The following is a 60,948-nucleotide window of genomic DNA, read 5'->3' as shown; positions in this document are numbered from 1 at the left end:
TCAATTCTGGGAACCAAGGCTGGTTTGGCCAGCATGGTGCCACCAAAAGGACTGCACATGCTTCTTCCCGAATCTGACTGATGACCTGCAGAAGCAGGGCTACAGGAGGGAAGGCAAAAAAGGTGCAGATGAGGGCATTTCAGAGCTAGTGCGCCCATTTCCTTCAAGATGAATATTCGGCAGTGGGAGTTCCTCTTCTGTCATAAAGAGATCCATATCCGCCTGACCGAAGGTACCATACTGAGATGACTGCCTGGGGTTCGAGTCTCCATTCCCCTGGGGGAGGTCTGCCATGTGACAGCATGTGTGACAGGTGGCTCCGCTTCTTCTTTTGCTTCAGTTCAAGAGGGGAAGGGGATAAGGGAGCAGCTGGTTCATTGAAGAGCACAATCTGGGCGCGCAGTGTTGCAAGGTTTCCCTCAGTGCGGGCAGCCCAGAGGTGTTCTATTGGATTTACGTCAGGCGAGCGTGGGGGCCATTCAGTGGTATCAATTCCTTCATCCTCCAGGAACTGCCTGCATAATCTCACCACATGAGGCCAGGCATTGTCGTGCACCAGGAGGAACCCAGGACCCACTGCACCAGTGTAGGTTCAAGGATTTCATCCCGATACCTAATGGCAGTTAGGGTGCCATTGTCTAGCCTGTAAAGGTCTGTGCATCCCTCCATGGATATGCCTTCCCAGACCATCACTGACCCACCACCAAACCGGTCATGCTGAACGAAGTTCACGTCTTTCACGTCTGTCACATGCTCAGGGTGAACCTGCTCTCATCTGTGTAAAGCACAGGGCGCCAGTGGTGAACCTGCCAATCCTGGTGTTCGATGGCAAATGCCAATCGAGCTCCACGGTGCCAGGCAGTGAGCACAGGCCCACTAGAGTACATCGGACCCTCAGGCCACCCTCATGAAGTCTGTTTCTGATTGTTTGGTCAGAGACATTCACACCGGTGCCCTGCTGGAGGTCATTTTGTAGGGCTCTGGCAGTGCTCATCCAGTACCTCTTTGCACAAAGTAGCAGATACCGGTCCTGCTGATGGGTTAAGTTCCTTCTATGGCCCTGTCCAACTCTCCTAGAGTAACTGCCTCCTGGAATCTCCTCTATATGACGAATACAATAAAAATTATTTCAAGAAAATAAAATATTTGCCATCTGCAATTCATATAGGCTATGTGTACATTATTCTTCTATGACATCATATTGATATTCATACTAGGGCTGCACGATATATCGCACGATACGAAAATTAACATTGAACTTGAACGCGATTATCGCTTAAATGCGTTTCTTAGTGCCATTATGAAATCGCAAAGGCTGCGATTGTTTTTTATGCGCGGCTTGTCAATGAAGTATGGCTCCAAATGCTAATCCATCTGAAAGCACTGCGAGTTTGAGACATTTGAAAAAGCAACACACGTCAAACTTCTTTTCAGACATGAAAAGCATTTATTAGCATCTTGTCCAACAAAAGACAACATTTAATAACATGTTTTTACTCCAAACTCACTTCATAACGACGAGCGTCCTTCTGTGAGATGATGTGGCTTCTTACACAGAATAAGGCAGTCGTGTTTATTAGTCATGTTTAATAAATCAAAGCATTTCAATCTTCTGTTTATTCAGCTACAGCGATATGATGCATGTTATCTACTTCTGTGGCAGGGTATATTTTGAGTTTCTGCGCAAGAGCGCCCTCTGGCTTTCAGATAGAGAAGCATTTACTACTGATCACAGAGCCGTACAGCTCTGACAAGCCACGCATTAAATAATCGCAGCCTTTGCCATATCGCGTGCGATTTTATCACGATAAATCATGCAGCCCTAATTCATACTGGCATTAAATGCCACAGTTTAATGGGTAAATTAATTTATCAACACAAAAATTCAACACACACAACACAAACATGCACTGGGTCTGTGGTCGCAAGTTCCGTCGTTACCAATAGAGTTCAATGGGACTTACAACCATAGTTGGCTAACCATGCTTTCGGGAAACGCAGCCCTGTTAGGCTTTTATTTGAGCACGTAACATGACACTATCTATGGAAAGTGTGGTGGCTGCTTCGTCTGATGAAGCTTCTTTCACAAGGTTTTGGCTGCTTTATTTTTTAGTAGACACCAGATGGTGCTGTTTTCGACACTCTCGAAGCTTTGAATCTTTTTACCGGAACAATGAAGGGAAAGCCTCAGTGCTTCATGGGGCTACATTTGCCCATCACTATGGCACGTATTGATGTGCCATCCTGGAGGAGTTGGACTGCCTGTGCAACCTCTGTAGGGTCCAGGTATCGCCTCATGCTACCAGTAGTGACACTGACCCTAGCAAAAGCAAAACTAGTGAAAAACAGTTAGAAAAGATGAGTAGGGAAAAAAATGTCAGTGGCCTCCTCCTGTAAAACCATTCCTGTTTTGGGGGGTCGTTTCATTGCTGCCCATCTAGTGCACCTATTGTTAATTTCATGAACACCAAAGCAGCTGAAACTGATTAACAATTCCCTCTGCTACTTAACTGACCACATCAATATCCCAGGAGTTTAACTGACTTGATGCTATTCTCTGATTAAAAAAGTGTTTTAATGTTTCAATAATAAAATATATAAAAGTTTCAAACAGTTTTAATGTTTTTTGATGTTTTAATACAACAAGCTGAGTGACAGGAAAAGAGAGAGTCAGAGAGAGAATGATTTATTTATGCTGCTGTACACTTTTACCTGGAAAGCTCAATATTTTCCCAGAGTATGTCAATGGTACTCCATCCAAAACCCAAGCAACCATTTTACTCCACATTGAAAAATTTTCTCTAAAATCCAGAGATCCACCTGTTATGAGATTTGAATTATTAAAAATCTTTTCAGCATTATTATTGCACAACATAACTGATCAAAAATTAGACCGATCAATTACATTAATCAAATTATATATGACACCAAATGGGCTGTTTTACATCTTTTTGGATACTGGAACATAACGTCTATGTGATGCTGACAAGAGGACAACATGACAGCACAACTAGGAACAGCACAAGCTCCTCAGTGCTTCATTAGTATCCAGATGCTGCTCCTCTCCTCCCTGCAGCTAAACTGCTTTGACAGAGAGACACCACACAATTTTGGAATGAACAAATTGGCTTGAGACTTCGCTGTCAACATTCAGCAAGTTAATAACAGTGAAGAAATTATTTTGTCTCTATCCACATCAACAACTGTTGCTTTGATTGAAAACCATCTGTCTACATAAAGTCTGCACATTACCATGACCCAAACAAAAACCCTCAAAACTGAAAACAACACCATCTCTGAGTTTTTTGTTTGTTTGTTTTTTGCAGCATCATGTTATACAGTATGGACTGAGCTGAGAGAACTCTTAATTTTAGAAAAATCATCTGGAGAAAGAATGTCAAGGCATGAGGATGAGTAAATGATGAGAAAATATCATTTTTGGTTGAAGTGTCCATTTAAAGTGCCCCTATTATGGATTTCTGAAAATCACCTTTCATGTAGTGTGTAACATAGCCCTAAGTGAATGAAAACATCCTGCAAAGTTTTAAACCTGAAAATGCACCGTATATAAAACAATCCCAAGCCGTTTCGTTGTGACGTCACACCGGAACATTAGCATATTGCCCGCCCACTTATTGTGCATGGAGATGCCAGGAAAAATTAATTTTTTCAACAATATCACAGCAGTACAATCTTTTGTTGCGTTCCCATCATTTTACTGATGACTGCTTCTCAAACCTCAGGGAGTTTATGCAGGATTTACAAAACGCTTGGTCTTAAAATATGGATCAGTGCCCAGTTTATTTGGACCAGCTTGCTCCTCTAATTCTCAACCTGTAAGTATGATTAATAATTGATAATATATTTTATTATTATATTAATAATTATTATATGAATAATTGTTTAAATTTTCTTGCGATCGTTCAAAATTTAGAGTTTTGTATGTTATGTAGTCTGCATGTCTTCTGCTAACCAGCTAACTCATGTTTCTGTAGTTCTGCTCTTCAGATGTGGTCAATATTGTCTAAAATGTGTCTATTAATGCAGCTTATTGTTAATAATTATGACGAAAAAGTCTGTACACATCTGGCTTAAAAGTTTATCTTATATTAGAAGTTTTCAGCTACGCTTGGCATTCTGATACAGTTCCCACAGGTGCACCTATAGTATAACAGTGACGCTGCTATCACGTCTTATAAATAACTAAGATGACACATACCAGATAGAAACGTCTTACTCCAGTCGTGATTGCGAATCAGTTTCTGGTTGATCGACTACTTCAGACATTTCATCGTCGGACTCGGGCTCGATTTGATACGATAAAATCGATGCCATCTTTTCTGTCCATACATTGTATACAATATCTTGTGAACTGATAGCTGTCATTCAGTTATGGCAATGGCCGCGTGGTGCGCGCAGTAGACCAATCACAAAGGATCTGACCATCTGACCAATCAGAGCAGCGTAGGCTCACGGAAAGGAGGGGTCTAGAGAGACTGATTATTTAACTGCTTCTAACGAATCATTTACCATCTTTGGTGAACTGAGGTGAAATTAAATGTATATTAGCCTATGACAAAACGAAAATGTTTTTTGACCTTGCATGCATATAAACCTGTTGTAGGAGACTCCCAAAACAATATAAAAAAAAGGCATAATAGGCGCACTTTAAGCTAAAAACCAAAACAACAATTATAAACATGTTTAAAAAAATATTGAAACCAGCACTGTAGAATTTTTTATGTATATTTTAGCTACTAAGGTTATAATACCCAGTACATAATAATGTCAGCTCAGCTGGTTGACATTATATTTCAAAATACCACACAGCAACCCATCTAGATAATTACAAAAGTCCAAGGCACAGGCAAACAGGGAAATCAAGGGAAAAAGGCAGAATATCAAGATCAAGACCAAGACCATGACCATGACATGGAAACCAGAAGTAGCCCTCAGAAATGAAGTGTAACACCAACAAGACTTCACAATGAGTGAACGAACACACTGTGTATAAATAGGCAAACATAAATGAGATGGGTTATGGGAAATGTAGTTCATGAAGCTGTAAAGAAAACAGAAGGAGTGCCCTCTGGTTGCTATCATAGGCACTCCAGCTGGCAGGCGTGACAGTATATAATGATAGCAAATATACATTGAAATATAATGGCAATGATTGGCCAAAATGATCAATAGGGCTATTGCTGTATACATGTAATGAGCAATTCCAAGTTTTTTTTCTGGTATACAAGATATTGGATAACCTGAAGCATTCTTAAATAATAAAAAGCCATGAGAATCTAAGAGTCAAAGTCCACAGGTCACTGCACAACCTTGTAAGAACATTGATGGTGATTTCATGTAGTAGCAATTGGTCTTGAGACAAGACCTAGACAAGATCAAGAATTCAGTTCTACTATACAATCAAATAAGGTACGGCAGTAAATGACCAAGGTGTATACAGTACACATGGATGGATATGAATGGTCATAGTGAAAGGTTAGATTATTAACCTACTGCCCTGCCTCACATATGGTTCACACAGCCATCAACCAGTACAATAACCACTAGTGGTCTCAGCGCTCAATAGATTGCTCGAGTAGAATGTTATTAGTAATGGGTCGCTGTCTTGATTTCTGTCCCACTCAAATGGCTACTCTTCATTGGGCAAGGATTGAGCGGTCATTAATCAGGAGCTTGGCAGCTGCTGGACTAAAACTAAAACTGTTAGATTTGCGGTCTGTGCAACAGGGAGGTGATTGCTTTCACAAGCATAATCAGTAGGCCTTTTCCACAGTCCATGTGACGTCACATGGCATACTTGTCAAATGGACCGTTGGTAGGTGTGGTAAAACAATTAGTTGAACTTGACAATAAACACATTTTAAACAGTTTTTAGCTTGTATAACAGTATCTGAAGGGGTAAACAGTAGGCGATTATAAGGGCAAGTGTTCAATAGTGAGACAGGCACGTTTTCTGTTATTCTATATAAGTTCAAGCCCAGTTTTTAAGCTTATGCATAACATTAGTGTTTTCTTTGTTTTCTTTTTGCAATCTATTATATTTCTGTTCTGTTTAAGTTTCTGGGTAACTCTTCTTTGGTCTAATGCGATTTAAGATACTATGTATACTGCTGACTGTATTGTATTTATACTAGTGTAGTTGTCAGGCAGTGTGAACGGCTACTTAGGTAGGCATACTCAAATAAAATGTGTCCTTACATCAATTTAGATTAAAAAAAAAATTCTTTAATTTGTCATCTCTAAAATGATTGGAAACAAAGATAGGACTGTTTAAATGAGCTGTTGGTGATTAACATCAAAACAATGGAGATGAAAATCATCAATGATTCCACCCTATATAAACACCTCAATTGAAACTTCCCTACAAGAACACTGAGGTGTGAAAAAGGCCTTTTTGGTGCTGTGAAAGGCATTAAATGAGTTGTTTTGAAATGAACAACTAACTACCACTAATTCACAAAAACGCACCCTCTTAAAGCTTATGCACTCAAACGGCAACCCTGAAAACATTTTTCAGAGAATGTGGAGTGGAGGACAAATCTAAGTACTTATTCTATTTGGACTTTGTGTGTTTTGTTTCGTTTTTTTGGGGCTGTGATCACAACCATTCACTTCATACCTGAAATAGCAGATAATTTAGCATCAGTTTTGGTGTGCAAAGCCCTTTTCTTTTAACAGTAAATATGCCTACATCTAACACTCGCAGCTTAGTCCTAAAGTCCTGATCATTTTGCTTTGCGCTGAGGCTCAGCTCTCTGGAGACCGAGTTGAGATCTTAAGCAAAACAGGTGTTCACGATTTAAAAGAGAGACAGAGAGTATATCTTTGTCGCCGACAGAAGGCTTGAAGGGAGAAATGCTGGCCAGTAACACAGATACGCATCGCCCGTTGGGCAGAGTTCCAGTGTGCGGCAGTTGGAGACGTGCGGCCCTGTCGTATCTTCTGTCCGGAGACAGCTGTGACGCAGCAGTGCGTAGCGCTGCAATCAGGTGTGAGTCACCTGAGCGGAATGCTGATAGCGGGAGAATCTGACAGCCTCTCCCGCACTCATCACGAGAGGACGGAGAGAGAGAAAGAGACAGACAAAATCTGACCTTTAAGAAGATTAATTTGTTTACCAACAAAGGTAGTGGCTGTCATTAGGCTGGTTGACGATCATGATGCTGTCAGACAGATGAGAGCGAGTATGGTGGAGTCATCTGTTCAGTTTATCATCTCTGTCAGTCTTTCATCAAAAGCTGTAAGGACATCTTTCACAGTCCAGTAATGCTAAAGCACTATTCTAGCGTAATAATAAAGACTTCCAATCTGTAGCCTATTATATGCCTACTTATGATCCTACTTTTAGTCCTTTTTATTTTTCATCATCTTACTTTAGTGCTAGTAAGATGCTATATGCAAACAGTTTATCCTGCACTTTTTTTCACACGTTTGCACTGTTCGATTTCTGGTTACTACCTATATGGTCCGGGTCAAATTGACCCTAACTGGATTCAATACAATTCCCCAAAATTCACACTATGAACAAAACATACAATCAGGTACAAATAATTAACTTTTAATATCAATGCTTTTCACACATTACAAAGATTAAATATCTGAATTTATGATTAATAAAAATGTTTTTTTTAATGACTATTTTTAAGACTGCCCCTCTCTGACACCCGTGGGACACTTGCCATTATACATTTATAACAACAATAATATCTTAGTAAACCTGAAGTAAACTTGACAAACTATATAGCATTAGTTTTCATATTTGGTGACTGATTTAAAAAAAAAAAAAAGAAAGAAAAAAGAAATGACAGAGTAATAGATAAATTGCAATAGATTCTTAATTTGTGGTGCAAAATTATAACACGCACTCTGATTCTTTTCGTATGTTTTTTTATATGCATTTTAGATATCCATTACTGCCCAAACTTCTTCTGAATAAGATGTCTAATTCATAAATATTTTGAAAAGCATGGAAATATATGGTTCAGTTCACTCAAACCATATATGGAAATCAAAAGTTTTGGTCACCGGTGGAGTCCGGATGTCATCTATTGGAAAAGTTTGGTACTGCGCACAAAAAATTTTTACTGAAAGTTTTTTTTTTTTTTTTTTTTGAGATATCAACCTATAATTTGGCACATAACTTGTTCAGATATTTAGCTTTGATTTTCTTGAAGTTTTAGAATTGAACATGTTTTGTAAAATATATATTTTATATAAAATATAAAAAATTATATTTTATATATTTTAAATTTTCATTAACTTCTTTAAAACTTTTTTAAACTTTACTTTTACAACTTCTTTAACTTCTCCAATATTCTGTGAGGTGTTCCCTTTAAAAAGATGCCAAAAGTCTGTGCTCTTAAGTATTCAAGATTTTTGACAATTTAAGTTGAAAAAGTCATTGTCATGTATATGCTCAAAAAGTGGGACAAACAGTTCACAAATTTTGAAAATAAAAAGCTGTTAAACTCAGCAAGACACTGGCACAGTTGAAGAGCTCTGAAATACAACAAAGAAATGTTTTGTATTTTGGGTCTGTAGTTGCTTTTGAATAGCTGTCTACAGTATATGGGTGACCAACAAACAGCAAGATCGTATAAAATTTCTGTATGCAAATTTTACAACACATCGGCATGTTAAAACCTTTCATGCATGTTCATGACCCTAAATGAGAAAAAAGTTACAACATTTCAAGAAAAAAATTGGTTAACTTATATTTTTTCCGACAACTCAAAAAAGGGTCCATGACCACAAGAATACCTAAGGGTTAAAGGCTCTTAGGCCTACTTGTCATTTTCACTATTGTTAGCCTTTAAAAGAAAAGAGCAGTTTTCTCATCTAATTTTAGCTTTAGCAACAGCTTTCTTAGTTTACAAACTGAATATTGTTTTAGGTAGGCCTATTGTTGAAAACAAAGGCTATTCCATATATTTATGTATTATAAATGTACCTAATAAAGAGCAGCAGATCAATTCAATAATAATCCGCAAGACATGAAAATAATTTACTCGAGTGTTGTTAAACAAATAAAATGTAACAAATTAGGAACAAATTTTTGTACCTGTCCTTTCTTTACCTGAACCGTCCGTTGGGTGTTCCGCCATTTTTCTTGTTTCGACTGAGACGTCTGGCTCTGTTCAGCTCCCGTGGCCTTTTGGGATAGTAAAGTGTTCAGTCCTTATTGACTACTCATATTCGGGAATCTCAGTTCATTTACTTCAATGGCCAATAAGCAAGTTCTTCATGGAATTCGATGTATATTGCGAAAGAACGTGAATTCTGACGTGGCTAGTGTGTTTATTATAATAAATCTAGGCCTATTAGGTGAAGCCCAGAAACTCTAATCCAGGGTTTTCTCCGCAAAAAAAAAAAGACCAGGTGTTTAGTGTTTTGGTTGAATGAAAAATATCTGAGGCATTTAAACGAAGAGTGATGGTGATCCAAAAAGCGTAAACAAACTCTCCCCGTCTGGCTGCTTCAGTCAACATACTGTACACTTCTGACAGCGAAATGTGGTGATGCGTTTCTCTCATCTGCCCACAGAGAGCGCCAGCGCGAAGGACTAAAGTACATCTAACCTGAAATTTGAAAAAGGAAAAAAAACAACGTAAGGGAACAAACTCAGCTGCCTCATGAACCTGAAACAAACCTTGACACAGTGCCGTACACATTCAAGAAGCTGTGAATCATTCATGAGCCTCAGTGTTAGTAGGTTTTGACCCTCAAACCTCAGTGTTAATTTTTCAGCAGCAGAGCTGGGTTGAGAGTTTAAGCAGCTAAATTCCTAGACTGGTGTCTGTCTGATCCATCAATAAGGTATAGGTGTTTTGATTCATAGCAGCATTTGCCTTAAATGTATGTAATCGCGGTTCAGAAGAATTCCAGTAACTCCCTGCCCTTAGGGTCTTTTGAACAAAGACAGCTTTCATATTTCAGCAAGGGAAATGTGTTATAGGTAACAGGCCAGGGTTGTGTTACCTGTATCATACCAAAGCACCTTTTACAGCATTGTCACGATCGAAAATTAAGCTGAACTTTACTGAAACCTAGAGGAGAATGTTCATAAAGACCCTTTTTGGTCTAACAAAACAGATGAGACTTTTTTTTTCCCATTTACATATTTATTAAAAGTACAACAATAACAAACATTTTTTTTTCTCTTGACAATCTTTAAAGATGGAGAGAAATAATAAAGATTATATACTTATACAGAGAAAAAATCTAACATGTCAAGCACAACAATCACCGCTAAGCCACAACGTCACTGAATGTGAAAGTTTAACACAAGCACAATAAATGCACATTACTTAAAATATATTCAACAATTTGTTGAGAAAATGAGATTTGATTTTCTTCCTCTCAAAGAAAACAGTTAATGTTCGCTTAGATGGACAATAAATCATTTCCTGAATAATATCAGTACCTTCTATTTTGTCTTTGCCGGATGTCATCAAGAGGTTTTCAAGGAACCCTAGTCATACAATAACACGCTGACTTCATCCAAGTAAAGTCTTAGAGTGTCTAAATCACACAACAGTCCTTATGAACATTTAAGCACACAGACGTTACACATCTTTTCGCCTATCCTTGAAGTACCTGATGCCCCTAAACGCAACCATCCTGCACGATTCCTTTATAACACTTTGAGACACCAGAGGCATGCAAAGAGCTCCTCATTGCAAGCGCATCACGCTGACCTGCTGCTAACTGAAAGTACTGAACATGATCTGGCTTTCACAAAGCCCATTGTGACATTTCCCTTCCTCAAGCCCCTCTCCATATCCTATGAGTATCTGACGTATATATAAAAATACAGGGTTAACCTTACAAAAACCTGCCAGCAGTACAGCCCCCCACCCCCCTTCTCCGACGGTTACAAACACAAGTAAGAGCATATACATTCCCGTCCCACTTCTGAAAAAATATTTGGTAGCAAAATAGAGTCTACAGTACAAATGGCATGAATTTCAGAAAATAGGCATGCATAATCAATTTATCAGACATATTTACAAGTTCAGCTGTGAAAAGATCACAACCCTGAGTGGTCCAACACTGGACAACCCACTTACTCAATATGGATGAACACCTGTGTGTGAAGAAGTCTCCAATATCCTATTTACAAACTCTGTTGTGAAAGTTGATGCGAAGGCACACTCACTCAGTTTCATTTCTAGAAGATGTGAGGACACGAGGACTCACAGGTAAGTGTTCATGCCCACAGATGTATACAGACACAACCAACACTGTGAGATATGAAGCATGAACTACTTAGTGTGCAAAATGATGTAATGCCCAGATTTCAAAAACAAACACAACACGAAGAGGAAATGTATTTTCCGAAGCAGACAACTGAGACCTTGAACAGCTCCTCACCCACTCACTGAAGAATAACAAATGAAATGCGGCACAACACATGGAGTTATAAGTGATGAATCCTGTAAAACTCAATATAATAATTCACATTCATTCACTCCCATCACACACAGAACAGACGGCCGGTTCACTGCAGAGTTGAACTCAACACCAGACCAGATACTACAAACCATTCACAGAGGATTCATTATCACCTCCACACAAACAAACATACATGCTTAGCATGGGTCCGTGATGAGAGATGAAAAACTCTCAGTACCTGTACAATGACAAAGCTTGTAACACTTCAACAAACATAACAGAGATATTGTGAAGCATAGATAACACTTTCACAAGTGTTACATAAACTGTTATGTGCGCATATGAAGTTTGTTATATAGCATTCTAAAAAGGTGAATAGCTATTGTATGTTTTTATAAAGTGCTGTACAGCTCATTTCACTGGCTAGGACAAAACGGGATATGGAAAAATTAATGTTTTAACAATATTAATTTGAGTTTTCAATGTCTGAACACACTGTTAAAAAGTGTTAGACGTGGAAAGTCGAAGATATCCTGTTTCTTTCTCATGAGGAAGGTCAATACCTCTTGATATGTACTACATAACATTATGAGATTGGCCAAGTTTCCATTTTTTTGATCAAACAAAAAAAAAAAAAAATCAAAAATACAGTTTAACTGATATTTGAAAAACTTAATATCTTCACTTTACAAAAAAAGCACTTTTTTCATGCCAAAAAAAAAAAAAAATTCAAGCCTGTTATGGTAATATAACAGCATCATAACAGACACAACAGAGGAGACATCTTACATAAACATGCTACAGTATATAACAAAATATATCATAAATGGCAATATTTTATATTAATGATGGCAATAAAAATGGCTAACAATAACATAAAAACGAGTATATACACATACTGTAATACACTCCTGCAACATGAGAGAAACACGTGTGAAAGTGCTACCAAGTCTGTGGAACCCAATAAGTTGGCAGGTATGAAGGTCTTCAGCCTTCGACTCCTGAAGGAACTTTTTTCCAGATCTCGTGGTTTGTACATGTTGTTTTTTTGTTTTGTTTTTTTTGCAGGGAGCGTTTTTCCTATGATACACTCGAGCAGCGGATGGAGGGGGAGCCCATCTGAGTGAGCACTTTGTCCAGCCACTGCAGAGGACCGTTCAGGTGCAGTTCTATCCAGCAGGGGGTGCTAGTCACTGTCTGCCGCCTGACAGCATTAAAGAGAGAGAAATAAAGAGACGTCAGAAAGCAGAAACACACAGTGGCTAAAAATATTGAACCACACTTAAATTTATGTAATTAAATATAAATTTAACTGCATCGGATCAGTGTTTCCCAATCTTTTTCTCAAGAGATCTATCATATGCACTTTATATTGCATTTCGTGGGCGATTTCAGTGATCAGCATATGACTATCATTGCACATTTTCATATGTTACATGCCTTTGTTTTGATCACAACCATTTTTGCCAAATGATGAAAATTTAAAACCTACCAAATATTTTGAAATATCTTTCTTTTGAATAAAAGCCACTTGGTTTGATATTTTATTATATTCTAATAATTCAATGAAATTGGAACATGAAGTGTGGCTTCGAGATATACCTCGCCCAAATATAAAAATTCTGTCATCATTTACTCATGTTGTTCAAAACTTAAAGTCAGTGGTCACCAAAACTGTTTAACATCTTCTTGTGTGTTGTGTGCAGAAGAAAGAAAATCATGCAGCTTTGGAATGACAACAGGGTGAGTAAATCATGACAGAATTTGAATGTATTTTTTTTAATGTATGTACACTTTTTTTTTTCCCCAAGCATGTACAGACTGTTAATAAATCGTCAACTAACATCATTTACTGTGAATGACTGTCAAGAGATACAGGTAGTTCACAGAGTTTGCCGGTTTGTCTGGATATGAACCGCGTGTGAAAACTGCTCTGCTGCTCATAGGGACATACTTACTGCCAAAGACACTTATTTTACATTCCACAATGCTTACACAACACTAGTCTCAGTCCCCACACTTGTGCTCAAACACATTATCAGACTTTGTCCTGGAACTGCTGTTCATAATACCTCACACTGCTCACGTTCCACTCCTTACTGGGACTTCCTCTAATCCTTCCACCCACACACACACGTGTGTAAGTCTCTTCTGAATCAGTCCCTCTCCTACTACGTGACTTACAGTCACTTCAGCACTCAGAGAATAAGAACTGACGCCACTTTGAAGTAGTGAAAAAAAATATTATGGGAAAAATAAGTTTTTTTTTTTTTTTTTAAACTGTACTGCACACACACACAAATATATATATATATATATATATATATATAAATATATATATATATATAAATATATATATATATATATATATATATATATATATATATATATATATATATATATATATATATATATATATATATATATATATATATATATATATATATATATTTGTGTGTGTGTGCTATTAAACGGAGCTCAACAGAAAACAAAAATCCATTATTGAACAAAAAGTTGTAAATTAATCCTACAGTAATTGAAGCTTAAAAATCCTACACTAACGTTCAAAAGTTTTGGGTTGGTAAGATTTTGTTTTTGAAAGAAGTCTCTTATGATCACCAAGGCAGCATTTATTTTATCAAAAATATTGTGAAATAACATTGCAATTTAAAATAACTGTTTTATATTTCAATATATTTTAAAATGTTATTTATTTTCAGGTTCATTACTCATTTCAAAGCTGAATTTAGAGCATCATTACTCCAGGGCGTCAGTGTCACATGATCCTTCAGTAATCATTCATGCTGATTTGGTGCTCCAGAAACATTTCTTATTATCACCAATGTTGTTTTTCAGGATTCTTTCTTTGATTAATAGAAAGCTCAAAAGAACATTATTTGACAACAAACTTTTGTAACATTATAAATGTCTTTAAGGTCACTTTTAATCAATTGAACACATCCTTTCTGAAAAGAAGTATTGATTTTTTATTTTTTTTTAATTGTACTTTTGAACAGAAGAGTATATATAGCTATAGATATATATCGTTTTCTTAAATAAAAGTAGTTAAAAAGTAGCATGTGTGTTCCTGGACAATATTCTGCCTCTTAACACTTCAGGGTTTTTAATTACTTTGGTTATTCAAACTGTTTTGAATCACTTCATAAATGTAACCATTGCATTTTAGACCTTTTTCATTACAGTTTCATACAACAATGATATGTCTGCTCACTGTTTTTGTCTCCTAGCAGCTTCTCCTATTGATCAATAGAATGATACTCAAGTCAATCTTTCAGCCATCTATGAACAAACCGTTGTCTGTTTATAAGGGCAGCGCTGAAATACAGCATAAGCGGAGGTCACAGCCTCCAGTCTACAAAGTCTACTAAGAGATAAAAAGACAGAGTAGGGGTAAAAGAGAAAGTAGGAGAGCAGGAGTGAGGAAGTCTATTCCTAAATTCAGGAGTTTCCTCTTCCATGTAGATGCATATACTGCAAATTAGCACTTTTAAATGTCAAGTTTTAGAAAAGACATAAAAGCAAAAATGAGGAGAGGTGAAATCTACAGTAGAGATTGAGTAGAGAATCTGGGGCAGCTCAGGTGACAGACTGAGAGAAGACAATGACACTGTGCTGTTCTGCGTCATGTTATTCACTGACATGATGGTAAATACAGGGTCCAACCACAGGTTGCTCAAATTGACTTTTTAATCTGCAACAGGGAGAGTTTGTAAGCACTTAAAAGAGGTGAATATGAAGGTAGGGAGATGTGGAGGTGCGTGAGAGAGAGAGAGAGTGGGTGTCTGCTGAAACCCGACACAGCTCAGATTGTCTCTCCGCATGTCAAGCTGTCTGGAAACCACACACCAGTTTTATTCTTTCCCACTCTATTCTCAAGCTTTCTCTTCAGATGTCCATGGTCAAAACCCACAACTGCTTCTGATTAGAGTCTTGGTTCCATGGGTTCAAACAATGAAGTTACTCACAAGAGCAAGAGGGGAAGAGAAAAAAGAGAGACCAGGAAAATCTGAGACATTTTGAAGCACGCCATGTGTGAGTTTGTTTGGTGTGAAATGATTTGCCAGCGCAGACCTAACAGTTTATATGACGGACACGCTAGGCTGGTGGACACCGGGTTGCCTTGCTACGTCAGAGCTCTTCATCAGAGCGAGCCAGAATGGGAAAAACAGTTACCACATTCTGTCAGTCCCTGCAGGCCTTTCCATACTAAAACAGCTGTAAAGCGACATTCCCTCCTATTGTCCTAGAATGCAGTAAAATGGTTGGGGCTTCCTTTACCAACATGTCATTGCTGTTTATATCTGCTGATATTAAAGATTTTTTACTTTATCATTATCAGTCGATGCAAGTATTAGGGATGGAAAGTATTATTAAAATTATGGCTGATCCCAATAAGCTGATAATTATTTTCAGTTGATACATGTTATGAATTACCTAGGTAATGAAGGATTCAAAGGCACAGAATGTAAGTTTTGCCGCTAGAATAAGGTTGCTTATTCAAAACCATAACAAAGGCATAGCTTGATGATGCCATGAAGCTATAAGTGTTGAATCATGGGAGTTGTCATCTTCACCTCCACAGCCGATTGAAAGCAATCTGACGGGGCTCAGGCATAAACCGTGTTTATAGGTATTAAAGTTTTATTGACGTTAATGTGGTATGAACCAGGGCATGGCCGAGAGCCTGGGACATTTTCGTTGCTGTTTTTATCATGCTAATATGCCGCAGTCTGCTGCTGCCACTATTTTTTTCATTTTGTTGCTTATGATTATTGCAATTACAGTTACGTTTAACGTCTACCTCCTTCTTCCCTGAACTTGAACTTTGTTAGTTACCTTTGATCACTTAAATTTACATTATTTTTTTATTCTAATAAAAAACCCACAAGTGCTGGATTACTGCTCATACAGGTCACTTTATCTGACAACTTAAAATTGTGGGGCAATGCAGCGCTTTAAGACAAGTCATTTCACATGCCCATTATTTTTCAGAGTTTCTCCTAAATCTGCAAGTTAAGAGCTACTTTTAGCTTTAAGACGTTTTGTGAATACAGCCCATGACTTTTTAGATTTTTTTTTTTTTTTTTTTTTTAATCGACAACATTGAAATTTAATATTAATATCAGCATGTTATCAGCCATAACATGAGAATTATCGGTATTGGCCAGAATTGTAATTTTTAACATCTCTATTATTACAGTCTATTTAATTTAAATCAAATCAAGACAATGAATGTAAATGTAAAAGAAAATAACCAGTTGTAGTGTTTAAATCATTTAATAATCATAATCCTGTTTCCTCAAAAAACTATTTACGACAATCAAATTCAAAGAATTGAACAGGAAGCATCGGTGGCTTGTGTGGTTTGGGTAACACCACTTCACAAGTGATGCAAAAATCTTTGAGAAAGACAAATCAAGGCCACAATGAAGAAGTGGCAAGAGCATTGATAGATATAAAGGGAGTGAAGTTACTGCAGTTATCGTACCTGTATTCGGCTCCCCAGCCCTTCACGAAGCTCATGCGAATGGTGCACATGCGGGTGAGCTGGTACACGGCCTCAAAGCCCTGATTGACAGACTGGGCCAACAGAGCTGCAAACTCCTGGTTATTAAAGATCTTCAGATTACAGCCTGGATGGACAGAAAGCGGTTTGTAAAAAAGTTCATATAATCAACATAAACCAAAACAAACTAAAATTAAAAAACTATCAAAAAAGGAGCTCTGTTTCATCCTTTTCAGAACACCTATTTAGTAACTTAGTAGTTGAACTCTCTGGTGATTAGGTCTATTTGTTGAGTGTCTCTCGTTTTATCTTACCGGGTGGGATCTTGCAAACAGTGGCGGGGTGCCAGCCGTAACGTTGGTTACAGTTGGGACTCTGAACAAAGATGGCGCTGTCACTTAGACACTCTGCAAACACCTCACCACCAATGTAGTACAAACGCACACCCCGGCCTGCAAAAACAGACAGTTACCACATTAAATATATATATATTACTTTATTTTATTATAAAATAATACAATAAAATAAAAATAATGTTGTCTTATGAATAAGTGATTGAGACAGATGTGTGCATACCAATGTGCCTGCGCGTGAGCTCCACAGCAGCATTGCGGTTCACATTGGACAGCAGGCCCAGGCAGAAACGCTCCGAGTTAGATGGGTCTGTGAAGCCGTCTACTGTTAAAGAGGGCTGGGAGGCATGGAAAGTTTCACCAACTCTCTGGTTCAGCTCATAGTAGGAGATAGAGCACCAGAACGCTGGTTCACAGTATGTCACTGGCTGTAGATCTGAGAGAGAGAGAGAGAGAGAGGAACAATAAAAAAAGAGAATCCAAAAGGCACAGACATTCACAGAAAGAGGCAGTGGAAAAGAAAAAAGGAAAAAAGACAAGAAAAAGAAAACAAATGGGTGGGGATTCAGAATATTCAAAGAGACAGAGCATGGGGGCTGGGAACTGACGGCACTATGATGTCAAGAGCAAATGTTACTTCCCAGAAAAAAAGGCTGAATCGGGAAATATCATCATCACTTGGACACAAAACTACAGAAAATTATAGGCTCATGGCACTGGCCTTTCTCTTTGACACACACTCATACACCACTGCTGTGGAGAGGGGAAATCGCTGTGGGATCTGAGTGGTGTCTGCAAAAGCACAATCTGCTACAAAAGGGATTGTGGGCCCTCCCTTGCTAAGATGGTAACTGACAGGATGTTTAGAGTGGGCGGTTTTCATCCAAGTTGTTTTGGGGACATACAAACACTCCATTTAGCAATCCATTTCCTCTGAGAGACTGAAAACACATTTTCAACAAACACTCAGTTTATGAAAATGTTCTAAATGTGTATTTTTAATTACATACCGTTATATGAACATATTAACACTGATTTAGATCTCACAAGCCATTAAACGCCCATAACACAGTAACAGTTCTTGGTTCATATAGAGCTAGAAATGAGAAAAATAATGACTTAAATGAGTGAATAAGAACTGCTTTGACTGACACAGTCAGCGAGTGAGTCATTAGACTGATTCAGACCATTCACTCATGAGTTCAAGACTCTTTTGACCGATTCATTACAGTCATTAGTTCACAATTCAGTCTACAATCTCTGTGCTGTATGTTTGTGTGTTTTGCATAAAACCAGGGAGGTCACTGCATTTGAAAGTTATGCAGTCTTTGTATTAGATTTTGGTGTCCAGTCTTTTACTCCCATCACATTCAATTCAGATTGCAAGCATAACTCAGCTATAGCATCATTCCTTTTGTCGTGGTGTTCAGTCGCATCAGCGTCTGAATCATGGAGAAGAACTGTTAAAGCAACAGGATGTCAGACAGACCCTGAATCAAGACTAGGGGTTTCACTATATACCGGTATTGATGATAACTGTGATATTTAACAAGTGTAATTTATTAGCCACAAAACGTTTTTAAAGATGAATTTAAAGATGAATGAGGGTTCCCCTCCCCCCATTTTATTTTTTCTTAATGCTAGGGTAGGCAATGTTTTATAAAAACACTTTTTGTTATAATAGAAGTGGTCTAAATATTGAAAAAAATGTACATATATCTTCTGTGGAAGTCTCAGGACCAAAGAATTCTGTCCAAATGCAATGATAGGATGTCCAACCTGCCTGTCAACATATGTATTTCCATACCTCTGCACACCCTGCTCACACAGACGTCACGTCATCAGCGCATTTCATGAGGCTATGCAGACTTGTAGACAGACAGTCACCGAGCACCACATACAAACAGCAGCCACGTTTTACAGTTCCTCATGAACCAAAACAATGAGATTATACTGCGTTCATGCCATGTCATAATTACAGCCATTAAGCGAGGGCAACCTGTGATGTTCTCCTCTCAGCTGTTACTCAAACTCTGATTTATGCGTTCCTATGGCAACACTATCAACGGCGGAATTAATATGCAGCAGACAGATGGTACAAGTCAGCACTCTTTAATTTGTTTATTTTCATTATTATTGTAATTTTAAATGCCTTGACACATGAGGTAATTTCACGCTGTCTCTCATGCTTCACGCTGTCTCTCTGCTTTGCCGAGCGGAGGGAGGGTGGGATCTTATCCGCTTGTTAAGTCATGACGTAAGGAACGCCATTTCCGGGTCCAAGCCTAGACTCGTTTCACTTGAGAATGCCATCAACGGCCGTTTATGAGCGCTATTTATTCATATTAAACATCAATCATTTTAAAAAGTTAAACATTTTAAATAATTACAGTCTACACAACAGTCTGCGTGCTCACAGCGTCTCAAACATTAATATTTTAACGATTTATAACAATCTATCTGGAACAACCATCTGGAATTTTGGTGTGGAGATAAAGGCTATGATTACAATTTTTTTTGTAGTATTACACCACATCGTGTGTGTGTATTAGCACCATTTGTTGTTTTCATGTGGTATGAGATGGAGCGTTAGGACCCGGAAGCGCTGCTGCGTGACGTCAGACTTAACAACTGAATACTTTCAAAGCTAGCTTACCATTGCTAGCCTCTCCGAAATTGCCTACCCTAGCTTTAATATCAAATTCTTTTGTCCACGATAATCATTAAGAGAAAATCTTATATTGTGACAACTGTAATCAAAACCATTTGAACAAAATTAACTAGAAAAATAAAAAGTTAATTCTGTAAATTCTATGAAAAGCTTTAGCATCATATGTTTTCCAAAATGGTCCAAAATATACACACACAAGCAATCAAGAGTTACCTAAGTTGTTGTGGGCAGGAGACACAGGGTTCGGTGATAGGTTTGGAGACCCTGAAAAGAAAAGGACAGAATAATAATTTAGTGGTGTAAGAATGTACAGTACACAGAACAAACACATTTTGATTCAAACATTTCTGATTACATTTCCAATAATTCAGAGCGCAAAGTCAATTATTCCACTTCCATTCCATCACATGCATGTGTTTGTCTTCAGACTTTTTTCAGGTTTTCGTCCCTAAATGTTGCTCTGTTGCTCTACTTTCTTACACCACTGAAGTGTCAGAAAGAAATTTAAAAAGAACATGGAAAAGTGATAACCAAAAGAAATGACACCAAAAACAAACCTGGAACAACTTCATAGCCATGCAGTAATAGAAAATTCAATTTGTCAACCAAACAAAGAATGCAACAAATGCAATGGTATAACTGGCGTCACCTGTGTCCATACTGCGGTTCATCTGATGATCACTGGTCTCTCCATCCTCACTGATGTAGCCTGGAGGGGGCGTCTCTGTAACACACAGAAACACACAGGTTAGCCTGCATGCACACAAACTGTACACACCCGTAACACAGTGACCCAGCTGATGGATAGGCCTGTCACGATAACTACTTTTTGTTGTGCGATATATTGAGATATTATTGTCATTTTAAGACCATTTTATGCCACTGAATATACAATCATAATATAACTGCATAATAATGCAAGTAGGCCTACACACTTTCAAATGACAATGAATTTAACTCTAATATAACTCTAACTCTAACTATAACTCTAATTTAAATCTAATATTTAGATACTGGAATTGAAGCATCAAAAAATAATAATGTTGAATAAATAATAAATACACCTTTGCTAACAAAAACTGCAAAATAACAAGTGGGGAAAAAAAACACTTGCAAATGCACAAAAGGCACTTATATGGAGGCATTTATACTTATATTTTCCATCTACATGTTTTTCCCTGACCTTATTTTCTCAGTAAAGTAAGGGTGCCTATATGTTTATATGAACAAAGACACAGATTTAGCAGTCAGAAATGGCCTGTTGAGGTCTCTGTTTTTCTAGAGGCGTGTTTGAAAAACTTCTTTTAACATGAGCGCTGCGTTTAGTGCCGCGTCACGCACGAGATGCTGTGAAAGACGCGAGTGCAACGGTGTCAAACAAGCACCAGCGCAGTGGAATGCAAAAACGCGATCTCTATGAAAACGAGCTAGACACTCGCGACTGCCGCATCCTGTGTGAAACTAGCTGTGAGCGTGCACCATTTCGCGCTGTCATGTTTTTATTTGCACCAGTGGATAGCGGAAACTGAGTACAATTGCACTTATTTTTCTATAACGACACGAATGGCGCATTTTTCCACCTGTCGATGTCAACTCTGTGTATGAAGGAGCTGCCTGAGCCCCACTCTCGGCTCGGAGAGCAGACATGATGACTGAGGCAGCACGATCGGCAAAATGTCGGTGACATTTATTTTTGTGTGTAAACATAATGGGCAATATATCGCGTCACCAAAAATTATCGAGGTCATGTCCATAATATATTGTGCGATAAGTCAATATATCGACTATCGCGACAGGCCTACTGATGGATGAAGGATTAGGCACATCAGCAAACACATCCAGCAAAATCTAGCAGGTGCAGCAGAGACAATGTCTCACAAGGGTTTTATTTTTTGCCTTCAGATTAAGATACTTGATACTAGAAAGCTGGGGTCAGCTCAGTTTCAGCAGCAGGATATGAAACAACACAAACCGCCCTATTACAGTAATAGACTGCCTCTCTAAAGCGAATACCATTCAGATGGAACTAATCCCAGCCAAAGCCACTCCATTCAGACTTCATGGGATAATCTTCCCCTTATGTAGCCAAAAGCACTCTTTGAATCACTTCAGCGTAAACTGTTATATGTAATAAGCAGGGCCATAGATCATTTTTAATGTCTGCATTGTTTACTTGTCAAAAAATAAGAAAACAGGCATATAGGTGGGATTAACATGTAAATAGTTACATGGCTGTGCATTATAAAATAGAAATCTTTTGTAACATAATGGAAGTTTTATATATATATATATATATATATATATATATATATATATATATATATTTTTTTTTTTTTTTTTTTCACTTTCATCAATTTAATGCATCATTGCTGGAAAAAAAGACGTATTATTATTTTTGTTTTGTTTTGTTTTTAAATCATACTGACCCCAAACTTTTAAATGGTAGTTTATATACAAAAGGTCAGAAATGCATGTGACCACATTGTATTTATAGTGTAAATGCTGATGTGTCCTGGACAACAATGGCCGCCTATTCACCTGTCAATCAACAGCTTTGCTAAAACAAGGGTTTTATGCAAGGGTTTAAGGATTTTACTATGAAGTTTTAGAGCAGCTTAAATCAAAATGAGCATATGATCATAACATTTGGAACAGCACAAAGATAAAAATGCAAAACTTCTTTACTATGACTGATATCAAAATGCAGACACAGATAATGTGAAGCACATCTGAAGTTTAGTTACAGTTATAAATAAATACAGGTATAAATATCTAAAATGAGTGAGAATTCTGTTTGAAATATGTTTGTACTTATTCTAAGATTCTAAGATTTATTTTGGTTGAACATGTTTTTTTTTTCATGCATTTACTGTTTATTCTTTGTGCTTCATCAAGACACTGTAACAATGATATAGTGATTGGACAGGACTGTGTGTTTGGTCTCTTCTGCTCCTCCTACATCCTGCCAGTAAAGTGATCCACCCATACTAGACCACTGGGACTACAGCTACAGACTAAACTTACTCTATTAGACCTGAAAAACATTTCAGATTGTGCCACTTTGTGGCAGCTGATAGCGATATATTAATTTAGAAGCCACTTGACATTATTTGGTTTGGGTTTTCTGTTCCATCTCAGGGCTTATTGGTTTTTATAACACTAAGAAACTCTCCAATACTTCATATATTAGTGTGTATTTGTCTTCTACCTGGTATGTAGTTGCTCTGGGGTTCAATGCCGGCAGGAAAAATTGTATTTTCTGGGATGGAGTGACTGTAGTCATCTAGAGGAGGAAACTCACTGGGGATTTCAGTGTGACGAGGCACCAGCACTGGAGGAAGAACTACAGAGAAGAAGAAAAAGTGAAAAAGAATGAAAAAGAAGAGGAAAAAAAACATGATACCTGAATAACCAAATAAAAAAAAAGATATGTTTTGATCCACAACTTGCACAATGCACTGCATATACTTGTCATATACTAATATGAATGTGAGGAAGAGCTGCACAATTAACACCTACGTGATCTCATTCCTAAATCACACCAGAACATTCAAATCTGCATTGCTGCTGCCGCTGAGCCAGAGAGAGCAGTTGTCATGTATAGGTATGAAACAGCTTCACAGTCTTTTCAACCACACCAGTAATGAAACAAGTGAACTCCAAACTATAGCAAGGAGAGTCAAAAGGTAATAATAATAATAATAAACTTTATTTTTATATAGCACCCTCAAAAGCAGCTTCTCAAGGTACTTTACATAAAACAAACAGATTGTCGTGTAAATGAACGGTTTCATTAAAAAGCAAATTTTCCATTTTTAGTAAATGGTGTAGTGTAAACAGCCCCTAAGGTGATGTTCCCCTACATGTGAGCTGCATCTGGATTAAATTTTTTGGTGATAGCATAAAGTAATCAAAAGTTACAACATTTGGAACCAAGGTAGCCTTTTTGTTTAGCCCCTGACGCGCCCTAATGGGCATTTTTAAAATCGTTCCTCCACGAGGAATATCTTGTGATTGACGCAATGGATTATGTTGATTTTGGACTCATTTTTTTCAGGAGCATCCACTGTATGTAATGATGTACCATTTTCTACAAACGCCACGTGAAAGCTACATATTTGTTTTTAGTTAGTGCCTGAGTATTATGTGTCATAACTCCATGAGGAATATCTCGACTCATTTTAATTGTGAGAATCTGCTGTAAATAATGATGTGCAATCGGAACATGTTCCATGAAGTTACAAGGGAAGAAGTGACATAAATGCAGCATCCATATATTATTTACATATGGGTCTTGCGGGGCTTCACGTACAAAAACTCGCTCAAGTTTAGTCAAAGCCCAAAACAATTACAAAACAAAACAAAGCCCAAAACAAAACAATTATGCTTGTTGTATTCTACTCCATGAGACCTTACAAATGACATATGACACAAGACTATCTGAGCTGTAGGATGTGTTTGACACATTGTAGTACATAGAAAAAAAATGTTTTCACAATATCTAAAATACTTTTTTGTACTATTTATCAGCATATAACTCGGCACTACTTAGGAGTTCATTGAATTGGCTACATTCATTGTAAAGTTCAGACTCTAAGCTTCTAAATGACACCTATTTTATGTTGATTAAGGCAGTAGTTTTGAAAAATATGATTATTAATTTTTTCGTAGTCATTTGGCGCCCACCGGCGGTACACTCCGTTTAAGAGGGACTAACTCAGCACTCATTAGGAGTTGATCAAAAGTTAGATGTATTAAAAAGCTGACTTTCTAAGCTTTAAAATATATATATATTTTTAATTAAAGTGATTTTTGTGTGTGTGTGTGTGTGTGTGTGTGTGTGTGTGTGTGTGTGTGTGTGTGTGTGTGTGTGTGTGTGTGTGTGTGTGTGTGTGTGTGTGTGTGTGTGTGTGTGTGTGTGTGTGTGTGTGTGTGTGTGCTTTTGTTTATATTACATTGTGGGGACCAAATGTCCCCATGATGTAATATAAACCTGAGTTCACCTACATCGTGGGGACCAGCCAGCGGTCCCCACAATGTAAATGGGTTTATAAATCATATAGAATGAGTTTTTGTGAAAAAGTAAAAGTTTGCACAGTTTCCTGTGAGGGTTAGGTTTAGGGGTAGGGGCAGGGTAGGGGGATAGAATGTACAGTTTGTTCAGTGTAAAATGCATTGAAGTCTATGGAAAGTCCCCACAATTCACAAAAACAAACATGTGTGTGTGTGTGTGTGTGTGTGTGTGTGTGTGTGTGTGTGTGTGTGTGTGTGTGTGTGTGTGTGTGTGTGTGTGTGTGTGTGTGTGTGTGTGTGTGTGTGTGTGTGTGTGTGTGTGTGTGTGTGTTATTATGTTCAGTGGTTGCTTAGTAATTTGATTATGATTTTTTTTCATGGGGACTGAACCCCAGCTAATATGTTTGATTATTATAAGGTTCTGAAGATCATGACAGCAAATTATCTTTTTAAGATTTTTGTATGTGTTAGTGTTTCAGATATTTTGTGGGTCAGTAATTTACATTTATATTTATTCAGATAGAACAGCATAGAGTGTGGACAGAATTTGAAGAGATTAAGCTGGGTGTATGGTGTATAAAACTAAATGTTGAATTTATAATAACATACTTAAGGTATTTACATACTTTCTGATGATGCATATACCCATAATGGTTATTTTAATACTTTTGCACAGTTATGTATGTGTGCATTGCATTTTAATGTTATTTAGTGTTTTGTTTCAAAATGTCTTTAGCTTTGGTTGAAGTCAATTATCATATTTTTGTTTAAAGGGGTGGCCGCACTACACTTTTCATTCCATTGATTCCATTCATACACATACAAATGCATGAGACTGGATGGTAAGCTGATGCAACGAAGTTTCACATTTTGCTGCACTGAAATTATGATTTTAAGAAAGGTGTCAACAAGTGACATATCCAGTCTATTGTAGTGTCCAAAGAAATTTTGCATGCAAAAATCTAGTATGAAAATTAATTTTTTTTTTTTTCCCCATGAAAACTAATCAACCAATAATTAGCAAACTCCCTGCAGTACTGTGATCAACCTCTTGTTGAAGAAGGTCTAAACAAATGATACTGGCTGATATTGTACTTGACGCTTGTCTAAACATCAGGATGCATTACCTGGTGTCTCAACGCGCTGGTAATGGTAGGGATTGACGCAGACTTCGTCCTTCTTCATGTGAAAGGCAAACTCACAGAGTTCAATGGCTCTGAGCTCATGATGAGACTGCAGGTCGGGCCAGCGCCACAGACGACAGTAGATCACATGAGGGAGTCCTTTCCTATGAGATACTTGCAACCGACCATCTAGTGATCTGAGAGAAAAAGAGAAAAAGAAAAAAAAAGGCATTAATGATGATCACTGCAGCAGAAACAATCCCAGCAGCTCATTCTCTAAATTCAAAAGCAGAAATACAGCGGAAAGGTTATTATGGCTTAAGTCAGAAACATTGTGTAAAATCCTAAATCACCACAATATAAACACTCACTGCTCTAAGGCTTGCAGGGACAATGCCAAGGTATTATGTGAGACCGCAGATGAAGTAAAAGTGGCCCAATTTCCTGTTAATGTGGTGCTTTCGGTTACACGTCACACGTGATGTGAATGAGGTGAAGAAAGAGGAAGAGGAAGTCCAAAAAAAACTTTGTGTTTCAGAACAATATATGTGTGTGTGTGTGTGTGTGTTTAGGGGGTTGATTGTGCTCTAGTTTAACAACAGCATCATCTTATAAAGCCATATGAAAGCAACTGTAGACTCCTCACACACACACACACACATATATGTAGTGCGAGCCAAATAATGCAAATCCCAAAAGCTCTTTAAAGCTTGTCTGTCAGACCCCCCTCCTCCCACTTTTACACCCACCGAGCCTGGCCCAGACAACAGCACAGGCCTGCCTGCCCTGCCCGAGGCTTCTGAGGCTCTCCTAGCAGCTAAATATGCTTTTAATTTTTCATAGCAGAGCTTTCACTTCACAGTCAGATTGCAAGAGGAAAAAAAAATGATGAAAAATCCAGATGCCCCATGGAGAGAATGAAAAGAGAATATTACGCAATAACAACTGAAGAATAATCAAGAATAATTAGGCATAAACAATACACTTCAAGGTTGCAACAAGGCTCACACAGGCAGAGCGCAGCAAACAGAGTTGTAAAAAAAAGGGTCACTTCATTCAGTTCACACACAGTTCACACATGCACATCTAACCAGTCAAAGACACATTAAGGCTAATGGAGACGAAAGGGAAGGAAGAGAAGAACTCGGACAGAAAAACAAAAAAATATATATTCCAGTACACAACATATTTTTACCTGCTTCACTTTTTAACTGCAGGCAAATAAACTCAGACAGACTTTTCTTTGGATGGCCCCATGTGGAAAAGGAAAAAGGCATAATCATCTCAGAATAATGTGGTGAAGGCCTTGAGCAATGGAGAACAACCACACAGTGAACTTTTCATGTCTGAGGAGAGTTATTCACCAGTCCAGTCTCAGACAAAGAGGACTTCTGCAGACACAATCGAGCACACCATCATATCAAAACAGATTTTCACACTAACCCCATTCTGTACGCCTACAGCACTTCTCTTTACAGTCAAGGGCTGCAACTAAAACATTTTTATGATGCCTATCTATGTAGCGGCCTCCTATAACGGCACACTTGCGGTCGAGATCAGATTAAATACGCCGACGCAATGCATGCACTGCTACGGTGTGCTGAAACGGGGCCGTACAGTATGGGCCAAACCTCTCAGAGCACTCTATTATACATGACTGCTACATTGTGTGCTTGAAATATGCAACAGCAGCCAAAGTGCTGAAAGAGAGGAGGGCTGTGCACTAGGTCAGCAACCCTTTGAGGAATCCAGGCCACAGATACCATTCATGACACTATTCATCCTTTATACACACTCCATAAAAGCAGAGATATGAAAAGAAAGGAGAAAAGAGGTGTGAACTTTCCTTACCGGAACTCTCTAAAAGGGGTTGGTCATATAATGCATTTCACGTTATTTTGTTTTTGTTCTATACTGCACTTATGTTTTGCCAAAAACAGGTCATTACGCAGTTTTTCTCATGACTATTCCCTCTCTCACCTTTGAAATAAACAGGTCTTTTTCCCTTTTTTTTTTTTTACTTGCATCTTGGCTGTGTTCATTCAGTCAGTGTTGGACACTAATAACAGGTCTGACTCTCCAACTGTCCTGTTCATATAACAGCTTGTATAAAATATTTGAGCAGCTACTGTATGAATCAATAACCAATGTCAAGCCTTTTATATACTTGTTATAGTTGTGAAAAACACTGTGGTGTTTAAGAATAATAATATCTATCATACGTCCTTCCTTATGACCACAATGTGACTGGGTGGGCCATGGTGCTGTTACCAAATGTCATTGTGACAATGGTTATGTGTCAGAAATGTAACAATCTTACAGTCTGTTTTCACAAGGAAATGTTGCATTTTTTGACATTCACACTATCGTTCAAAAGTTTAGGGGTCTAATATGCTGATTTGCTGCTCAAGAAGCATTTCTTATTATTATCAATGTTGAAAACAGTTAATATCTGTGGAAAACATGATAGTTTTTTCAGGATTCTTTGATGAATAAAAACACCACGTACTGAAGTAGAAATTTTTCATAATGATGTAGAAGTCTTTGCTGTCACTTTTGATCAACTTAATGCATCTTACTGAATAAAATGATTCATTTCTTTCAATAGCAACAACAACAAAAACATATTAACCTCAAATTTTTGAATGGTGGTGTAACTTTGTGGTTCATGCACAAAGGTCTAATTGAGATAAAAAGAAATACAAAAGGTAACAACAATTAGGATCATTTAAGAGATGGCAAAGTTTGCAATGAGATCAGCCCTTGGGGTCTGGCTTTCATTAGATACATCAGTCTGAAAATATTGTATTCACCATCAGTCCTTCATTTTTCCATTACATTCCAGTGCTCAGAGGAGAGGAAGCCTGTGTTTGCTGCTGCGTGGGCAGACCTCATGTGAAAAGGAAGCACTGAATGACTATTGATTGAGCTGCAGAGGGCAAATTAGGTCAGCAGTATGGCACATCCAACCAACATAAATGCAGACATGTGCACACACACACACACACACACACACACACAGCCTGGAGGGCGGGTCTAGCCTGCTACCCCCACCCCACCCGCATGCCGGCTGTCACTTGAGTAGAGAGCAGAGTGAGATATGAACAGGGAGGGGGTGAGGAAGAGAAAGAGTTGAGGGGGTGAGCTGGAGGGATGGAGGGCTCTGACACAGGCTGAACCACGCTGGGCAGATTTAATCTAGAGGGTAAAAACACAGACGCTGTGGGCTGTAGTGGGCAATTTCTGTATCAGCCCAGGCACCCTTGACTTGACCATGACACTGACACTTCCACAGAGAGCATTATCTTACTCAACTCAATGCTTAAAAGGAATCAGGATCAGGTCTATTTCTCCGTATGTTCACATGCAACTCAGATGAACTTAATACAAAGTTTTGCTTAAACACAAATTTGGACAATGCAACAAAAATATGCAAAGGCAAACTACTGCTGAAGTGTTGTTTATTTGCACTTATACACTACTAGATTTAACATGATGCATTTGTTTGACAGACACAAGACAAACATCAACGCTCGACTTTCGCCTGCTTTTTCGTTTCACCTTTTCATGCTGTATTGAGCGTTTAGTATGTATGTTTTTAAACCTGAACTTATCAGTGAGTCTGACAAAACAAACTCAGTGAACTCTGATACATGCAAATTTGATGCAGAGGGAGAGAAGGACAAAAGCAACTTTGACGTCAGACCAGACCGTCTGTGGGACCATTTCACCCTGTGGAACATACCCCTACGCAGCCCCCACAGCCCCCCTTTAAAAACACTTAAAGACCACTGCTATTCCCCCTTCCCCCCAGCCTAAACCCAGACAACATAGAGCAGTACAACAGATCTAATGCTACACGACTCAGTGCAGTGCAGTGATGAAGGACACATACCTGATTGTTCAGTTATTGCTGAATATAAGATATAAACCGACCTAATTTTTTTTATGTCTGAACATAGTTACTAAACTTTGGATAATATTTGTATTGGAATAAAATATAAAATCTGACTGTACAAAAATACTGCATAAAATATCTGAGGGAAACCCAACTCATATGGAAACTCTTATAGTCTAATATTTTTTACTAATTCAAGACTTATATACCTGCTTTTCCTTTATTTCACAATGCGAGTGCGGTGAAAATATCACGTTTAACTTGCATTATTTTTTGAAAGGTTTTGGTTTTCCTCCCTCTGCTAAAGTCATTAAGGCCTTCCTTAAGTAAACAGAGCCCTGCAGGGGTCTCATGTGCAGGTGGTTGGATGTGGTTACGGGGGCCCATTCTCAGCAGGGGAGCAGGACTATAGCAGAAACACTACAACCATACAAATGCAGCAGGGGCCAAAAGTAACACTCCAGAAATAAAATAATGTAAAATGAGCTAATCAAAGTACACACATACAGATGGCTTACTGAAAAAAATTAGGGCTGTCCCCGACTAAAGATTTTTCTAGTCGACCATTAGTCGACTAATTGCAGGTTTATATTAATTTAATTACTTAAATACATACTGAGGGGAATACTAAACCATAATGAGCCTTTATTCTATATAGGCAAAATATAGCCTATAATTAATAATTATATAATAATAATTTGTTACATTTATATAGCACTTTTCTGGGTACTCAAAGCGCTTTACATATGGAAGGGGGAATCGCCTCCACCACCGCCAATGTGCAGCATCCACCTGGATGATGCGACGGCAGCCATATTGCGCCAGAAAGCTCACCACACACCAGCTTATTGGTGGAGAGGAGACACAGTGATGAAGCCAATCAGAATATGGGGATGCTTAGGAGGCCATGATGGACAGAGGCCAATGTAGGGCTGCAGCTATCGATTCTTTTTGTAATCGATTAATCTAGCACTTAATCGATCGATTAATCGATTAATCTGATTTTTTTTTTTTTTTTTTTACAACCAAAACAAATAATGCATAGTGAAAATGATGTAGCTGTAAAATGATCAAGCATTTGGCTTTTATTTCTAAAAAAAACAGAGGTATTGGTTCCAACTCCAACATTTAGCTCCAAAACTAAGCCTTTTTATTACAATTTTTTACCCATTTAGTGTTTATAAGTGCCAGTGCCAACAATTATATAACAATACAGTTAAGTCAACTTACTGTAAAACATGTATAACATGTAAAACTATGAATACAAACTTAAATAGTAAAGGCCATTTGGCCTTAGTTTTGTCGTCTTACAAACATTACAAAAAAAGGATTGCACCTTCTGCAAATTACCCACCTGAGAACAAAAACACATGCCGTGTGTGAGGAAGAGTGACGCCCCAGTCAGACCAGTTGCTTCATTGCAGTTTGGTACGGCAGAAATAGCCTACATACAATCATTTTCAATAGAACGCTGCATTTGGCTTGCATCACTTGCATTCCGGTGCATTTTAGGTGAAGCATCCGTTCGGAAAATCGCGTCACAACATCACGTCCCTGTGTGTATACAGTGAATGCATGCTGAAATTATTGTTGCGTGGCTACATAAAAAGTTTAAGCATATGTGATGCATTGCCGCGATTGGTCTGACTGGCGCGTGAGAGAGATGAAGGTGCATGCGTGTGTGTGTGAAGGGGTTCTTTTTTTTAAGGCTATACTCTCTTACAATTGAATGTGAATACGTTTACTACTTAAAAACATCAAAGCTAAACATCATATCTATCTTTACTTTCCGCCATCGCGCCAACTAAATTCAAAATGTCACGCGCTATGGTGTGCTTCCTGAACACTGAACAACGGTCCGTGTGAATCAGATCCCTGCGCGTATAGTGCGCGTCATAGGAATTTAACCAGGCTTCGAGGCAGAGTTTTTGCCTCGAGGAATTTTTGTAATCGAGTTAATCGAGTTACTCGATGAATCGTTTCAGCCCTGGGCCAATGTTCAAATTTGGACAGGATATCGGGGTTAAACCCCATGCAAGTGCACACTTGCTGCAAAGCACCGGCAAAAGTAATGATTATGAATGTGTTGGGAAAAAAATAGCAAGGAGACACTTTAATTATTTATTAAGAAACTAGTGTTTTCTAGGCAATGTCGGCTGCAAAGATGAAGTTGACGATGGTGCCTCGCCATCTCCACTGTCCAGTGAATGCGCCTATAGAGAGAAGTGCACCTTTCATATGGATTACATAAGTAGAGAGTATTTCTTTTCGATTTCAATTGTTTTGTTTAAAAGTAGACATTTCAAGCTTTCTATAGATATATTTCTTATGTTCTGTGAGGCAAGTGGCCTATACACTGAGTTTCGGTTCATTTTTGTGATGTGCGCCAGTGCACAGAGATGGCAGAGAGCGCATCCTGTGTGTTTTCTTTATTTTACAAAGACACGTTTTGCTTTTGTGAGTTTACACATATAAAAGTAGACTTTATACAACAATATCTTATCTTCTGTGTCATTCTCATACACTGTTTTCATTCAGAGCTTCCAGGTACTATGTCAGAACACCGGCTCATTATTGGTCGGCTCCTGCGTCAGCATCACACGCATGTGTCGTGCTGCTCACGTGAACAGCATTGGCCAATACTGAGCCGGTGTTCTGATGTAGAATCGGGAAGTGCTGAACCTAAACAGCATAGGGGAATGACACAGAAGAGGAGATACTGTTGAATAAAGTCTTTATTTCTGTTTTGTTTTTGCGCACAAGAAGTATTGTTGTCGCTTCATAAAATTAAAGGGTTAGTTCACCCAAAAATTACTCACCCTCATGCCGAATATTTAACAACTTATTTAGTGATGGCCAATTTCAAAACACTGCTTCATGAAGCTTTGGAGCGTTATGAATCAGTGTGTCGAATCAGCGGTTTGGAGCACCAAAGTCACGTGATTTCAGCAGTTTGCCGGTTTGACACGCAATCCGAATCATGATTCGACACGCTGATTTATATAACACTCTGAAGCTTCATGAATCAGTGTTTTGAAATCGGCCATCACTATATAATTCTTTATTTAGTTTTTTTTGGCACACCAAAAATATTCTTGTCACTTTATAATATTAATATTGAACCACTGTACTCACATGAACTGATTTAAATATGTTTGTAGTACATTAATGGAGTTTAGAGAGAAAATGTCATTGCTGGCTATGCAGGCCTTACTGAGCCATGACATTGTTTTCATTTTTGGGTGAACTAACCCTTTGAGGTTAAAAGTCACTGTAGTCAAGTGGACTAACGACTTCTTTAATACCTTTCTGGACCTTGAAAGTGGTGATTAAATTGCTGTCTATGGAGGGGTCATATACCTCTTGAATTTCATCAAAAATATCTTAATTTGTGTTCCGAAGAAGAACAAAGGTCTTACAGGTGTGGAACAACATGAGGGTGAGTAATTTATGACTTTTTGGGTGAACTAACCCATTAATATTCAAGGGGACAGTGAAATTTTCTTCTTCCAGTTTTGAAATCAGTACTGAGTAAAGTCATTTGATAAAAAGTAAGCAAGAATGTTTTGTACCTCTCACTTTCATAGTATCTGAGTACCTGATCATATCATTATTCTTTACCATTATTTTTTGACAGGTACATTTTCTGCAAATATTCTTTTGCATGGTTTCATTTGTGATCCTTTCAGAACTAGGATCGGAACTAGACTGATAACCAACACCAGACAGTTGCTGTGCCCGCCCCCTTCTTCACATCCTCCCATCACACCTTTTCAACATTTTAATGAGAACAGACCCATGCTGAAAACATATAGCTAAAGCGGGTTAGATACATCATGAATTGTGTCAGGGAAGACAACTTTCAAGAAAGACCCATCAAAACATTTTGTTCACATTCTCATGAGTGGCTCTGCATTTTGCTGAGTGTGTTTATTGTGTTTGGTAACTTGGCAGGTTTAGGACTGCCCTGGACAGCTGACTCCTAAAGTTTTTGATATTCTTCACATTCTGTGTGGTGGACAGTTTGCATCAGTAACAGAAATTATCTCTTACATTAAGATTAATAAAGCAATAAGCCCCAAGAAGCCGTGCTTTACAGTGAATTTATAACAGCTAAGGGGCCGCGAAGTGCCTAAAACCCCCTTAACTGTTATAAATTCACTGTAAACCATGGCTTCACAGGGCTTATTGCTTTTTTAAAACTGTTACCACACAATACAAATATTAAAGCCAAAAAAATATGTATCAATGCAACTTTCATAAAGTAAAATCAATAAAAGCCTTCCTTCCGCTGGCAAAAAATAGTCCCTGACCGTGAACAGCAACAGAAGTTACATTTATTACGACATTAGATGGCGGCAAAGATTGTCTTTTTGAGCGTGTCACTCAGTCACACAGACTTTTATATTGAAACTTGTTGTGAACATGGAACAAGATGCAACTGACAAATGACTGACCTGAAGGAAAATGCTAAAAATTAATGCAGGTAATACACTCGGCCACTCGATATCTTTCTCACAATACTTTTATTTAACCTAATTAAATGTATGCATCATCTTCTTCTTTTTTTTTTTTTTTTACATTTAATCAAATTCAATTCAAATTAGGGCTGCTACCAATCAAATGAAATCAGTATCAACAAAATTAACCTTTGCAATGCAGAGGAAACACAGAAGCTGCATCTGTGTCATTTATCATTAGATCAGACTATTTAACATGACAAAAGGCAATAGAACCTATAGAATAGATACATAATAATCAGTGATACTGTCTACACTGGATGCGGTGTGATGTGACACGACAAATCCCTGACAGTAAACTGATGCGTCATTAAACATTAAAACAATCAGACCACAAAAACCATCAAAGACATGAACTTTTAGTGTACCTGCAATACTATCGAGCCACCTCAGATAAAATTAAAGACTACAGCGATTAACTTGGATCAGTGTCAGTGTACATTTGTGGCAGACTTTAAAGCAAGTCTCTCAAAACTCTCAGACAAACTTCAAAACATCCTGTGCAAAGTCTACACTGGCACTCTTATAAAAAACGCATACACAGAGAGAGTTCACGACTGAAGGACGGTTATTTTCTCAGGGTGGTCAGAATCAGTCTGAGGGTCAGCGGTAGGGTTAGTGATGACAGAGTAGTACAAAGCAGTCTTGTTGTCTGCTGTACAGAGTGTCTATTATTCCAGCAGATATGGAGGCGGCAAAGAGCTTTTCTAAACCTTCAACCCCGGCAGGAGCCACAAACCCAGAAGCGGCCCACGCCCTCCCCAGGGCAGACAGAGCATTCCTGAAGGCTGACTAACCCCGCCTCGACCAACACACACACAGGAGAGACGCACACGAGCACACGAGACTAACACTCAAATACCTGCTCTCATTGCACAGACTTGCACAGACACAACAACAGTGTGTGTACACATACCGTATACAACGAATGCACACACTTCCAGAACACAGAGACACACAAACACACACTGTACACAAACTCACACATGACAAACTGTGTCGCTAATCTTCACCACAACCGCAGTCAGACTTGGCCCACTTCATCACTTGGGTGTTACAACCCTCATAACACTCTCAGGGAATCCACAAACACCTTCAGAGACACACTATCAGTCAGAACACAAACATGAACACAACTTTCACGCACACAGACAGGGATATATTTTACATAAAAAAGGTAACAGCCTTCAGTAGTTCTAAACCGCTCAAATTAGTGGTGCCTCATTAAACATCTGGTCTGGAAACCGAAAGGTTCTTGAGAGAATCAGGAACTGGGGTGGGGAGGGGGTCACGATTAGTCATCCAACAACCAACTAGCTGATAAGCGAGGTTGACTAGTTTTTCTGACATACACTGCCGTTCAAAAGTTTGGGGTCTCAAAGTTTTTTTTAATGCTATTGAAAGAAGTCTCTTATGCTCACCAAAGCTGCATTTATTTGGTCAAAAATACAGTAAAAACAGTAATATCATAAAAAATTATCACAATTTAAAATAGTTATTCTCTATTGTAATATATAAGAAAATGTAATTTATTTCTGTGATATCAAAACTGAATTGTCAGCATCATTACTCCAGTCTTCAGCGTCACATGATCCTTCAGAAATCATTGTAATATGCTGAATTAGTGAAACATTTCTTATTATTATCAATGTTGAAATAGTAAATTCTGTGATATATTTTTTCAGGATTCTTTGATTAACAAAGTTCTAAACCGTCTAAACAGCATTTATTTGAAACAGAAATCTATTGTAACATTAATGCATCCTTTAATGCATCCTTGCTAAATAAAAGTATTTAAAAAAAAAAAAGCTGAGCCCAAACTGTTGAACAGTAGGGTGTAATATTTTAGCAGCGGTGCTTTAATTAGAGTGCTGACGGTAGGGATGGGTTACAATAGTTGACTAGTTGGTTGTTTAGACAACTACTTGACCATCTATTAGAGAGTTGACAAGATCATGTAGATTTGTTCTTATATAACCATTTTATAGCTGTCTATGGAGGGACAGAAAGCGCTCAGATTTCATCAAAAAGATCTTCATTTGTGTTCCAAAGATGAACGAAAGTCTTACAGGTTTGGAACAACATAAGGGTGAGTAATTAAGGACAGAATTTTCATTTTTGGGTGAACTAACCTTTTAAGGCTAACATATTTATACCAAAAGCCAAAAAAAACTTGGGGACTTTAAGGTGTTTATTTAAGGTATACATTTTATCAGTTCATGCATTCCCTGAAAGAAGAAACCATGACCTTGGCATTGCTAGCATCACATTTTGCTGTTTGAGCTGCACGAATTCTATTTAAGCACCGTCACTACTACAGCCATACATATTCAAACAGACATCTTTGGCCATTGTGTTGTGTTTTGCGACCCCCCACAAGCTTTGCGTTTCTAAGACAAGACAGTGATGTTAAAAATAGTCCAAATTTTAAAAAGTGTGTCTGGTCTTCTACATTCTACTGTTACATTCAGTTGCACTCTGCACACCATGAAACATTTGATCAGGATCAGGTGAACCCAAAACCAGCCTAATGGGCCTCAGGATTTCCTTGAGGCCTATTAGACTACTATTTGTTCTGTCAACTCAAACTAAACAATACTAAAAATATGTAGTTTAACATTACTCGACCATGAATCATCACTAGTACACCTAACCGCAGGTTTCTCCAGGACAGTCACAGTAATAAGAGTACAGTAAGGTGCTTTAGATAAAACTGTTAAGACGAGTCTGCGGCCAGCGGCGCTTGTCACATAGTGTCTTTACCGTTTGTTTCAGCCATCACTTCAAAGAGTTGTGAAAATTTGTCACGCTGTCTTTCACTCTCTTTCGATCAGCTGCCACACAATAACTCTGAATCATCAGACAGATTCACTTCCCTCAGACGAGCGGCGCTTTGAAGGCATTACCCTGGCTGAAACAAAACAACCCTCGGTACATCAATTACAAGCCAATGACATCCAATCTCCACGTTTTATCAAAAGCGCCTTTGAATAACTCTATACTGTATAGAGTTTCAGGATGTCAGACTCAAAGCCAGACATCTCTTCAAGGCGAAGACACTTTCAGTTTCAAATGCCAACAATAAACTCTATCACCACGGCAGGGAACATACAATTTCTTAGCTGATAGGCGACCCACACAATGGACCACAGGTTTTATTCACAGTTCAGATGCCTTTGAAGTCATTGTGTGAAAAGTGCAAAAGCAAACAATGACTGTGGGGTTGAGATATAGCAGGCATCCCAGAACACAGACAAGCTGTGGAACAGACATCCTCTCAGGAAGTCTATGTGGAGACTCCGATAGGGCTTCGACAGGTGTATGGCAGGCGAAGGAAGCGTGACTATGGTATAATTATGTTTTTCGTATCCTGTCTTGAACAATTTCAATCTGTCTTCCATCTCCTCTTTCCGCTGCTTCTTTTAAACTTGGTGTCCTTTTCCACTCAATGCTATCTCTTTATCACTCTTTCTCTGGATCTCTAGCAGGCCGGGACAGGTTTCCAGCATGAGCTGCGTGTGAGGGCAAGCCAGGATTGTGTGGCTTGAGGTGAGTCGAGTTTGACTGAGGAATCTGGATCCTCCAGCAGGGTGAGGCAGAGTGTTGCATCTCAGATGTGAAGGTTACAGTCTACAGATCTGGCCAAGAATAGAGCCTTGGACTGGACACTGCACTGATTCAGGTTACACTACTCTAACAACAAGGGGAAAAATCTGACTGAAGTCTAAGCTAAAACTGTTTTTATGCACTTAACTGACACTAACCCAGTCAAAGAACTGGTACTCACATCCCAATAGTAGCAGTCTTCACTTGTTATGGTTTCTGTCACCACCAAGCTTTACCAGAGAAGCACCAGTGGGTCACACCACAAAGCCACAGGCTCAAACTCCCTCTCCCTCCGGGGTGACTAAGCCTGGCCTCTGGCTGGGAGCCCTGCTTTCACTGAGGGATCTGTTGTTTGGAAACAACAACCAATACAAAAGTGCTGCAGGCTTGCACTGCTCGGCCCTGTAACACCACAAAATTATGCAAACTTCAAATTTGGAAAGGAAATCTCTAAGGGACTATAAATGTAAATGTTGTAACTATAGGATTACATACTCCTTCATAGCGTCTTCTAGTTTTTAATTAAATTCCGTTAGCTATAACCCAATTGAGCAAATATAGTAAATTTAGTCAAGCAACCCAAATGTGTCAAGAAAATGACTTTGCATATAGCTCATGAATAAACTCTCATATGAGGTTCTCCAGCAAAGTCATTTTGCAGAATCTGGTACCATTTCATACAGCTACATGTGATCATAAGGCTGAAGACTACAGAGAGGTGAGGTTTTGTAGACTTTACCTTTACAGTATTTTAGTCTCTGGAAAATTGATTTAAATCTACGTTACTCTATCAGTAACCTTTGTTGAATTAAAATCCAAATTAATTTACTACATTTTCACACATCACAAGACCATTTTCTGTCAAGAGCTTGTTTAATCTTACCTACTCTCTCAATGTGAAACAGACAACAGACGCTGCAGTCCGGTGGATCTGGTGACCCTATTAGATCACCCAAAAATGACATTTCTGTCATTAATTGTTCCACACCTGTAAGACCTTTGTTCATCTTCAGAACACAAATTAAGATATTTTTGATGAAATCTAAGAGGGTTTTTTTTTATCCCCAATCGAAAGCAGCATAATTACCACCATTCAAGGTCCAGAAAAGTAGAAAAGACATAGTTAAAATAGTCAACATGACTACAGTCGTTCAACCTTAATGTTATGAAGCGACGAGAATACTTTTTGTGTGCAACAACAAAACAAAAATAACTTTATTCAACAATTTCTTCTCTACCCTGTCAGACTCGTACACATTTGACGCAGTGATCGCAGTTCAGCGCTTACATGTTTACGTCCAAATGCCGACTCCTTATTGGCCGGCTCCAGCGCCAGCATCGCGTGCTGCTCACGTGAACAGCATCGGCCAATACTGAGCCGGCATTCGGACGTAGACACGGAAGCACTGAACTGCGTCAAATGCGTACGAGTAGGGCTGGACGATTAATCGAAAAGTAATCTAAACCAAAATTCGGACCTTCTAAACGGACGTAATTTTCCCATGTCGGTTATTTTGTTTTTTTAATCCTGTTAATACTTCCCCCTTAAAAACATACTACTGCGTGTGTAGACACATGAGTCCGCCCCGTCCAGTCAGTGGCATAAAAGCAACATGGAGGTGAACGCCGGTTCAACACATAGTGATGGTGCATGAGCGGTAAGCCTTGCGTCTTCACTAAACTTTGTCAGTTGTATTTGTTTTAAGGTTTGCCAGTTTGGACATTTAAGCGATTTTAGACTATGGGATGTATATTACCAAAGCTACCGTGCTCACGCAGCTCCATTGTGGCACGAACACTCAGACAAACAGTAGCTGCGCAAAACGTGAAGATCGCGCACACAGAGAGGAACGCAGAAACTAGTTGTCAGTGCTGTCCTAAGTAGCTTAGAAACTCAAAACTTATTTTTCTACTTTTGAAGGAACTATTTACAACCCACAGCTTCACAATTAATAGAGAGACGGTATGACTAATTCACACATGCAATCACTCGTACTGGTACTGTACTAATTTATCTTTATCTGATTTACAACAAGAAGAAATCGGTAAGAAATGTTATGAGCCATAGATAAAATAACTGCTGAAAGTGAGCTGTTATATCACTCTTTCAATAGGAAAAAATATCCCACTTTTAATAGTCAATCATATTTACAGTACAAACCTTGTCGGTGAACTATGAGAGCAAACAAAATAATCGTTCATTAATCATAATCGAGGTAAAATGTTCAATTAATCGAGGTTTTGATTTTAGGCCATAATCGTCCAGCCCTACGTACGAGTCTTATTGCTTAATGTAAACATTACAAACAAATTGTGGAAACCTTGATACATATTTTTTAGAAATATTTTGTAACATTATAAATGTCACTATTGATAAATTTAATGCATCCTAGCTGAATAAAAGTATTATTCTTACTGACAGTAGCGTGTTTACACAATATAATATATAGACAGCAAATTAGATTAACACATCATTATGTAAATGACATGAATGCTTATTTTATGCAATATTTACTTTCCCAAGGACAAGGCTGTCAGCGTGTTTGGCAAATTACCGGTAGAAGATAACACTTCTGTTAAACTTGGGTAAATTTGGTTTTATATTCGCACATTCAGACTTCCGCATAGGCTACAGTGACTTTGTACACTAGTACATTGGACATTCAGTGGACGTACGCAAGTAAGTATGCCATTATAATAATACTTGCCTATTTTGATCGATTGTGAAAAATGTTGATTTACAATCGTTGGTTGTAAATATCATGTTGCTGTTTAGAATTTGCAAACATTAAGAACGTTCTTATAATGTGCAATAAAATTAAACGCGGAAGTCCGAATTTGCGAATATAAAACCAACTTTACCCAAGTTTCTGTTAACTGGCCAAGCAAGCATAGTAACATCTCAAATCTGTCATCTGCTTGATAACCTGACCTGTAGTCTATCATAAAATTCAAGTGAACTTCTAGCTGACCTCGTAATTAATCTGTATAAGTTATATACACAATACCTGAAAATAAATATATGTTTAAGAACTTACCAAATGGATAGTACATAAACATATAACCTTTATGTAGCCTACTATCCAAACCAGTCTATAAGACAATATCTTACAGCAACAAAAAAAAGCATATTTTACAAAAACTCTTCGCTGACCTCTTTAGTGAGTTCTTAATTCGCACAATATTTGTATACATCAAGAAAAGAAGCCATGTTTCTCTGTACTGAACAGTCTATGGTACTGAAGTGCAGAGACTGAAGATCTGCTGAGTGCAGGGACTTGTGGGCTCGTACGGGCAAGACCTGTGAGCAGTTGGCCTGTGATATAACGAGATTAACTAGTCATTGCAAAACTGAGAGGAAAAAACAACTTTAGACCACAACCTACATCCTATATCTACCGATGCACACGCACTTATGAAGAATAATAGAGCTGAACGTCCTGCGCCAAATATATCCGCCATCCAAAATATAAGCACGGAATTCCTAACACGCCGTTTAGCCCAGATAAAGCAGCTACAGCGCTCCCCAGATTAAGGTCGGGTTATATAACCTCATCAAAGCGTAAATGACAACCCAAAGCAATCTCAATGTGGGTTTAGAAGAGTATGAAGTCATAATAAATCAACGGGAGTGTAGGAATTTGATCATATAAACAGATACGAGCTGCTGCACTCATAGTATGAGATGGTGTTTATGATCTATGCATGAAACACAAGAGTTGATTTCTTAACAGAAGGGGCTTTGCTGCTTTCTTTAACTTTCCTGTGCTGTTTAGATGTGTTATAGCTTCAGTTTGAGACTGGTTCAGCTAAAATCACGACAGTAAAACAGCCCCACTTCATCACAACCCAATGTTTTCCCTCGATAAAGTCGAGGATGTGTTTTAGAGCACTCACCGTGGTATGGTGATACACTTGGTGTTGACATTCTGAGTTGTGATGGCTTTCTCCAGCTCGTCCAGCTGTCCCGTTTTCTTCAGCTTCTTCACCAGACTCTTGACGGCTTTTTCGCACCATTTCTCCTCCTGTCCGTTCTGCTCTCCCTTCTTCCAGCCCAGCAACCTCTTCACGATCGGCGGAGTAAAGGGTAAAATTGACATATTGAATTCAGTTCAACGTTCCTCTATTGCGCAGTCTCTCACGCAACTCGGTGAGAGATTCAGGATACTTTTGAATTTTCAGTATAAACCGAAGGCGTTAAATCAAAAATAAACTGCTTAGAGCTCGATAATAATATGGAGGAAAGTGAGAGGGACTTGAGGCGTGACTGAGACACAGTCTCAAGTTCAGCGCTCAGCTCAGCTCCGTCTGTCTCCCGAGATCATCAGGCATAGCGCGCGCGCCACACACCACTCACTGCCAGGCCATTCATATCACTCCGCGCAGGAAAATAGTCCCCTCCATCCAGTCTGGACAAGTTGGAAGGGAAAGAAAACATATATAGTTTATTAAATAAGTGATTACCTCATCTGTTTGTAATATAGCCTATGTTTTTGTGTACAGTTTAAAAAGTGAGGTTTGCTCAAATTTAAAGTCATCCGCTGTGCTGTGTGGTGCGGCTCTCTGTGATGTATTGCGTCTGTATTTAAAGGTGCACTCAGTAGTTTTTTTTCCTCATTAAAAAGTTTTGCCCCTAAAGCAATTACATATGTTTAAAATTATGTACAATCACAAGCGGTTTTTCTGCTGGTCCATGAGTGCGACATGTTGACATCACATGGATAAAATACTCCCTTATATATACACAAAAACATGGGCTAGGCTATAGGCTACCATAGATTAAGATAGAAGCAATGTCATACATTTGAAACAGTCCTGGGGAACAGTTTTATTGCTCTCTTCCTCTTGTGCTATTGTAAACGCTCATAAAATCCACCCAATAACCACTATTAGACAGTGACACACAGGAAACAAGTTATACAAGACCTTATCATTCACAGACTCAGTAAAGGCAGTTACAGTTTAATTCTTAAAAGAGAAAAGAGTGACATTCCCTTTGCTCTCCCAGCCCGACTCTTTCTCGATTGTCTGTGAGTAGGCTAAGCGGGATATTCAACCGAACTGAGTATGCAGTTAATTAATGTGATACTGGGCATGGGCTGCTTTTTTTAGTGTGGGAGTGGGTATGACAGACATTGCGAGACACTGCAAGACATTGAGTATGCAGATGCCTTGCCTCAGCATGACAACAACATGTGATCATACACATCCCTAATGTAGTATATACACAAAAATGGACTCTTTTGAAGAACAATAAACAAGTTACAAACAGCTTTTTTTTCTTTCCGCACATTATAAACAGTTAGCTAACATAGAGGAGATTAAAAATGTATGTAGTATAATATTTCCTCCACTTTTTAGTTCTTGTGTGGACTTGTGATGATATTTTATCATCATGATTTTTTTTTTATCATGATTATTTATGTTTTTAATTTTTTAACCTTAATGTTTTTTGTTTGTGTTTGTTGTATGTGATTACTGACCATTTGGGAACACACACACATATATACACACACACATGAACATATGCCAGTGGGAGTTTAGGTCATAAAGACGTGTGTGCGGCCAAGGGCCAGCTGTTACACGCAAAACATAAGGGACTGCACTAGTCAGATTTGATTTATCCTTATCAGATTGATCCCAAGATTTTTGTCCCTCTACACAAGACATTACGCAAGAAGGGAGCAATAAGTAAGAAGTGTGCAGTTTTTATGTCAATTTCTCAATTTTCTCAGATGTTATGATAAAACATCATGGCAATTTCATGAATTTCATGAAGTTTTTCATTAAAGGTCATTAAAGTCTGCCCACAAAGGTTTAGTTAAATTTGTGTATGGCAACTTTTAAAATAGTTCACTAGCTGTGCTAAAAATACCCCGGACCTCAGCTCAGCATGCTGGCACTGCTTCTTCCTTTTATCTATTTTAAAGAACATCTGATGTATATATTCTTTACAGCATTTCCTTTCTTCTTGTCCTCCCACATGGTTATAGTCAATATACTGTATACTCAAAACTGATGCATAAACAGATCCTTCTGTGCACAGCACGACACACCTCATGAAAAATTACTATAATGAACAGATTTGTGCTCTAATTGGCTGAAATATAATTCCAGGTTTTCAAGAATATTTCTTCAGAGGAAACTTTAACAACATGTTTGTGTGTGAGTTTACGTAGACATACTTTAGGGATGCATTTGTTGTCAAAAGCGGTCTAAATATGACAAATGTACATCTAAAATACACAATACCATTCATTGTTTTAAAATGTTTTCATTTATTCAGCAAGGTCACATTAAATTGTTTAAAAGTGATAATAAAGACACAAATAAATGGTGTTTTGAACTGTGCATTCATTAAATAATCCTGAATAATCCACAATTTCTTTAAGCACAAAAATACTATTTCACAATATTACTGTATTGTATCAAAAAAAAATGCAGCCTTGGTGAGTGGAGACTACTTTCAAAAATTCTTACTGACCCTAAACTTTTGAACGGTATATTACAAAGGTCTGTATGGTATATCCTCAGTTAGATAGCTAAGCGTGTGTGTGTTTGTCATCTGTGTGACAGCGTGTGGCAGGATGGAGGTTGTGAGTGTTAAAATGTGCAGCTTGACTGCAGTGGCCAGCACAAGCTCAGCACCTGTTTATTCCCTCAGGGGATTCAGCTCTCGGACAGCTGGTTTAGGGGTATATGAAGGGATGAAGTCCAGGGCCTAGGAGGGCTTGTAGTTGAGGATGTGTGGGGGCAGGGGGCAGATGGGATGTAGTAGGGCAAAGTGGGGGGATTTGGGGGTATATGTGTCTGTGCATATCTTTGTCTGAAGAATTGCCTCACACAAAAGGCAAGGCTGCGTGAATGAGTATGGCCCTATACAGTCTGATGGCTGATGAGGGTGTTGTGCAATAGTTGGACTCAAGAGACCCTGGGGAGCTACACGGTGGTAAAGAGGGGCTGAACTATGTCCCAGTGGAGGACATGTGTTAGAGTGATAAGATGAAGCTTATGTCTAATCAACAGCGTTTAACACAATACCAGTGTGATAAAGGACAGGTGGGGGATAGCAATGATTTCAGCTTCATCTGTACATTCAGCAGAACTGAAAACAGAACTAGAGCATCTGACAACAGCATCATTGTCAGACTATCTGAGGAAGTTATTTTTATATAAAGTTAAAAAATGTTGCGAATTGCACATGAACTGTATTTTATCAGTATATAATACTGATAATATATATATTATGTAACTCTATTTGAATATTTCTTTAGTGTAACATGTTATGCTGTGTTGTATTGATGCAGTGTTCTCACAAGGAAATTTGATGAGTATTAAGTCTACTGCTGAAGGAGACAGCTGGAAAGATATGTCACTAAATCGTTTTGGTAAACAGTTCTGTCGTGATGACTTTGCGCCAGTATGTTGCGAGTGACAGGTACGGAGAGATAAACAAGTACTTCTGCCAAGAGTTCAGAGTACTGCTATAGCAGTGTTTTGTGTGTGGCAGGATCTGTTTGTTTACATGCATCCATCTGTGTTTAGATTTTTGTGCTTTTATTTCAATGTATGTGTCTATATATGCATGTTTGTGTGGAGGGTAAGCATGTGTACATATCTTATGCTGGTGACCAGCAATGCTAAACTTTCCTGCAGGGAATGCATCGCCTAAATTTGTGAGTGTGAACATACTTACAGTAGCTATACTTCGGGGACACGTTTGTTCCTGGAAGTGAGCTAAATCTGACAAAACCTGCATTTGGAGACATCTAGAGATATCCTGATCTTTACTGATACCATTCAAAAGTTAGGGGTCAGAAGATGTTTTAATGTTTTTAAAATAAGTTTCTGATGTTGGTGCTCAAAGAAACATTTCTTATTATTAGCCATGTTGAAAACAGTTGTGGGGCTTAAAGGCACAACATAATAATAAAAATATCCAAAAACCACTGTTATATATATTTGCTGACTTGTGTACTTACATTATCCCAAATGTTTCCAATAATGTTTAAATCCAGAGAAATAAGCAATTTTTAACCAGGACATGGACGTGTCTGACTGTCTGTGCGTCATCAGTGACGCCATACCCGCATTATATCTCGACTTCCGGTGTTATTTTGTAGAAACCATGGAAACACCAAAGACGCTTTAATATATGACATGTTTTATTAGACAAGGGAACAACTGTTTGGTTACATTTATAGACAGAAAACTAATTATTGCTATATAAAATCGATTTAGCTTACTGCAGTGTGCAACAAATGTCGTTCGCTCGGCAGCAACTCACTCAAATGTATCTAATATGATAAAATAGCGCTGCGTTACCTCATACACTTAACCGGAAGAAGTTCTGCTGCTCATGAGGCATGTGTCGCGCTCGTCTCTTGTTTGCAAACTGTCCAGTGGTCTTGTTCAGCTCCAACAGCACTTGGCCTTGCGCTGCTTCATACTACAGTAACGTTACTAATCTCATTCATGAACATGATTTCTGCTCGAGTCCCGTCCCGATTCTTTTCCACTGACTGTGAGGTGAAGACGACATCTCCCAAGATTTCGCGCTCAAACTCTGCGTCATCAAGCTACGCCTTTTGAATAGGCGACCTCTAGTGGTGAAAATTAGGAAACAAGCTTATAAATCATACTTTTTTCTTTTCTTTTTTTTTTTTTTGAAAATGTAAAAGTGCAGACAGTTTTCTGTGATGGGTAGGTTTAGGGGTAGAGTTAGTGTAAGGGGATAGAATATACAGTTGGTACAGTATAAAAACCATTACATCGGAGAGTCCCCACAAGGATAGTGAACCAAACGTGTATGTATGTGTGCACGTGTGCGTTTTTGTGGACACCAATTTGTATAATGACATGGGTATTACACTGGTATTACAATGTATTTCATGAGTCCTCATATTTAAAATAGCCTTTAAAACATACTAAACAACGTTTTATTAAAAATGTAAAAGTGCAGAATGTTTTCTGTGATGGGTAGGTTTAGGGGTAGGGGTATGTAGAGGGATAGAATGTACAGTTTGAACAGTATAAAAACCATTACTTCTATGGAATGTCCTCACAAAGATAGCAAAACACCTCTGTGTGTGTGTGTGTGTGTGCACGCACACTCAGGTGTGTGTTTACAAGTGTGCCTGAGAAATTTCCAATAGGGTGTGATTAAGGCAAGTTTTATGGCAGCATAATGATTCCAGGTAGCAGAGCACAATATAAAAGGTTTTGCTCTTCTAAATCCATCAATCTGTCCACAGACTTCAAAACAACAACAGGCATGTGCAAACACACACACATACACCTCCTCAGGCAGTCACCACCATAAATGCTCCATTCTCTGTTGTCATATAGACACATATTTTGAAGTCCCTGTGCACTGCACATGAAGGTCACTTATTCCTTTAAAGTGTATTGAGTGCTAAAGGTGGGGAAGGTCAAACTCAGATTCATCATGCTGCTTTCAGCTCTAAGAATTTAAAGTGATATCGTTATGTTTGATTCGTTATTGCTCCAAAGCACAAATACAGCCATTCAAAGTCATAAATACCCAAGATATACATAATTATGTTACCTCAGTGTTTGCACAAGGAAACTAAGAGTCTATCAACGCCTCTTGCATCTATTAAAATAATGCTTTTCCATCCTATTTCAAGTAAATAATGAGGAAATGCTGTTTGGAATCATTGGAATAAAAAGATAGAAGCCTCCAACATATGATTAGCTGAGTTATTTTGCATGCTGTAGTCACTCATCATGTCACTCTGATTGTCTGTGGAAAGACACTGATAAGCTCTGAGAGCTGTGATAAACCTGGTCAACACCACTTAGTCAAAACCAGCCCACACTCCGGCGTTACGTAATATGATGCTCTGGAGTGTGCTGCATTGCAAAACCAACAGTGACTCACCATGTGTATGCTTTTTTGTTTTATTTATCTGTGAGTAACAGGGACTAAAAGAGTGCAGACCCAGCATGGAGGGCATATATTTTGTGGCTGAAATGGGCTCAAAGTACTCCACACCCATGTGAGGATTACCATGATTCACGTGCTGATGCGTGCACAAGGCTGAAGATCTGACTCCTCTATTGTGCTGAGTGTGATGCATACTGGTCTTAGCACCCATGAGTCAGAGCGAATAGCCAACTGTGTGTTGGAAATACTGAGGGCAGAATGACACGGATCAGCAAGCACTGAGTAAAATCTAACAGAGACCATAAATGGTGAAGATGCCACTATCCCGTGTCATCTTGGCCTGTCATTTGGGTTAGACTGAGTTGGGAACGCACAACTAAAAGTCTTTCTTTTTAGCTTGTCCCCCAATTGTTTTTTCAACAACTTAGCTGGTTGTAAAAAAATGTATAGGCTACTTAATAGTACAGATGGCATTTAGTAGAGCCAGCTGTTCTTTGAAGATTCACAAGCATTTCAACGCCACCTGGTGGCGAAGGTGTTCTATTGAAGTTGCTACTAAGAATGTATTTTTGGTTCAAGCTGGACAAGAAACTTCATGTTATATATATATATATATATATATATATATATATATATATATATATATATATATATATATATATATATATATATATATATATAATCACACATTTTTCTGTAATCAATCGTGATTAATCACCTAACATGAAAGTTTTTTAATATATTTTTATATTGTAATACTTTCACATTGAATCTACAAAATAATGTAGAAACAACATAAAGACGGTAGGCCTATATTTTAAATAATTGTTAAATGGCATCTGATACCAGTACTGATACTGATGTCGAATAGCTCCACCCCTTTTTTTAAATAGCCAATAGCGTTTAGTTTATATCTAGCGATATCTTGAGCTCAGTAAAGCTGCAATTTCCTCCTAATTTCTAACCGTTTCTCCAACTAACCTTCTCCATATCTCTGTAAAATAGCATTCTGTGCAAAATTCAAATGGGTCTGATAAATTTTTCTGTACTATTGTGTGTGTGTCTGAGTTTGGACCGACTGTGTGCGCTGCAACGGTTCACGTGACACAAACCAGACTTCATTCGTGTTAAATAATTTCTTATTTCTTGGGCTTCAGTTTTTGACTTTCTTCGTGTCTTGGTATTTTTCTGTTGTGCCCATCATGTGCCTACCTAGACAAAACAAGAAGTAATAGTCCTTGGACACCCTGACACTCTCACACGTAACCAGAAGTTGAAGACACACATACATTTACGCACATACATTTCTTATTTGTTATTATTATTTCTTGAAATGCCATATATGGTAAGGTTTGATTCTTAAGTCGTATGATTGGATGCTCAAGCCATCCTGGAGATTGGTGTTTGACCTATGTCTATAAATATGACCCTTCTTCCTGAATAAATCTGAGAATGCTTTGTACAACACTTGATCTGTGTCTGATTGGTCATTCGCCCGAGGTCTCGCACTGCCACTGCCACACATCACAGGGGTTGAGGAGCCTGTTTCTAAACTGATGACTGAGACTACAAATATTCTACGTATTATTGAGATTTTGATCTAACAATTCGCTCGAATGGAAAACATACTGTGTGAATCCTTCCCTATCCCCTATATCTGCCATTCACCATGTAGAAAACAGTAAAGGTGTGAACAAGTGACCAATTTTAGCCGCAGCTTCAGTGTCTATTTATAATGTAGAGGGCGGGACGCTTTAGATTCTAGAGAGCATTCGATTGGACAGAAAATCTGACGAGAAGCTGCAGAGTGCAGAGTGACATCATCAAAATCATTGATCCATATTCATCATTTTCAAAGGCTTTCCTCCATTGCCCGCCAGTCATTTTTACCAGGTTTGTGTATTAATCTACTAGTAAGACAGTGATATTAAAAGATCAAATTCAGTATACACTTTATTGTTGATGTATAGGCCTACTATGCACACACAAGCAGATGAACCCAGAATATAAACACAACGCAGTTTCTCCAAGAAAGAAAAACCATTATAAAGAAACCGCTTAACCATGGGCTTATTTACTCACCTGTATTTAGTATGCATCTTCAATAAAGTTTATACTGAATTTGATCTTTTAATAACACTGTTTTAGTACATTAAGGGACTTTAAGTATTTCACATTAAGCATTTTAGAACATCCCACTGTTTTTAGTAGTTGAAATACTGCAGCAGGTGCTGTATATGGATCACATCACCCAAAACTTGCATTTCGTTCACATGTTTTTGAATTTCTTCTTTTGAGATAGAAAATTGACCAATCTGTAATGCAGTTCTGCATGTTTTGCCCTCCAGGTCTCCGTGGCAGTCATGTGACTAAAAACTATGAACTGGCAAGAGATTGTGACTGTGTTCCAATTTAGATGCTGCATCCTTTGAAGGCTGTATGCAAAGGCAGATTTGAAGGTGCAACAAAGGCTGTCCCAAATCAAAGGCTCCTCCAAATGCATCCTTCATTTCCTGTGAAATGAAGCCCTTCCATGCATTGAGCCTCCCTGAGCTTCTCCCAAATCAAACACCACAGCTCAAATGGGCGCTTGTGAAGGCATGTCTCAACAGGGAGAAGTAGCCTATAAAAGACAATAGACAATAAAAGGTCCAACATATGAGGAATACTTTTAGCTGCGTTGCTATGTGTCATCATGAGAAAGCAATTAAGTAGACAACACTGGCTTATAATAAATCCAAACATATCTGCACCGGGAGCATTTTTTGACATAATGCGCCACAACTATTTGAGGCTGTACATACTGGACACATAAAATAAAATTTGTCTTTCTGAAAGAGTGCATGATGATGTTGTATCAAAGCGTTCATTGTAGTGCATTGCAATGCCCCATTCATGGCCTGCTTTATCTTTATCTTACATACCTTTAAAGGGATAGTTCACCCAAAAATGAAAATTTTATGTTTATCTGCTTACCCCCAGCGCATCCAAGATGTAGGTTACACCACTATGTCCATCCGCGTGCAGCACTCGTTAGTGAGGTCTGATCGGACTCTGACAACGGCAGTGATGTCTAGCTCTCATTGAAGTATAAGCGTGAGACATCACTGCCGCTGTCAGAGCGCGATCAGACCTCACTAAGCGAGTGCTGAACGCAGTTGGACATAGTGATGTTTTAGAGGTAAAAAATGATATAAATACTGTTCGATTTCTCGCACAAATCAATCGTTTCATGTCTTAGGACATCAATGTGCTCTCATAAGCTGCAGGGTTTATTTTGGATTTGTCTATGCAAAGTTTTTCAACCCTTATTGATCCAAGTTCCCATTCACTCCCACTATTCGACTGACAGACAGCAACGGTTGCAGTTAAAAATCATCATTTGTGTTTTACTGAAGAAACAAAGTCACCTACATCTTGGATGCACTGGGGGTAAGCAGATAAACATCAAATTTTCATTTTTGGGTGAACTATCCCTTTAAGTCATGGGCGTCAATTTTTTACTTCCAAATCAAGCTGTTTGAAAACATGGGGTGATGCGAAGTATTCCAGCCCACCCACACTTTTAGAGGCCCATCCATCATCCACTTTCTGCATCTGCCACTGCATGCTACGTCAATTCCTAAAGTTCAATTCCAATTCACTTCTCAAAAACACAAGTACAGAGGTAACATAAAAGTACCCGGATGTGTTCTTGATATTGAGGATGGACCGAATGCAGACTTGAGAGAATCGAACCATTAGAAATCCCAGAAGACGCTGAAGAAGAAGATGCCTGCAGTTTTTTATTGGCATATTAAAAAGAATCATTGACAAAGCATAGGTAACATCAAAAACTTTGTATATAGAAAGACAGCACACTCATATTACTATGAATGGGAAAAAGTGTAACGTGCAAAATGGCAAAATAAGTCCCGCCTTCTAAATAAAAGAGCCAATCACTGATTGATAAAGTCATTGCGTCACTGCAGCTGAAACAGTCTATGTTCTGTAACATGCACTTAACAGTGTTTTATGCACATTGGCTGGTCCAGCCTGAAAAAATAAGCTTTTTAACCCTATTTGAGCATAAGAAAGCACATTTATTAGACAATTGATTTCATCTCAGTTCTCACAAGGATGCGTTCTGTGTCCTCACGTCCTTCCGAGTTTGTACTTTCAAGGTAGCCTGGCAAGACCGGTCTCCACGAGAACGCAAGTCTAAGTTTTGAACGCTTATATCTTGTAAATGCGAATTTTGTAAATGTTTTGGCGCAAACTAGCTTATACATAATAGCAATGATACATATTCATACTAGAGGCAAAAACATTTTTTTGATTTCATGAGAACATTAAATAGATTTTTTCTCAGTTTTAGCAATTAATTATAGCCATTCAACAGTATAATTGAAAACTATCAATTTTAAAGCTGCTGTTCGCAGTTTTTCCTCTTTGTCGCCATCTCTGTTTGAAACATGCGATTGCAGTCATATGCGGAACAGTTATCTGTACGTGCGTTGTGAATCGGCACAGCTCGTCAGCGTGGATGAATCTAATGCTTGCTGTCAGTCACCGCACCGGTGTGGATACTGTACTTCAGAATCACAGATTCTAAGTCTTGAAAGTATGACCAATATAAGAATTTTCACTGGAAAATATCATCTGAACAAGTAAGTAAGATGTCTGCCACTTTTGTTTTGACCAACTGAGGAAAAATATAAGCATTAAGCATTAGTGATTAAATCTAATGATCGCTTAGTTCGGATCACATCAAACCGTGCAAATTATTATTACTGTTATATTGTTCTCAAATTGTTATTGTTAACAACATCAGCACTGCGTGACTGTGTATTTAGTGTATATTAGCATTTCCTGTAGATTTCAATTTCTGTAGCCACTCCACAGTCCGATGTCTTTTGCTTTTTGACTACGGCTGAATCTCCAGTTGTCACTGATGATTGTCATTTGGATCTTTCTGGATTACAATCCACCATCAAAATAAGTTTAATTATTTCAGCTGCTGTGAGTAAAGGCTATAAATGATCCGCTACCAGCAGCATCCTCACGTGATAAAACCGACTAGCCTGGACTCCTTCCTTTCTGTTTACGGACGTGACGTAATGACGCACAGAGGAACTGCTGCATGCTTGAATTTCCCGCGGAAATCCACCATGTCGCTCTTATTATAAAACATTACAAGCTTACTGTTGTGAATCAAGACAAGATAATTACATAGTTTTGAACACTGGCTGGTTATGTACTTGTTCAAAAGTTGATTTTGGATCATCTTTAACCAAAACTGCAGCTTTAACATTTAATAGGCATAAAAAAAAAGATCAACTTTTAATTTAAGTGAACTTAAAAACAATCTTCACATAAACTTATTGTAATAAATGTCACATTTAGCTGTGCCTTTAATATATGATAAAAAAAAAATAACAACACTCAGTTTTGACACCCCTATAGCTAAGGCTGGTACCATCTTCCAAAACATTTTTTTCCCAATAGCTTTATCTTGATAATTAATATTTTTAGGGCTATTTATTTGAGATTTTCCCTTTGTTGTATATACTTCAGAGTGATGAACCAGCACATTAAACTGTCAGCAGTGTTGTGGGCTGGGCTGTCGGAGCGAGTTTAATGTGAGTGGATGCAGGGCTCGGCTCAGGTCTGCTGCTGTTGGGTGGGTCTGAAGCAGGGGCTCCGAAGGGGCTTGAAGCAGCTTTACAAGCGCCCTTTAATCCACACTTAAATACCGTTGTGTGCACTGCAAATATTCTTAAGAGGAAATAACAGACTTTAAAAATATAACTTGAGCAAACACGGGTCTGAACAGTCAAGTCTCTTTAGCTATTGCCTCACACATGGAGAGGGATAAACACAACCCATTATACAACACAGAGCTTGATCATGGGATACTCTTTAATTAAGCACAAGCCTTTATTTAGAGTAGCAAAAGCCAGCTTGCAAATAGCTCCTAAAACTTTCCACTTATTAGAATAATGTACATTTACTGTAATTTGCTAATGAATGTTTAGAGAGTTTTCTACAGGGGACAAAAGATTGAATTTGGATTCTGTGGTCTGTAGCCTTACATTTTGAAGAACAGTGATACAACTGTGATTAAAAACCAAGACAAAAATGTGTGACTGGTTTAATCAGCTGGTTGTAGGTTTGTTGGTGGTCCAAGATTGTCTACTAGGTTGGACCAGCAACCTTGTCTAAAACACAGATGCCATTTTTAAGCTGAAGTTTCCAGCAAGGAAGGCAGACAAGAAAATTGCTGACAGACCATTTGATTAGACTATTATGAATAGTTCAATGTATCTCTCACAGGCAAAAGACTCCAGGCATGTGGGTTGAAAAAATTCATCATGGTTAGGCAGCGTTTAGAAAACCGTGGAAACATTTCCAGTGTCTGCTAGTATAATTTAGGAGATTAAACAATACAGCACAGTTATAAATCACTAACGGATCACACAGCTATTTGGGCTGAGCTCCAGCTCCTCATGAATGGAAGCAGAAACGGCAAAGGAAAACATCTGAGGTTGCTTGGCTCCAGTGAGCGTTCACATCTAATGTGTCTTCCAGGAAAATATTGACTAGCTGCATGGCCAGTAGCCAAAACATGATGCCAGAGGATTGTCCTGCTCCTTCCAAAAGGTTGTTACTGACATGTAGTTAGTTCATACGCCGATAGGTGGCAGCAAGTGCAGACAATTGATGACAGAATACATTTTTACACCCACCCCCCATCCCCTAGGTAGGCTATATATATCTGAAAATAAGAAAAGAATAATTTAGGCTGAAACGAATAATTTAGGGTGAATCTAATCTAATGTTTTTTATGTAACGCAGTCAAAAAAAAAAAACAATTCTCTCTCTCTTTCTCTCTCTCTCTCTCTCTCTCTCTCTCTCTCTCTCTCTCTCTCTCTCTCTCTCTATATATATATATATAAACAATTAAAGACCTCATATTATTGTAATGAGGTATTAAAACCTTAATCATCTGGAGACACTTATGATACTTTATCCTTAAGAGACTTTATGACAGGCCTGAAATACTGCTTTAATAACACCACAGGATGAGACAGAGGAAGAGGGAGCCATTTTAAGAAGGAATGTCCCCCGCTCTGGTTTCACTGAGCGAGAGAGTGTGAGAAAGAGAGATGATGATGATGATTATGTAGCAATTTAAAAAATCTGACAAAATAACACAGACAAGCATGTACGTTTTCTGTTGCAGTATGAACCTAATCCTTAAATCATAAAATTGGAGGACATTAATTCACAGTGCACAAAATAATTTACACAAATTGTTTCATTATAGTTTATTAATTATTTGTAGACTATTTAATATTTAGCTACTTAATTTGATTCATTTAATTAAAAAACAGTGAAAAAAAAAAAAATAATATCAAAACCTGGTAGCATGTGCCGGTCACCCCATCAATCATTTCATCATAAGTTGCCATTGTGTGGATAGATGCTTATGTGCCATCATATTCTTGAATATCATCTTCTACCATTTATGCTGTATATATAGGCCTATCCAGTATACGTTCTAGATTACTTAGGCTTGAGGAGAAAACCATATATAGATTAAGATAATGAATGCACGCATGTGGTTTCTCATGTATACATATGTGTGAGAATGTTTGCTGGCAACAAGCATGTTTAGCTGAGGCTAGTGAAAGTAAAACTGATGAGAAAATGTCTGACTGTGTACGGATGCCCAGTCTAGTGTGGAGCCAGTCCGTCTGCCGGCCGACTGCCCTCCTGGAGACTCGAGAACATCCAATCCTCCTGTGGAGAGAGAGAGAGAGAGAGAGAGAGAGAGAGAGAGAGAGAGAGAGACAGAGAGAGAGAGAGAGCAAAGGTGATAAAATAGAAAGAGAGAAGTCTGGCTAGGGTGGAGTACATCCTAATACTTTTTTACAATATCAAATTATGTTAGAATTACACTTTGTTTTGATGTTCCCCTTCAGATATTCTGTTGACTATAAGTAACATTGCACCTACATGTCAACTAACTCTCATTATAGTATCAGTTCAGTATTAGTGGACTGTCAGTGGTAGGGTTCGTGTTAGTAGAACAAGGGGTTATGGTTAGTAGACAGTGTTGAGGGTAATGCATTACTAGTAAGCACGAGTTACGTAATCAGATTACATTTTTCAAATAATGAGTAGAAACACATTACTTTTAAATTTACAACAAAATATCCGAGTTACTTTTTCACATTTACTGACTAACAGCTTTTTCTTTCTCCAAAAGAAAACCAAAAATCGTGAGTGAGGTGCAGAGGTAATGTGTGCGCTGTGTAAATGTAAGCATGCATTTATTCATCTCACTTGCACAAAAACAGATTCAGTGCTCAGAATATTACACAAACCTACAATAATTAAATGTTAAATATCACAAATACACTTTGTATTTAATTTCACTTTATTAATGTCTTTGCTGCTGACCTTCAATGGTCCAATTCAACCATAAGAGTGGGCAAAAATTACTTCAGTTAAACATCACATTTGTTTCTTTTCTTTTCTTTCTTTTTTTTATTGCTGCACCCTGTACTGACCTTAATTCTTTCATTTTCTTCAAGCTGACGCTTATTCATTTCACTTTTGGTTTCAAAGGGCCTTTACATTTGCCAAAAATAGAATATTTTATTTGTTTTTAAAAAATAAATAAGTCCAGCCAAGGTGAGAAAAAAGTAACATAACACACTACTTTCTATAAAATGTAACTAAGTAACAGTTACTTTTTGATTGATTGATTGATTGATTGATTGATTGATTGATTGATTGATTGATTGATTGATTGAAAAACTTTATTAATCCCAGTAGGGAAACTAATTTGCCACCAACTTCGACAATACAACCAACAAACTCAGCACACAATTAACACACAGATAAATTAAGAAACAATAAATACATGATTAAGGACCAGTGAGACATTTTACAGTTCCACAATTAAGAAAAAATTAACAATGTTCATTGAAATATCTGACCACTGCAGGGACAAAAGACCGTCTCATTCGTTCACTAGAGCACCGAGGCATTATTAATCGCTCACTAAAAGAGCTTCTAAGTCCTTTAAAAATATTGTGTAGTGGATGGCCTTCAAAAAGCAGAACGATTTTTAATTTTGACCTACAATGAATAAAAAAGAACACTAGCTAAAATCCCTTGATAAAAAACATCTAAAAAATTTGTATTGACGTTAAATGATCTAAGTTTCCTCAAAAAGAAAAGTCTGGACTGGGCCTTCTTCATTAGGACATTAGTATTCTCTTTCCAATTCAATTTTTCATCCAAGTGGACAATTTTTATATGACAAAATTTATATGACTGCACAATTTGGACCATCACAATAAAGTGTTCGCATGATATTAAGCAGACCGTCTACTAATACTCTACTAATACTCTAATGAGAGTTAAATGACATGTACACTACCGCTCAAAAGTTTGGGATCGGTAAGATTTTTAATGTTTATAAAAGAAGTTTCGTCTGCTCACCAAGGCTTAATTTATTTAATTAAAAATACAGTAAAAACAGTAATATTGTGAAAAATTATTACAATTTAAAATAATATTTGAAAATATTTTACAAAGTAATTTATTCTCGTGTTGGCAAAGCTGAATTTTCAGCATCGTTACTCCAGTCTTCAGTGTCACATGATCCTTCAGAAATCATTCTAATATGATGATTAGTTCCTCAAGAAATATTTGTTATTATTATCAATGTTGAAAACAGTTGTGTACTTTTTTTCAGGATTCCTTGATGAATAGAAAGTTCAAAAGAACAGCATTTATCTGAAATACAAAGCTTTTGTAACATTTTACACTACAGTTCAAAAGTTTTGAATTTTTTTGTTTTTAAAGAAATTAAAGAAATGAATACTTTTATTCAGCAAGGATGCGTTAAATCAATCAAAAGTGACAGTAAAGACATTTATAATGTTACAAAAGATTAGATTTCAGATAAACACTGTTCTTTTGAACTTTCTATTTATCAAAGAATCCTGAAAAATATTGTACACAAATATTTTGTACAATTGTAAACAATAAATGTTTCTTGAGCAGCAAATCAACATATTAGAATGATTTCTGAAGGATCATGTGACACTGAAGACTGGATTAACGATTCTGAAAATTCAGCTTTGCATCACAGGAATAAATTACATTTTAAAATATTTTCAAATAGAAAACAGTCATTTTAAATTGTAATAATATTTCACAATATTACTGTTTTTACTGTATTTTTAATTAAGTAAATGTAGCCTTGGTGAGCAGACAAAACTTCTTTTAAAAACATTAAAAATCTTACCGAACCCAAACTTTTGAGCGGTAGTGTATGTGCAACATTAACACTGAATTTTCACATATAATTATAGGCCTATATTAAAAAGTTCAGTTAGTTAATCAAATGAGAAAGTGCTTGTGATGAGTGAAAAAGTATAATAATAGTCACTCAATGAGACACACACCAATATGTGCTTATCAGGAATAAAAGGAAGAATGGATTGTCTTCTTTATATATCACAGTGTGTCTGATAAACACGGCGCTGAACTGCAGAACTGTGTCTGGCTCCATGGGGACCATATTGATTTCTCTGCTGCAGAGCTATTGACAGGAAATGCTGGACAGTCTACAGTGGCTTAGTCCTTTGTAAAGTACACAGTTTATAGCCTACTGGAAAAAAAAAAACCTGCAACCCTATAAAAATAAAATAATTCAAAATTATATGATAAAGCAAAGGCAAATATTTTTCCTCGGCAAGCAAAACAGCCTGAAAAGAAAACCACCTCCATAGACAGATACTGTACTTATCCAATGGTTTGGGGTAATTCAAACTGCTTTTTAATTCAAACTGCTTTTTTTTTTTTTAGATTTAAAAGAGAGGGGGACATAGATGAGAGAATTTTCAAAAGAGGTGAAAGGGTAGGAAAATGGTTTTGGCAGTGTTTCAGGATCTGGGTCTAGCAGTGTTGTGTCTGAAGGATGTTTAAGGAGCGGGCCGTCCCGAGCCAGGCTTCCAGTCTCACTATAATTACTACAGTGGCTGACAGACATAGTGCTTAAAGAAACAAAACAGAGACAGGATTAGGAATAAACACCAATATGCCTACACACAAAGAAACTCTACACACATCACAGGCACATTACATACATACATACTTACATGGACTTTAAATAATCTAAAAGTTATATAGACCGCTGAATGATTTAAATGAAGGAAAAAGGGTGAAAGAAAATAAAGGCTAAATATTATATTTAGATAATTACCTGATGACAGAATGATTTATGGTGATGTCGACGCTAATTTCTATTCTGCATATTTTTTGAAACTGTATGGGAATAAAGAGGAAGAAAAGTGTACATGTGGGAAAAAAACTCATCACCTGATATATAATTAAATGTCTTATGTGACGTCATAATTGCATCTCTCTGCATCTGCTATTGAGATTCATTTAGGTCGATCCCCTTAAAGGCTTTTTCCATGAATTAAACAAGCAGTAACTTTACAAACTTTACAGTCTAAAAAATGATTGTGATTTTAATGGTAAACGACTGTAAAAATGCTACGGTGAAAAACAGATAATTGATTTGCAGAAAGTTTCCATACTATACGGTGAATAACTGTAATAGATCTAACATTTAATCAAATTTTACGGTAAAATACCGTTAAATTTACAGTTTTTGCAAGTGGAAAATAATGTCATTGTATAATTTACAGTGAAAAACAATTTTTATTTTATTCCCACAATTCCCAGCTTTGATTCATTATGTGACTCTAATCACCACTGTGTTTGGTGGTTGTCAGTGTATTAAAAAAGGTACACAACACATATTATAACTTCAATAGGTTGATAAATTAATATTATCAGTTAATGAAATTTGTTTTATCACCGAAAATTTAAGGGAATTTTTTTACAGTGTGTAAAATAAACAGTTATGAACTATAATTATTATTACAATATAAACCTTTAAATTATATTGTTTTGAACTGTAAAATAGACAGTAAACTAAGTGCTGTCCCATAAAACCTAAAACATTGTTACCGTATTTTTACGGTAAAGTTCCGGCTGCCGTTTTTTTACTGTAAATTTTACAGGGATGTTTTTTACAGTGTGATTTAACAATAATGCATTTATTAGTTTTAATAGATTAGCTAAAGTTCCCCCCCACACACAAAAAAGATTATTTCTCCTTACATAAAAAGGTAGTCATGTAGATTAAATCCACAGTCATGTTGCACTGTAAAATCTACTAAATGAAGTAAATAAGAAATTTGTGTTTAGAATTGATTTATCTGTTTCAGCTATTTGCCTTGATATTCGAATGTATCTTCAGCTCAAAGCATAAGATCGCCAAACTAAGTTACTCAAGCTAATAACATTAGGAATCTCAAAAAAGGCAATTGTTTGATTTTACAGCATATCGTAGTTAAACTAAAATGATCTCTGTTTACATATACAAAGGGCAAATATTTGAGTTAATTCTTTGCAAGTTGCATGAATAAATCCCAAACTGGTGAGATCTGGTGCGGTTGAAACTGAATTAGAGCAGCACTGGCTGAGCCAAAATCACCACACTCACTCAGAAATCCAGTTCACTGTGAGGTCAGCCCACCATGGAGTTAAAAACACCACGGCTAGAAACCTCACACAGAAACATTCAGACAGAGATCCTGCTTTGAGAATAACAAATGAGATCAATTAGAGATACAAACTAAAAAAAATGCATATGAGAACAGATCATATTATGAGTTGATTATGCTGTTTAAAGCAGAATCACGTTAACCGCTGAACCCTGAGAAATGTGGGAGGACGCAACGATGATTTAAAAAGTTTATTCTATTCAAATCCTCCATGAAAAGCAGCACCAACTCAAGACAAACATGCTAAATGCAAATGCCTCTATTCAC

General features: G+C 37.8%; 1 protein-coding gene across 1 annotated transcript; it reads right to left on the bottom strand.

Moving 5' to 3' along the window:
• Positions 1-10,132: 10,132 nt before the first annotated feature.
• Positions 10,133-42,449, bottom strand: smad3a (SMAD family member 3a). Its single transcript, XM_067402370.1, has 9 exons — positions 42,025-42,449; positions 26,107-26,300; positions 23,175-23,309; positions 20,616-20,690; positions 20,180-20,230; positions 17,519-17,731; positions 17,257-17,394; positions 16,925-17,069; positions 10,133-12,619 (listed from the first exon to the last, which is right to left on the bottom strand). Exons 1-9 carry the CDS (start codon positions 42,225-42,227, stop codon positions 12,496-12,498), a joined length of 1,278 nt encoding a protein of 425 aa, XP_067258471.1. The 5' UTR covers positions 42,228-42,449; the 3' UTR covers positions 10,133-12,495.
• Positions 42,450-60,948: the final 18,499 nt, after the last annotated feature.

Source organism: Chanodichthys erythropterus, chromosome 11, assembly GCF_024489055.1.
Source record: "Chanodichthys erythropterus isolate Z2021 chromosome 11, ASM2448905v1, whole genome shotgun sequence".
In the NCBI taxonomy this organism is placed as follows: Eukaryota; Metazoa; Chordata; class Actinopteri; order Cypriniformes; family Xenocyprididae; genus Chanodichthys; species Chanodichthys erythropterus.
This window is presented reverse-complemented; position numbering and strand designations above follow the sequence as displayed.

Excerpts from the sequence above, each read along its gene's own strand:
- smad3a (XM_067402370.1), bottom strand. The coding sequence starts at position 42,227 with ATGTCAATTTTACCCTTTACTCCGCCGATCGTGAAGAGGTTGCTGGGC. Across the intron at positions 23,310-26,106 it reads CCAGCGCGTTGAGACACCAG|TTCTTCCTCCAGTGCTGGTG; the intron begins GTAATGCATCCT and ends TCTTCTCTGTAG. Across the intron at positions 20,691-23,174 it reads CCAGAGCAACTACATACCAG|AGACGCCCCCTCCAGGCTAC; the intron begins GTAGAAGACAAA and ends TGTGTGTTACAG.